The sequence below is a fragment of the Tamandua tetradactyla genome, assembly GCF_023851605.1.
Source record: "Tamandua tetradactyla isolate mTamTet1 chromosome 22 unlocalized genomic scaffold, mTamTet1.pri SUPER_22_unloc_1, whole genome shotgun sequence".
NCBI classification, from domain to species: domain Eukaryota; kingdom Metazoa; phylum Chordata; class Mammalia; order Pilosa; family Myrmecophagidae; genus Tamandua; species Tamandua tetradactyla.
Genome location: NW_027518251.1, coordinates 353595 through 421707, shown reverse-complemented (window position 1 = coordinate 421707; position 68113 = coordinate 353595). Strand labels below are relative to the sequence as shown.

General features: G+C 37.8%; 1 long non-coding RNA gene across 1 annotated transcript; it reads right to left on the bottom strand.

Annotated features, from left to right (window-relative positions):
• Positions 1 to 9545: 9545 nt before the first annotated feature.
• LOC143672902 (uncharacterized) lies at positions 9546 to 55511 on the bottom strand. The gene is made up of 3 exons (XR_013170094.1): positions 55286 to 55511; positions 10768 to 10911; positions 9546 to 9894 (listed from the first exon to the last, which is right to left on the bottom strand). It is a non-coding gene; the product is annotated as an uncharacterized LOC143672902 (long non-coding RNA).
• Positions 55512 to 68113: the final 12602 nt, after the last annotated feature.

Genomic DNA, 68113 nt, shown 5'->3' with positions numbered 1-68113 from the left:
CTGACATGATCATTATTTAATTCTATGAAAGTCCTCATCTCAACAGACAGGCCAGCACTTGCCCAACCAGACAAACAAGTACCACCACTTGGCCAAGTTGACACATGAACCCGACCATGATAGTCCACCCCTTGTCAAATTCGCTAGGTAAAATTGCTTAGTTCTATTGCTGTGGACATGAGCCAATGGCATGTGAACCTCATCTGTTGTTGATTACATCCACAGTAATCAATGGCATGTGAACCTCATCTGTTGTTGATTACATCCACAGTCAGCTAGGAGGTGTGCCTGCTGCAGTGAATGATATTGGATTTAATTGGCTGGTGCTTAAATGAGAGACTCAACATAGCACAGCCCAAGAAGCTCAGCATACCTCATCTCAGCACTCGCAGCTCAGCCCAGGCTTTTGGAGATGTAGAAAGAAATCACCCCAAGGAAAGTTGTTGGAACCCAGAGGACTGGAGAGAAGGCCAGCATAGATCACCCTGTGCCTTTCCTCACAAGAAAGAACATCAGTTGGAAGTTAGCTGCCTTTCCTCTGAAGAAATAATGAAGTAAATCCCCTTTTATTGAAAGCTTATCCATCTCTGGTGTGTTGCATTCTGGCAGCTAGCAAACTAGAACAGAATTTGGTACTGGACAGTGGGGTGCTGCTGTATTTTGCAAGTACCAGATATGTTGGATTGGTTTTTTGGATGGGTAAGGGGTAGATTTTGGAGGAACTGTGAAGAAAATGATGGAGAATTCCTGGAGGGCTTGAAGAAGCTCTTGATGTAAACAGAACCACTGCCAATCTGGACAAAGGGGGCCACAAAAGGGACAAATTGGAATTTGAAAAGTGAGAACCATGTAATCTCGGGTCTGAAGCCAAGAAAAATTGGCCAGGAGAGTGAGAGGGTGAGTTTAACCTGAAGGGCAAGGCTTAGTCTCCCACCTTGTTGCAGTGGAAGAGTCGTGCAGCCTCAGGCCTTGGAGAAGGTACAACACACTCCTTGTGGGGCTGGGGAGAGCCAGGCTGCCACCACATGGAGGGACTGAGCATGTGCCCCAGAAATGGTGGAGAACCCAGGAGTGGCCCTGACACCTGGAAATTGGAACTGAGAAAAAGGTGGTCTCCTCAGTGTTCCCAGAGTTTGATTCAGAAAGAGGCAGGCCACTGCATAGGCCCTTGGAAAGGGTGGGGCTGCCATTTTCTAAAGCTGAAGGATAAATGACTTTCAGACTTTGAAATCCAGTGGTGTCTGCCTTGCAGGTTTTCCTTCCAATTTCTCCCTAAGGATCCTGTGACTGTCTCTCCTTTGCATATTGACACCAGATAGCCTGTTTTGAGATTAATAAGTCCACAGCCAGAAGAGAATTTGTGCCACTTTGATATAATTTATGGTGATGCATATAGTAGCCAAGTTGACAAGGGGTGGACATGTTGTAGTTAGATTCAGTTGTCAGCTTGGCTAGGTGAAGGTGCTTAGTTCTATTGCTGCGGACATGAGCCAATAGCATGTGAACCTCATCCCGTTCTTAGCTTCTAACGTCTTAAGACATTCTGTTCACTTTGAGCTTTCATGTCCCTTGGCTTTCCCAATAGTGAAAGCTTCATTTTTTCCTCATGTGTCAAAATGAAACATCTATGTTTATCCAGCAAAATGAGGCTACAATGTACACATTTACCTGGGTAACTTCAGAAGGCCTCTTATTTTTCCCTATGATAATACTACCAATAGTTATATCTAAAGATATTTATTGAACCTTAGAAAATGCTAAGGACTTTATGCATATTATTTGGCATTATTAATCCAATCTGTTCGATGAAAAGAAAAAGGTACTTCATATATAAGTATTTTATTGAAGGTCATGAAATTGGGAAGATTCAGGGCCAAAATTTGAAACCAGGAATCTTAAATCGAGATCAAGTACATTTTCTATTACTCCAAAGCTACTGTTATGGGTTTTTACAAGGCTATCTGCATGGATAATTGCCCATTTCTATTTGTTGATCATTAAGCATGTGTAGAAGAAAGAGGTATTTACAAAATTTTCTGTTCCTGAGTCACAATGTACTTAACAACAATGGTGGGTTATCTGCTCAATGCACTCAAATGATCAGTGCTTGAGACACTACCATTTCAGAAAAATAAAGGATTTATTACTAACCACAAAGGAGAAGATCAGATGGCCTATTGGCCTAAAATCACTTTCCAAAACTATAATAACTCTGTCAGATTTATAGTATCCAGAAAATGGGCAGATTTTAGAACAAGAAGCACAATGGACTGAGATGTGAAGGTTGGAGATGATCTAATTATTAAGCCAGAACAAACTGATGACATGCTTAGTCACAGAACACATGTAAGAAAATGGCAGTCTTAATATGATGAAAGGTGTTTGAAAATGTTATGTATATTAAAAGCAGATAACTTGTTCTAAGTTTCCATAGCTGGAGGAGAATTATTTACCAGCACAGTCCACATTATAACCTATTTCTATTTGTCTCTGTGCCTAATACCATTACTGAAATTATTTAAGGTTTTTTGTGATACTGTGGTGGAATGAATGATTTTGTATATGGAAATAATGTCTTTTTGGGGTCCAGATGGTTCAGTGTGCTGGTTTGAAGTTGTACCCCAGAAAATGCAATGTTCTTTTTTTCCATTCTCATAGGTACAGACATACTGTGTGTGGGACATTTATGCCAGTTTATTTCAAATAAGATGTGACCCAATCCTTTCAAGGTGGGTGTTACAGTTTGCTAAAGCTGCTAGAGTGCAATACACCCGAAATGAGTTGCCTTTTACAAAGGGATTTATTGTCACAAGTTACAATTCTAAGGCCATGAAAACACCCACAATAAGGAGCCAATAAGACGATATCTACTCAGATAAAGGCAGCTGGCACTGGGGTTCCTCTGCAACATGAGAAAGTGCATGGCCATGTCTTCAGTCCTATCCTGGCTTCTGGTTTCAAATAGCTCTTTCAGCTCCTGAGGGTCTGTCTTGCTTCTGCCTGGGGTATTTTCTGTCCTAGCTTTCTCTCAGTGTGTGAGATACCTTAAAGGATTCCAGTACAGTAAAACTGAATGGGCATTAAATAATCAGGGTCACATCCCCATAGAAACAACCTAAGCAAATGGTTCTACTCACCATAAGTCTTATTCACAATATTGGATTGAAAGAGTATGGTTTTTCTCGGGTGACTAGCAGTTTCAGACCACCACAGTGGGACTTAATCCTTTTATTGGTGTCTTTGTGAGTAGATAAAAGACAGAAGAAAAGCTCAGGTAGCTCAGAGAGTAACATCTGGAGAATTTTTAAAGAACTGGCAGAAAAATCCCCAGGAGAAACTTCTAGAGAAAAATCCTGGGAATGCTAAGAAATAACCCACAGAAGCTGGGAGAGGAGGTTACTTGAATGATGAGCTGAAAGCAATGAAACCCAGAAGTGAAGGATCAGCAGACACTGGTCATGGGCCTTCCTACCTGACAGAGGAAACACAGATGCCAGTGGCCTTTCTTCAGAGAGCATATTTTACTGTAGATGCCTTAATTTGGATTGTTCACTGTCTCAGGACTGTAAATTTTCAAACTAACATATCCCCATTTTGAAAGCTAACCCATTTCTGATGTGTTGAATTTCAGCAGCTTTATCAAACTGAAAAGCAGTCACTTGTGGTTTAAATTTTAAACCACATATGTCAGGTGGGGCAATTATGCTTTGATACAGCTCTGTCTAACAAAATAGTTTTAGAATCACAATGGATTGGTTCTGGGGCTGGCTCACTAATAAACGTTAGGGACAGTGTTTAAGGCCCCAATGTTGTAAAAGAGGATAAAGGGGTAAAAGTAAGTGTCAGTCACAAAGTTTTACAACCACAAGATAAAGACAATATAGTTATATAGACATTATACAAGATCAAGTTAGCTGAATCTTTATTCAGTAATTTCAGTTACTTGTCTCTGGTTATTCCAATATACTAGAAAGCAAAATGTATCTATGTAAGGATTAAGAAATCATAATTGTTAAATTTTAACTTCTCATATACAGCCTCTCTTTCTCATTTGATCATTATCACAATCTTGAAGGTTATCTTGTTGATTAACTTTATACCTTCTCGAAGCTGAAAAGAGAAATTGATCTTATGGGGTAGAGGAATTAAACTGGATGCTCTTATTAGAGAGTATGGTACCTCAGTTTCAGGGCTTATCTGGTATGGGGGCAATCACGGGTTTATGTCTCAAAAAATAAACTTAATACAACATTTAGAAAGTCTTAAATAGAGCTTTTTGCATTCTTTAGGGTTTTCAGTAACCCTGGTGATTGGGGTTCGGCATTTTGTGATAATTTGCAATATCTGACTGAATTACTTGGTTACTTGCATAAAAGTAACCCTGAGAAGTATCTCTCAACTCTATTTGGAGTCTCTTAACCATTGAAACTTTATTTCCTTCCCCCATTTTGTTCAAGAAAGTATTAACCAAATCCATTATGCCAGGGCTCATTCCTGGGAGTACACATTGCTGGGAGACTTACACCACTGCAAGTAATGTCCCATGTTGGGGAGAAAGGTAGTGACTTTACTTGCTAAATACCACATCTGAGCCACAAAAGAGGTTCTGTGGGGGTGACTCTTAGGCACTAAGTAAATATAAGCTTAGCTTCACAAATACGTAAATAACTTTCATAAATGTAAGCCTCGAGATTGAGGGCTTGGCTTATTAAATTGGAACCTCTATTGCTTAAGGGAATAGGCAGAATTTCCCAGGTGGGAATGCTTAATAATTCCATGCTTTTTCTCCAGTCCCTCAAGAATTTGCCAATTCTTTCTTCGTTATCTGCCCAAAATGTCTCAGTTATCACAATAATGTATACAGTGCATCAAGAGCACAAGCCTTATTCTAGATCCTATGTCAAAGAAAGCTGAATTATGTTGTTTAGATAAACTGACAAAGCAGGTTAAATTAGATTATGTGTTTTTGTAAGTTAAAATTTTGGGCAAAATATATACCTCTTCTTTGGTCTCACACAAAACTTAAAGTTTTAATATATTCTCAAGATAATCCTTTAGCTTTCATTCTGGTGTACTTTAGTCCTAATCTGATAAGCTTTGTTCACATCACTAATTAAAATCACATCTCCTTTTCACCTTCTTTCACAGTTGTTGTATGTTTGAGTTTTGAATTTCAGGGCTAGAGTATTTTAAATCTGTGTCCCAGGTCCACACAGCTACCCAAAGTTCCAGGGAAATACCAGGTTATACACAAATAGCAAACTATCTCAGGATTTAGAAATAACAATTAAACCTCAGGAATAAATGTGCTTGCAGTATGCAATTACATCCTAGGCCATAACATTATCATTAGTATTTTTAAATGAGCCTATTTCAGACATTTAAAAAATTGAGAGTTGGCTTATATTGGGGTCATCAACAACAAAATATCACAGAAGTTTTTCCTGTCTCATATTAACCCATTTATCAAGGTTTTGTTAAGTAAAATGAGGAACATGATGTATACACCTACTTTGCTTCTCTTCTAAAGTCCCTTTATGATAAACATGAAGTCTTGACTTATAGATGACCATATATACTTTTAGAGAAGCATTAGAAAAAATGTACTGTAACTAAAAAATTTTCTTGTTTCTGTAAATAGTATGTAAACTTTTTTCTAAGAATAAATAAAATCATGAATAACAACATCATACTGTTGTTTAACATCATGCAGATCAGTATCAGGAAATAACATGGACAGAGAGAACATTGCTAAGTCTTTAAGAATTTTATACAATCTCTAAATATATAAATGACATTTCATGCATATAAATTTAGTAACAGAAGTATATTAGCCAGGATTCCCTAGGGAAACAGAACCAACAGGAGACATCTGAAATATGTGATTTTATAGAAGTGTCTCAGATAACTGTAGGGATGCCAAAGTCCAATCTCCCAAGGCAGGCAGTGAACTGGCAAATCCAATGAAAGTTCTCCATGAACTCCCCAAAAGAGGCTGACCAGGTGAAAGGGAGATGAAATTTATCTTCTCTATCTATGCTGAAGTCACCACTTCTCAAAAAAATGTCCTCAAATGATTGGATTAATTCTAGCTGATTGGACTCTCATTGTGGAAAATACTACATCAGTCAGCCATAGATGCCATCAGCTATAGACATAAACAAGTGACTGCTGATTCAATAAGCCAGCCTTCTGGCTTATTAACGAGCCATAAAATGTCCTTGTATTAAGGAAAAGTTCAGAACTTGTTTGACCAGACAACTTTGCTCCAACACCTAATCAAATTGGCACACAAACTAAGCATAACCATCCAACATTGGTTAACCTGGCAGCTATACACATCAAACATCACCTTAAACCATATTTAAGTTCTGAATAGAACACAATAATAGACATATTTTTCACCTAATAATTCCAGCTCTCATGTACAACCAGAAAGAAAATAAATCATTCCAGAAAAGGGCACAAGTTCTTGGCTAATATTCACTCCTAGAACATCAAATACTACAAGAAGAACAGTGCAATTTATATCATATGATAAGGAGATAAAATAGAGAAGGAAATAAAGATATTTGACTTATGTACAAATACAAACATATAATGAACCAAGGAACAAGTATGCATAACAATACAGTCCTCCTTTCTGTAACTAGTTACACAGGTGAGGTTCATATTTATCACTAACTTCTTCCACTACAAACTCCATTCTCCCTTTACCCTCAGCAATCACTTCAGCTGATCATGGTTCTTTACCTGGTGTGGTGACCTAAACTTTCATTCCTGAAGTTTCTGGGCCATTGGTATTCCTGGATTGGGTTCTTGCATTTTTCCATTGACTTTAATCACAGGGCATGGTAATAATGAAAGAGGTAGCCTAACAGATTGCCTGATCCAAGGAAAATGCATCTTTACCTCCCTTGTGTAGTTGGGTCCTATTTCCTCAGAATAAGATCAACCACCCCAGACAAAACAGTAATACCCTTCCTTGTCTGTGGATTCAGAGGGATGAGAAACCCAAAAGGAGTTCAGGTAGCAGTCTTAACATCAAGTTCAATGGAATCACTGTTGTGTCTCCTGGTAGTAACAGTGCTTCTTTTGGAACTAGACTTGGAGAGCAGCAAAACTTGATGTTGGAGGGAAAGTAATAAAAAATTTTTCTAGTGGCCCACTATGGGTGATAGTGAGTGGTGCCACTCTCATTTCCACCCACTGATTTCTGGACCTGTGAATCCTTGCTATGGAGGAAAAACGAAATGTATTGAATGGTGATTCAGAGCATACCCAGCCTTATAAAGAATATTGCCCAAGATTTGCAAGGTTTTTGCACATAGTTAGTGTTATAATTGACTCTTTGAAGACTATCCCTCCATTCTATCAACCCAACTGCCTCTAGATGATGGGAGACATTGTATGACCAGGGATTTCTATGAACATGTGTCCATTCTTGCACATCACTTGCTGTGAGGTGGGTACCTTGATCATAAGTAATGCTGTATGGAATAACATGACAATAAATAAGGCATTCCATAAGTTGACAGATGGTGGTTTTGGCAAAAACATTGCATGCAGGGAAGGTTGTCCATATCCAGAGTATAAGTCTATTCCACTTAGAACAAATTGCTGTCCCTTTCATGATGGAAGTGGTCCAATATAATCAACCTGCCACCAGGTAGCAGACTGATCACCTCAGGGAAATGGTGTTATATCAGGGATTATATGTGGGTCTCTGCTGCAAGCAGATTGGGAACTCAGCAGTGGTGGTAGCCTTGGCAAAGGGAAGTCTGTGTAACTGAGCCCCCACATAGCCTCCATCGCAATACCATGACCACTTTTTTCATTATCCCTTTGAGCAATGACAGGAGTGATGGGGAAAAACGGATGACTTGTATCCATATAATGGGTTATTTCGATTATTTCATTACTAAAACCCTCCTCTGCCCCTCTGATGAACATTCACAAGGACACAAACATCTTCATATTTCTTGTCCACCCAGAATATTCTATGCTCATATCACTTCCCCACATGTCTATGTCATCAGTTCCCCTAATGGTTCGCCTTCCAAGTCCCTGATAATCCAGCCAAACCAATAGAAAAAGCCCGTGGGTCAGTACACAAGCACATCTTCCAAGTTCTCCTTTCACAAAAACTGAAAATGAGGTGCACTGCTTGATGTGCCAATCACAAAGAAGATTTCCACTCAACCCTTTCCTTCAGGGATATCCCATAAAGGTACCACAGTGCTACCGATGTCCAATTTTCAGCAGTACAGGTATATAATGCATCTGTAAACCAGGTCCAAGTTTTCTTTCATTTTTAAATTTTTTAAGTCAACCAATTATAAGGAAGTCCGCAAGAGGCTATAACTCTGAGATGGGAAAGAGAATTAATATGGCAGGAGTAGGGACCATGACATTTTGACAATGTCCTCCTGTAACTAACTTGTGCCTTTAGGATCTCTACAAGCCTTATCTCACATATACCATTTCCATGTTATGATGGAGTGCTGCTCTTTATGTTATGGCTTGGTAGGTCAGACAGCACTCAGATCATGACAGGCACCTCAGGCCTCATTGTAACTTGATGACCATGTTAAATATACAGTCTTTACTAAGGCCCAGTAACAGGCTGAAACTGTTTCTCAAAAGGAGAGTAGCTATTTACAGGAAATGGACCATACAGCCTATATATGACATTCCTTCTATTGGAGATTAAAAATCACTTTGCCTTAATAATATCCAAAAATTATGAACAGCAACAAATCATGTAGGCTATCAAGCCCTAGGAAATATATGCAATTGTGTACTTTGAACAAATAAAACCCAGGAATACTTTTTTGTACTTCTAATGCACATTTTATTTACTTATAAATTTTGTCGAGTAGATTTCTTTGTTAGTTGTATCCCAAGGGTATTTATATTTCAAAAATGATTTGTTCACTATGCTTACCATTGCAAAGTTAGTATTAGAAAAAGTTATGAATTAGGGAATTATTTCAGAGCAAGTATGGCCTTTTCTGCAGCATTCCCTTATTATCTACAATTGCTAATATCCATGCCCATTAGAAAGTATTCTAAACCAATGCCACTCTCCTCCATCTTTCTGTAGCAAATCTTCCTTCATAGTTACCTTTATTGGTTAGGCCCTGAGGACAGGAAATGGTGAGACACCATTGGGAGATTTACACCTCATTGAAGGGTGAAGGCAGTGAGTTAACTTGTGGTTTTGGCTTTAAGAGAGAGGTCACAAATGAGGATTTCTAAGGTGAAACTTTAGCATAATGATAAGTAGGTTTTTCTTCTCCTTTGCAAAAATAAGTTTCATAAGGCAAAAATAAGTTTCCCTAAGATCAAGGAAATGTTCCATCAAATTGGGAGTCCCCAGAGATTGTGAGAATATTGGTTCCTCCTCAGGTGGGTGAACTTTAATATTTCCATGTTTTTTTTCTCAATCACTCAAAGGGAATTTGCATATATATATATATAATTTTTTATTGTGAAATATAGCATATAAAAAGCAATAAATTTCAAAGTACATTGAAACAAGTAGGTATAGAAGATATTTAATTGTTTGGTATAGGTCACAGTTCCACAATTTTAGGTTTTACCTACTAATTGCTCCAAGATACTGGAGAGTAAGAGAAATACCAGTATAATGATTCCACAGTCATACTCATTTATTTAATCCTGTTTTCTCTGTTATAACTCCTCCTTATCATTTCATCCTCCTCCCAAATTTAGAGGTATTTAGGAAATACCCATTCTAACGTTTTCATGTTGGGAAGGGCTGTTGACAACATGGTATAGTTGGATGCAACTTGACCTTCTCAGAAAGACTGGCCACTCTGGAATCAAAGAAGTGTCTGGCCTAGGAACTCCTTTGCAGTTTGTAGGACTCTGGAAAGTAATCATAGTGTATGAGGAATTTATAGAATCTCAGATAGAGTCTCAGATGTTCTTTAGCATTGACAGAAATAGTTTTGACTGGGATGTGACAAACCATGGTAAGTAGCAATATCTAGCCGAGGCTTGCATAAGATTAGCCTCCAGAATAGTCTCTCAATTATTTTGAACATGCTTAGCCACAGATACAGTATTTTGTTGTAATTATTTTCCCCCTTTTCATCAAGAAGCTATTGTTGATCCAATAGTTCCAGGGCCAGGCTTATCCTGGGATTCATGTCTTTTGTTGCCAGGAAGAATTTCACCCTTGAATGTTTTGTCCCATGTGGGAGGAGGGTAAAATTTTTACTTGCAGAGTTCAGCCTAGAGAGATGGTGGCCACAGCTTAGCAACAAAAGAGGCCATCTGGAAGAAACTTTTCAGCACAACTATAGTTAGGCTTTAGTTCTCTGCTACATAAATAAGTTTCAGAAGAACAAGGTTCAAGACCAAGCACATCACCTGTTGACTTGGTGGTCCCTATTATTTGAGACAGAATCAGGTGTTTCTCTCATAATAAAACTTTAACAGTTCCATATTTTTTCTCCCATGCCTCAAGGGACTTTCCCAATGCTTTCAAATTATCTATTCAATATAGTCTTGGATACATACAGATATTATGTTAAGCTATACAGAATTACAAACCCTTATTCCCCCTCTGGTCTCCATGTGTTTAGGTTCTTTAAATGATCTATAGATAGGTTGAGTTAGGTTACGTGCTACAGAAAATTTAGATTTTGTACAAGGGAAACATCTCTACCTTTGATCTCATACAGTAAGTGAAGTTCTAAAATATGAGTGACCTACTTAAACCTGTATCTGACTTACCTCAGTCCCTATCACATTGACTTTGTTCTTATCTCTAGTTGAATGCTGATCTCTTTTATTTTATTCTTTTAAACTGTTGTATGTGGCAATGCTGACTTTCAAAGATGCAGGACTCCAACTCTGAGTCCCAGGTGTCACCCACTCCTAGTAGAAAATAAAAGGAAAGTTATTCAAAACTTATAAATAAGAGGCACCTTCACAAAATTTACACCCAAAGCACAAGCAACCCAAAGCTCCAGGCGAATACCAGGTCATGCATATAGAGCACAATATCTTAAAATGTAAAAATAACAATTTTAGCTCTGGACTAGATGTAACTGATATAAAAGACCACAATCTATGCCCCAATTTCTCATAAGTATTTCCTAATAGAGACCATACAGTGTTTGTCCTTTTGTTTCTGGCTTATTTTGCTTCACATAACCCCTCAGTTCATTCACATAGGTGCATACCTCACAACTTTGTTCCTTTCTGTAGCTGCTCAATATTTGATCATATGTATACACTACTGTTCCCCATTCTACTTCTCAGTCAATGTAACTTCCATCTATTGGACATCATATGTTATGTACATTGCCAACAATTCATGCCTGACATTATTCTCACTTAGTTGTACAATCATCAGCACTCTCAAATTTTGAACAATTTTGAATGATACAAAGAGAAAAACACACATTCACCTAGAATAAAATAAAATACCTCCCCTATATTTTGTCCTTCACCCCTAATTATTTACCCCGGGTATTGCTGTTGTACTGTTGATGTCTTCTTGTGAAATACAGAACATAGCATGCAACAGTAGTTTTCCAACTACATCTATCTATCTACTTTTACTCATTGTACCATATTCAATCTCTTCAAGCAGTTCATGCAAGAATTTATTTATATTTCTAGTGTTAATTAATGAGCTACATGGCATTATAAAACCCCTTTCAATCATATTCACATTCAATATGGCAACTATGCTAATAGACCCCCTAATAAACTGCTTTCACTTCTATCTATTTCCTTATATTTTTCAACCTCACTAGCTAACCATTCATCCATCCTTAGTTTCTATGTAGCTCTATAATCCTCTGAGTATACCTTTTCCATGGTCATAATAAAAAAATCATATAATATCTAGCCTTTTGGTGTTTGACTTATTTCACTCAGCTTTATGTCCTGAAAGTTCATCCATGTTGTCATATGATTCAGGACCTCATTTCATCTTACTTGGATTGTTTTTTTCTTTTTGCTATTGTGAATTATGCTTCCATGAACAAAAGTATTCAAATATTTGTCTTTGTCATTGTTTTAATCTCTTCTGGGTGTATACGAAGTAGTGGTATTGCAAAATCATAGGGCCACTTGATATTTAGTTTTCTAAGGGTCCACCAAACTGTCTTCAATATTACCTGTATAATTATACATTCCCATCAGCAGTGCATAAGTGTTCCAATTTCCCCACATCTTCTCTAACATTTGTATATCCTTGTTTCTTTACTACCAGCTATCCATATAAGGATGAGGTGGAATTATATTGTAGTTTTGATCTGCATTTCCCTTATAGCTAATGAAAATGAGAATCTCTCAATGTGCATTATAGCATGTGTATTTTATTTTTGGAAAACATGACAGCTCATATCCTTAGCTTATTTTATAAGTGATGTTCTAGTTTGCTAGCTGCCAGAATGCAATATACCAGAAACAGAATGGCTTTTAAAAAGGGGAATTTAATAAGAAGCTAGTTCACAATTTTAAGGCCAAGAAAATGTCCCAATTAAAACTAGTCTATAGAAATGTCCAATCTAAGGCATCCAGGGAAAGATACCTTGATTCAATAAGGCTTATGAAGTTCAGGGTTTCTCTCTCTCAAGTGAGAAGACACATGGTGAACACAGTCAGAGTTTCTGTCTCATCTGGAAAGCCACATGGTGAACACAGTCAGGGTTCCTCTTTCATCTTGATGAGCACAGCACCATCTGCTACCTTCTTCTCCTAGCTTCCTGTTTCATGAAGCTGCCTGGGAGATATTTTCCTTCTTCATCTCCAAAGGTCACTGGCTGTTGGACTCTGCTTTTCATGGCTATGTCATTTTGCTCTGATCTCTCTGAATTCACTTTCATTCTACAAAATGGTTCCTTTTTTGTAGGATTCCAGAAACTTATAAAGAGCCACCCAAATGGGTGGAGACATGTCATCACCTAATTCAGCTTAACAAACACTCTTGACTAAATCACCTCTCCAGGGAGATGATTACAGTTGAAAGCGTATAGTATTGAACAGAGATCATTCTGCCTTTATGAAATGGGATTTATATTAAAACATGGCTTTTCTACGGGGCATGCATCTTTTCAAACCAGCACAATTGGGTTGTTTGTTTTGTTGAATTGTATGATTTCTTTATGTATACAAGATATCAAATCATTGTAGAATTCATGATTTCCAAATATTTTATCCCATGGTGTTGGCAGCCTCCTGACCTTTTAGGCAAAAATTTTTGAGGTATAAAAGCATTTGATTTTGATATTCCAATTTACATATTTTCTTTGCACTTTGGGTGCAGTTTAGGAAGTTATCTCTTATTACAGGATCTTGAAGATGTTTCTATTTATTTTCTTCTAAGAGTTTTATGGTACTGGCTCTTATATTTATATCTATCATCTCCTTTGAGTTAACTTTTTCTTTCTCCTTTTTTTTTGCATGGGCAAGCACTGGGAATTGAATCTGGGCCTCTGGCATGGGAGGCAAGTATTCTGCCACTGAGCCACCATCACACCACCCTGAGTTAACTTTTGTAAAGGGTGTAAAGTAAGGCTCTCCTTCATTCTTTTGACTATTGATATCCAGTTATTCTACACTAATTTATTGAAAATGATATTCTGTCCCAGTTAAGTGGATTTGGGTACATTGTTCAAGACTAGCTAACCATAGATTTCGTGGTCTTTTTCTACACTCAGTTATTTTCCATTTGCCAATACCTTTATCTTTGTGACAGTACCATGATGATTTGACCCTTGTGTCTTGATAATAAGCATTAAAATCAGGAAGTGTTAATCTTCCTACTTCATTTTTTGTGGGATATTTTAGCTGATGAAGATCTCTTTCCCTTCCAATTTGTATTTGACAATTAGCATTTCCAAGTCTCCCTAATAGGTTTTTGGAATTGTTCTTGTTATTTCATTGAAGCTGTAGATCAATTTGGGTATAATTGACATCTTAACTACATTTAACCTTACTATCTATCAATAGTGAATGTCTTTCAACTGAATTAAATCCTTTCTAATTTCTTTTAGCAATATTAGGTAGTTTTCTGTGTACAGGTCTTTTCAATATAAGGCTAAGTTTATTCCTAGGTACTTGATTATTTTAGCTGCTATTTAGAATGAATTTTTTTTCTTAATTGTCTCCTCAGTTAGGTCTAGACTTGTGTACAGAAACATATCTGATTTTTGCATATCAATGTTGCATCTTACCATTCTCTGAATTCATTTATAGCTCAAGAAGCATTGTCATAGATTTCTCAGGATTTTCCAAATATAGCATCATGTCATCTGAAAACAGTGAAAGGATTGCTTCTTCCTTTCTCACTTGGATGGCTTTTATTTATTTTTCCTGTCTCATTGCTTTAAATAGAACTTCTAGTACAATGTTGAATAATGGTGCAGTGGGTATCTTTGTCTTATTCCCAGTCTTAGGAAGAAGGATTTCAGTCTTTTACCTTTGAGTATGATTCTGGCTATGGGTTTTTTATATGTGCCCTTTTTTTTGCATGGGCAGGCACCAGCAATTGCACCCGGGTCTCTGGCATGGCAGGTAGTATATGTGCTCTTTATCTTATCAAGGAAGTTTTTTTAAATTCATAACTTTTGAAATTTTTTTACCAGAAAAAGATGGTGAATTCTGCCCAATGATTCTTCAGCATTAATCTGGATGATTAAGTAAGTTTTACCTTTCAATTTGTTGATACGCTGTTTTACATTGATTGATTTTCTTGTGTTGACACAACCTCACATTCTGGTATATTTCTCTCTTGATTGTGGTGTATAATTCTTTAAATGTGCCATTGGATTCAATTTGCTAGTATTTGCTGAGCATATTGCATATGTATTCTTTATGGAGATTGGTCTCTAATTTTCCTTTCTTATAGCATCTTAAACATTTTTGGTATTAGAGTGATGTTATCTTCATTGTTTTGGAAGAGTTTGAGCTGGATTTGTTTTTGTTCTTTTTGTAATATTTGATAAAATTCCTCTGTGAAGCCTTCTGTCCTTGGGGTTTTCTTTATAAGATTTTTGGTGACTGATTTAATCTCATTAATTATGCTTCATTTATTGAGATCTATTTTTTCTCAATCACTGTAACTTGTTCATGTGCATCTAGGAATTTAGTCATTTGTTCTAAGCTGTCTAATTTGTTGGCTTTTTGTTCATAGTATATTCATGACTTTTATTTTACTTCTTCAGGGCCCATTTTAAGAACCCTACATTATTTCTGATTTTGTTTATTTGCATCTTTTTTTTTTTTCTTTGTCAGCCTAGCTAAGGGCCCATTGATTTTATTGATTTTCTCAAAGGACCAATTTTTGGTTTCACTGATTCTTTGTATTCTGTTTTTTCTCTTCAGTTCATTTAATTCTTCTTTAATCTTTGTTACTTGTATTCCTCTATTTTTGGGGGGGTTGGTTTGCTTTTCTTTCTCTAGTTCCTCCAATTGAGTGGTTAGACCAGTGAACTCCCTCTTTCTTTTTAAATACAGGCATTTAGTGCAAACAATTTCCCTCTCAGCACTACCTTTGCCATGTCCCATATGTTCTGATCTTGTTATATTCTATTCACATTCATCTCCTGGTACTTGTCAATTTCTGTAGTATTTTCTTCTTTGACCCACTAATTATTTAAATGTACATTACTTAATCTCATGTATCTGTGAAAGTTCATCTTTAGTGGTTATTGATTTCCTGCTTCACTCCATTTTAATCAGAGAAATAATTTCAATATTTCTGAATTTTTCAATCTTTCTAAATTTTTAAACATCTTTTGTGTCCAGTATATTATTTATCATAGAGAAGATCCCTGTATCAGTAGAGAAGAATGCGTTCTCTGCTGTTTTGTCATGTAATGATCTATATATGTTTCTTAGGTCTAATTATTTTATCAAGATATTTAAATTCATGATTTTCTGGCTGATTATATGTCTGATTGTTCTTTCTATAAAGGAGAGTGTTGTACTGACTTCTGCCACTATTATTCTTGAAAAGTCCATTACTCCCTTCAGTTTTTCCAGTGCTTGCTTTGTGTACATTAGAGTTGCATAATTGACTGCATAAATATGTATGGTTCTGATTTCTTCTTGTTGAATTGGTCTTTTTTTAATATGTAGTGTTCTTTTTTGTGTCTTATGATGTCTTTACATTTAAAGTCTACTTGGTCTGATAGTAGTAAAAATACTCCTGCTTTCTTTGGCCTACAACTTCCATGGAAAACTTTTTCCATCCTTTCACTGCATTCTGTTTGCTTCCCTGGGTCTAAGATGAGTCTTTTGTAAACAGCATATAAATGGGCCATATTCTTAATCCATTCTGCTAATCTATACTTTATAATTGGTGAATTTAGTCTGTTAATATTCAAAGTTGTTACTCTAAAGGTACTTCTTGAATCTACCATCTTATGCTTTGATTTATATTTGTCAAATCTTTATATTCTTTTCCCTCTTTCTCTTTTTATCCTTTAGGTTACCGTTACTGGTAGTACTATTCAATTCTGTGCCCCGCTCCAGTTTTCCAACCCCCATCTTTATTTTCACCTAATGAAGTCCCTTTAGTATTTCTTCTAGGGTTCAAGAATTTCTCTCAGACTTTGTCATTGAAAATTTTGGTCTCTCCCTTACTTTTTTCAGGACAATTTGACTGGTTACAGAATTCTGGAATGGAAGTCTTTCTCTTTGCAGATCTTTAATATATCAAAGACCCACCTTCTCACCTCCTTGTTTATTGTTGAATAGTCCACATTCAGTCTTTTATGATTTTCCTTTTATGTGGTGACTTGCTTCCTTCTTGCTCCTTTTGGCATTTTCTCCTCCTCTTCACCATTTGACAGATTGATTAGTATGTGTCTGAGGGTAGGCCTATTTGGATTTATTCTATTTAGGTCCTGTTAATTTTATTTGATTTGCATACTTATGTCTTTTATAAAGGTTAGGAATATTTCCCCCATTACTTCCACAATCTTCTTAGCCCTTACTCTTCTGTTCTTCTTTTATGACACTGATGATTCTATTATTTGTGCTGTACATGTTGTTCATTATTTCTCTGAGATCCAATTCAAGTTTGTCCATCTGCTTTGCCATTTTTCTTTTGTACATTTAGATTCAATTTCTCTGTCCTCTAGTCTCTTATTTTTTCTTCTACCTCTCCAAATCTGCTGTTGTGCATCTCTAGCATATTTTTAATTTTGTCTACCATCTCTTTAATCTCTGTGATATCTGCTGTTTTTACTACTCATTTTTTTTTCTTTATGCCCTTCTAGTTTTCTCTTGGTAGTCTATCTGCCATTACCCAATCCACTGTATTTCTTTAGGAGAGTTGTATGACTATCATCATTAGTTGTTCCAAAGTCTGTGTTCTCCTATGGTAATTCAATTTTGTCATTGGAAGATATGTCTGTATCTTCGTAAGCTTGGTGATTTTCTGTTGATTTTGAGTCATTTAATTGTCTTGATAAAGTTATCATGGAAGTTGATTTCCTTCAATCAGAATGAGGATTTTCATTTGCTTGAATTTATGTTGAAGCTCTTCTTCAGATTTTGGTTTATTAGTGTTGCCTGGTCAAATCAAGTTTCAAACCTCAGGCAGGGGATTCCACTCTACTTGTGGATCTCTGAAGCTTGACAGTGTGCCAGACTTCACTTTCTGTTTCCTACCAGCAGATGGTGTTCTTGGGCCTCATCTTCCCCACAGGACTGCTTTCCCGAATTACAGCATCCCTATGAGACAGATGGAGACCCAGTGCAATTCTAGCCAAGTCCCTTCATCTTGGTGTAAGCATTAAGCTACCAACCCAATAGCTGGTGGTTAGGCAGTGTGCACTTCACTGGAGATATTTCTTGTGGGCCTGATTAGGCTGGTGTTCCCCAGATCCCTCCTTGGAATTACCTGGGGTTGTGTGACTGGTTATGGCAGCTGATAGTGTACACAGTCAATCAGAAATGCACACTGACTAGGCTTGTCCTTGATACAAGCTTTATGGCCCAGTGGGCAGGAAATGAAGGCACAGGGACTTGGGCTGTGGTTTAGTTGTGGCACAGGGCACACTGTGTGAGTGTGGGTATGAGGGTCATGGGACAATGTGGCATAAGGGGAGTACAATGCATGGTTTGTTGGTGTGTGGGTCATGGGGCAGTGTTTGGGTGGGCATATGGTGGTGTGCAGGGCATGGGGTGCGGTCCAGTCACAGGATGTGCCCTAGGGTTATGCATGGTAAGGGTTGGTGTGCAGGTTTCTGGTTGTGTGGGATGTTGGCCAGACAGTCGGGGTGGTTGGGTGAAGTGCATACAAGGCTCAGGGATTGTGGGCAGTGTGTGGCATGTTGGATGTAGAGGGAAGGAATTGCAGGAGATAGGCTGCAGAGGCAACCTGCATATTTGGGGGTATGTGGCAACAGGGTGGGTGAGGCTTGAATGTGTTGGTCACAGGAGGCCAGGATTCAGGTGTGCAGTTATGCATATGCTACAGTGTGCACTGGTGTAGGGATAGGCAGTGTATTCATTTGAAAGCTGCTGGAATGCAGTATGCCAAAAATTGAATGGCTTTTTTAAAGAAAAATTTAATAAATTACATGTTTACAGTACTAAGAAAGAAAAAGTGTCCAAATTAAAGCACCAACAAGAAGTTACCTTCACTCAAGAAAGCTAATGGGTCTAGAACATCTCTGTCAGCTGGGAAGTCATGTGACTGACATCTGCTGATTCCTTGCTTTTGGGCTCTGTTGTTTTAGCCTCCATTCTTTGGGGCTTCCTCACTTTTCTTCTCTAGGGCTTGCTCTCATCTCTTGTCTTGCCTCAGCTCTCTCCAGTGCTGGTTTGTTTAACATCATATGGTGATGTGTGCTGGGCTTAATATATGTCCAAACATCTGTGTCTCTGTCCTCCAAATGTCTGCTTCCATGTCAGTTCTGCTTGAAGTTTCTATTGGCTCTCTCTCTGAAGGCTCTGACTCTCCAAAAGGTTTACTCTTTTAAAGGATTCCAGTAAACTAATCAAGACCCGCCTGAAATAGGTGGAGTTAAATCTCTAATCAAAAACTTACACCACATTACTTCCCTAACCACAGGGAATAGGTCTATCTCTTTCTCCAAATTTTCTCCAAGAGTTATATCTCTCAGTTCATTTTTCAGCAGTTTTATTCACACAACATAGAACACAACCTAAGATTGAATCAGGATTATAACATGGGTTTTTGGTAAATAATTCCTTCAAGCTAGCAGGGGTGGGTTGAGCACATTGGTGGTGGAGTGTGGATGTTGGGGTGCAGGACATGGGGTGACACTTTTGGGCCATCTCCATCCATTACAAAACATGAACATTGTCATGATAAACACCAATGTGCAAATGTCCACTCATGTCCATGTTCTTAGGTCCTCAAAGTACACATATAAATACAGGGTTACAGGCATGACAACTCACACCTAGCTTCCTATGGAGTCACTGCCTCTAGATTGGTTGCACCGCATTATTTTCCTAACCACAGGGAATAGGTCCATCTCTCTCTCCAAATTTTCCCCAGCATTTGTATCTCTTAGTTCACTTTTAGCCAGTTTTATTCACACATCATGCAACACAACCTAAGTAAAATTCAATGGTTTCTGTTATAATCACATGGCTTTGGTCTTACCCGCACAACCTAAGAGTTTCCATTTCCTTTGCAAAGTATCCTGTACCCCTCCCTCATATCCCCTGGTTATTAACATTTATCTTTGTCATATTGTTGCTGTTACATTCAATGGATGGATATTATAATTTTACTGTTAATTAGAGGATTCATTTCAATTGACTGTATTTTTCACCATATGCCATCCCATTTTCAACACCTTGCAATATGGACATTCACTTGTTACCCTACATATTTGCATATCTGTCCATTTAATTACCATCATTGCCCATTCTAGGCAATGGTAGACTATACTTTCCCAGTCATTACTCCTCTACCTTTTCTTCTGGTGTCATACATGACAACAGCCCTCCTCCCTCAACCATACTCACACTCAGTTTTGTTCAGAGTACTTACAATATTGTGCTACCACCAAATAGTACTGTGCTGTCAATTTCTGGATTGTTAGAATCAGTCCTGTTGAACATTCTGTACTCTTTCCTGCTGACCCTCTGTACTCTTTCCTCATCAAATGCCAAATCTCTACCCTCTTTCTTTCTCCTGATAACCTGTGTTCTTAAATTTAACCCTCAAAGTAAACTCATTAATATTAATTCCTGTTAATAAGACCATACAGTATTTGTCTTTTTGTATATGGCTAGCTTCACTTAGCCTATGTCATTGAGGTTGATCCACATTGTTTCAGTTTCATGACTTTAGTCTGTCCTTTAGCTGCATAAAATATCCATCATATGTATGTACACATTTGTTTAGCCAGTTGTCCATTGATGGACAGACATTTGGGCTGTTTCCATCTCTTGAGAACCATGAATAATGCCACTACAAACATCGGTGTGAAAATGTGGAATGGGATTGCTGGATCAAATAACAATTATATACTTTACTCCTTAGGAACAGTCAATCTGCTTTTGAGTGTTTACATCATTCAATATTCCCACCCACATGAATAAGTGTGTTTCTTTCCCCACTTTCACTCAAACACTTGCAGTTTTCTGGGTTTTTTTTGATAATATTCATTCTATTAGGTGTGAGTTGACATGGTTTGAATATGCATTTTCCTAATAGCAAGTGAAGTTGAGGATGTTTTATATGTTTTTAAGCCATTTGTATTTTCCCTTCTGAAAAAATGTCCATGATTTAGTCCATTTTTTAATTGGATTCCTTGTTTTTTGTTGTTGTTGAGTTGTAGTGTTTAAATTAGAAAAAAATCCATTTAGCTATTTTTTTCATTGCTCATGATTTTGGGCAAAATTTCTACAAAACAACCTCCTATAACAAAATCTATAAGGTATTTCCCTACATTTTTTCCTAAACATTTTATGGTCTTAGCTTTAATTTTTAGAGCTTTGATACTTAGTTTTCATATAAGGTGTGACATAGGAAGTTCTCGTTCATTTTTGTTTATGGATATCCATTTTTCCAAGGACCATTTAATGAAGTGGCTGCTCTATTCCATTTGAATTGGCTTGACAGCCTTATGAAAGTTCAATTGTATATAGAGGATAAGGTCTATTTCTGAATACGCAATTAAATTCCATTGGTTAGTATTTCTATCTTTATGCCAGTGTCATGCTGTTTTGACCACAGTACCTTGTAGTCTGCTTAAAAGTCAGGTAGTTATAAAATCTCCCACTTCATTCCTTTTTTTCAAGATACTGTCCCTTATAAATAAATTTGATTTGATTTTTATATTTCAGGAAAGCATGTTGTTGTGATTTTAATCAGTACTGCATTGAAAGTATAAATTATTTAGGATAGAATTTATATCTTGACTATATTTAGTCTTCCAATCCATGAACACAATGTGTCCTTCCATTTATTTAGTTTGCTCTTATTTGTTTTAGAAATTTTTTGTCATTTTCCTTTGTTTAGGTCTTTTGGAGGCTTGGTCAAATTTCTTCATAAATATTTTATTGTTTTTTTGGTATTGTTAATGGAATTTTTTTCTTGATTCCTAAGATTGCTTACTACAAATGTATAGAAACACTACAGATTTTGGGGTGCTGATCTTGTTCCCTGCTACTTTACTGCACTCATTTATTAACTCTAATAGCTTTGCTGTAGATTTTTCAGGAATTTTTACATATATTATCATGACATCTGTAAACAGTGAAAGTTTTACTTCTTCCTTTCCAATTCATATATCTTTTATTTTTCTTGTCTAATTACTGTAGGCAAAATTTCCAGCACAATGTTGAATAACAATGGTGATAGTAGGCATCCTTGTCTTGTTCTTGGTCTCAGAGGGAAAGCTTTCAGCCTTTCCTAATTGAGTATGATGTTAGCTAGGTTTTTTCATATATTCCCTTTATCATGTTTCATAAGTTCTCTTCTATTTCTATATTTTGAATTATTTTTCCCAAGAAAGGATGTTAAGTTTTGTCAAATGCATTCTTTTACATCAATCAAGATGATCATATGCTTTTTCTGCATTGATTTTTTTATGTGACATATTACATTAATTGTTTTTCTTCTGTTGAACCACTCCTTCGTACCTGCAATAAATCCCACTTGGTTGTGGAGTATAATTATTTTAATGTTCTGCCAGATTTGATTTGTGAGTATTTTGTTGATGATTTTTGAATCTACTTATATTAAATAAATTTATCTTTAATTTTCTCTTCTTGTCATGTCATTTTATGACTTTGGTATGGGTGATGTTGGCTTCATAGTATAAGATACTTAGTTGGTACTCCTCTTCAAATTTGAAGTGTTTTAGCAGAACTGGCACTAATTCTTTCTTGAATGCTTGGCAGAATTCACATGTAAAGTTAACTAGTCCTGGACTTTTTTTTCTGGAGTGTGTTTTAGTTTGCAAGCTGCTGGAATGCAGTATATCAGAAATGGAATGACTCTTAAAAATGGGAATTTATTAAGTTACAAGTTCAAAGTTCTAAAAGAGTGAAAATGACCAGTTAAAAGCAAGGCTATAGAAGTGCCCAATCTAAAGTATCCAGGGAAAGGTACTTTGTTTCAAGAAGGCCAATGATGTTTTGTGTTTCTTTCTCAATTGGAAAGGCACATGGTAAACATGGTGACATCTGCTTTCTCTCAAGACTTCTTGTTTCATGAAGCTCTGCCTGGGGAATTTTTCTTTTTCATCTCCAAAAGCTGCATGGAATTTCTTGGCTCTCATGGCTCTTAAGCTTTTTCCAAAATGGTTCCCTCATACCTTAAACAATTGGTCTGCCCTCACAAGATTGGATTAAGAATGAAAGAACATGGCTTTTCTGGGGTACCTAACAGTTTCAAACTAGTAAACTAGCTAAAAGTCCAATAATTCTTTTTTTTTTCTTCCAATATTCTAGATTTTTATAGCAGAAGAGCAAGTCTATATCAATCATTCCATCATGGCCAGAAATGCTTTCCAATTGGTTTTTTTATTAATTAAAAAAATTAACTAACACAACATTTAGAAATCATTCCATTCTACATATGCAATCAGTAATTCTTAATATCATCACATATATGTATGATCATCATTTCTTAGTACATTTGCATCGATTTAGAAAAAGAAATAGCAAGACAACAGAAAAAGAAATAAAATGATGATATAGAGAGAAAAATAAAAATAAAAAATAAAAAAATAAAAAAAACTGTAGCTCAGATGCAGCTTCATTCAGTGTTTTAACATTATTACATTACCATTAGGTAGTATTATGCTGTCCATTTTTGAGTTGTTGTATCAGTCTTGTTGCAGTCTGTATCCCTTCAGCTCCAATTACCCATTATCTTACCCTATTTCTAACTCCTAATGGTCTCTGTTACCAATGACATATTCCAAGTTTATTCTCTGATGTCGGTTCACATCAGTGGGACCATACAGTATTTGTCCTTTAGTTTTTGGCTAGTCTCACTCAACATAACGTTGTCTAGGTCCATCTATGTTATTACATGCTTCATAAGGTTATTCTGTCCTAAAGCTGCATAATATTCCATCATATGTATATACCACAGTTTGTTTAGCCGCTCGTCTGTCGACGGATATTTTGGCTGTTTCCATCTCTTTGCAATTGTGAATAATGCTGCTATAAACATTGGTGTGCAAATGTCCATTTGTGTTTTTGCCCTTAAGTCCTTTGAGTAGCTACCTAGCAATGGTATTGCTGGGTCGTGTGGCAATTCTATATTCAGCCTTTTGAGGAACTGCCAAACTGCCTTCCACAGTGGTTGCACCAATTGACATTCCCACCAACAGTGGATAAGTGTGTCTCTTTCGCCACATCCTCTCCAGCACTTCTCATTTTCTGTTTTGTTGATAATGGCCATTCTGGTGGGTGTGAGATGATATCTCATTGTGGTTTTGATTTGCATTTCTCTAATGGTCAGGGTCATTGAGCATCTCTTCATGTGTCTTTTGGCCATTTGTATTTCCTCTTCTGAGAGGTGTCTGTTCAAGTCTTTTTCCCATTTGTAATTGGATTGGCTGTCTTTTTGTTGTTGAGTTGAACAATCTCTTTATAAATTCTGGATACTAGACCTTTATGTGATATGTCATTTCCAAATATTGTCTCCCATTGTGTAGGCTGTCTTTCTACTTTCTTGATGAAGTTCTTTGATGCACAAAATTGTTTAATTTTGAGGAGCTCTCATTTATTTATTTCTTTCTTCAGTGCTCTTGCTTTAGGTTTAAGGTCCATAAAACTGCCTCCAATTGTAAGATTCATAAGATATCTCCCTACATTTTCCTGTTTTATGGTCTTAGACCTAATGTTTAGATCTTTGATCCATTTTGAGTTAACTTTTGTATAGGGTGTGAGATACAGGTCCTCTTTCATTCTTTTGCATATGAATATCCAGTTCTCTAGGCACCATTTATTGAAGAGACTGTTCTGTCCCAGGTGAGTTGGCTTGACTGCCTTATCAAAGATCAAATGTCCATAGATGAGAGGGTCTATATCTGAGCACTCTATTCGATTCCATTGGTCAATATATCTATCTTTATGCCAATACCATGCTGTTTTGACCACTGTGGTTTCATAATGTGCCTTAAAGTTTGGCAGTTTGAGACCCCAAGCTTCGTTTTTTTTCCTCAAGATACTTTTAACAATTCGGGGCACCCTGCCCTTCCAGATAAATTTGCTTATTGGTTTTTCTATTTCTTAAAAATAAGTTGTTGGGATTTTGATTGGTATTGCATTGAATCTGCAAATCAATTTAGGTAGAATTGACATCTTAACTATATTTAGTCTTCCAATCCATGAACACGGTATGTCCTTCCATCTATTTAGGTCTTCTGTGATTTCTTTTAACAGTTTTTTGTAGTTTTCTTTGTATGGATCTTTTGTCTCTTTAGTTGAATTTATTCCTAAGTATTTTATTCTTTTAGTTGCAATTGTAAATGGAATTCGTTTCTTGATTTCCCCCTCAGCTTGTTCATTGCTAGTGTATAGAAACACTACAGATTTTTGAATGTTGATCTTGTAACCTGCTACTTTGCTGTACTCATTTATTAGCTCTAGTAGTTTTGTTGGGGATTTTTCCAGGTTTTCAACGTATAGTATGATATCATCTGCAAACAGTGATAGTTTTACTTCTTCCTTTCCAATTTTGATGCCTTGTATTTCTTTTTCTTGTTTAATTGCTCTGGCTAGAATCTCCAACACGATGTTGAATAATAGTGGTGATAATGGACATCATTGTTTTGCTCCTGATCTTAGGGGGAAAGTTTTCATTTTTTTCCCATTGAGGATGATATTAGCTGTGGGTTTTTCATATATTCCATCTATCATTTTAAAGAAGTTCCCTTGTATTCTTATACTTTGAAGTGTTTTCAACAGGAAAGAATGTTGAATCTTGTCAAATGCCTTCTCTGCATCAATTGAGGTGATCATGTGATTTTTCTGCTCTGATTTGTTGATATGGTGTATTACATTAATTGATTTTCTTATGTTGAACCATCCTTGCATACCTGGGATGAATCCTACTTGGTCATGATGTATAATTATTTTAATGTGTTGCTGGATTTGATTTGCTAGAATTTTGTTGAGGATTTTTGCATCTATATTCATTAGGGAGATTGGTGTGTAGTTTTCTTTTTTCGTAATATCTTATCCTGGTTTTGATATCAGGGTGAAGTTGGCTTCATAGCATGAATTAGGTAGCTTTCCCTCCACTTCGATTTTTTTGAAGAGTGTGAGCAGAGTTGGTACTAATTCTTTCTGGAATGTTTGGTAGAATTCACATGTGAAGGCTTCTGTTCCTGGCCTTTTCTTTTTGGGAAGCTTTTGAATGACTGATTCAATTTCTTTACTTGTGATTGGTTTGTTGAGGTCATCTATTTCTTCTTGAGTCAAAGTTGGTTGTTCATGCCTTTCTAGGAACTTGTCCATTTCATCTACATTGTTGTATTTATTAGTGTAAAGTTGTTCATAGTATCCTGTTATTACCTCCTTTATTTCTGTGAGGTCAGTGGTTATGTCTCCTCTTCCATTTCTGATCTTATTTATTTGCATCCTCTCTCTTCTTCTTTTTGTCAATCTTGCTAAGGGCCCATCAATCTTGTTGATTTTCTTATAGAACCAACTTCTGGTCTTATTGATTTTCTCTGTTGTTTTCTTATTCTCAATTTCATTTATTTCTGCTCTAATCTTTGTTATTTCTTTCCTTTTGCTTGCTTTGGGGTTTGTTTGCTGTTCTTTCTCCAGTTCTTCCAAGTGGAGAGTTAATTCCCAAATTCTTGCCCTTTCTTCTTTTCTGGTATAGACATTTAGGGCAATAAATTTCCCTCTTAGCACTGCCTTTGCTGCATCCCATAGGTTTTGATATATTGTGTTTTCATTTTCATTCACCTCGAGATATTTACTAATTTCTCTTGTAATTTCTTCCTTGACCCACTCATTGTTTAAGAGTGTTTTGTTGAGCTTCCACGTATTTGTGAATTTTCTGGCACTCTGCCTATTATTGATTTCCAACTTCATTCCTTTATGATCCGAGAAAGTGTTGTGTATGATTTCAATCTTTTTAAATTTGTTGAGACTTGCTTTGTGACCCAGCATATGGTCTATCTTTGAGAATAATCCATGAGCACTTGAGAAAAAGTTGTATTCTGCTGTTGTGGGGTGTAATGTCCTATAAATGTCTGTTAAGTCTAGCTCATTTATTGTAATATTCAAATTCTCAGTTTCTTTGTTGATCCTCTGTCTAGATGTTCTGTCCATTGATGAGAGTGGCTAATTGAAGTCTCCAACTCTTATGGTAGATGTGTCTATTTCCCTTTTCAGTGATTGCAGTGTATTCCTCACGTGTTTGGGGGCATTATGATTTGTTGCACAAATATTTATGATTGTTATGTCTTCTTGTTTAATTGTTCCTTTTATTAGTAGATAGTATCCTTCTTTGTCTCTTTTAACTGTTTTACATTTGAAGTCTAATTTGTTGGATATTAGTATAGCTACTCCTGCTCTTTTCTGGTTGTTATTTGCATGAAATATCTTTTCCCAACCTTTCACTTTCAACCTATGTTCATCTTTGAGTCTAAAATGTGTTTTCTGTAGACAGCATATAGAAGGATCCTGTTTTTTAATCCAGTCTGAAGTCTATTCCTTTTGATTGGGGAATTCAGTCCATTAACATTTAGTGTTATTACTGTTTGGGTAATACTTTCCTCTACCATTTTGCCTTTTGTATTATATATATCATATCTGATTTTCCTTCTTCCTACACTCTTCTCCATACCTCTCTCTTCTGTCTTTTCATATCTGACTCTAGTGCTCCCTTTAGTATTTCTTGCAGAGCCGGTCTCATGGTCACAAATTCTCTCAGTGACTTTTTGTCTAAGAATGTTTTAATTTCTCCCTCATTTTTGAAGGACAATTTTGCTGGATATAGAAATCTTGGTTGGCAGTTTTTCTCTTTTAGTGATTTAAATATATCATCCCACTGTCTTCTTGTTTCCATGGTTTCTGCTGAGAAATCTACACATAGTCTTATTGGTTTTCCCTTGTATGTGATGGATTGTTTTTCTCTTGCTCTTTCAAGATCCTCTCTTTCTCTTTGACCTCTAACATTCTAACTAGTAAGTGTCTTGGAGAACGCCTATTTGGGTCTAATCTCTTTGGGGTGCGCTGCACTTCTTGGATCTGTAATTTTAGGTCTTTCATAAGAGTTGGGAAATTTTCAGTGATAATTTCTTCCATTAGTTTTTCTCCTCCTTTTCCCTTCTCTTCTCCTTCTGGGACACCCACAACACATATATTTGTGCGCTTCATATTATCATTCAATTCCCTGAGCCCCTGCTCAAATTTTTCCATTATTTTCCCTATAATTTCTGTTTCTTTTTTGGATTTCAGATGTTCCATCTTCTGGTTCACTAATTCTAACCTCTGTCTCTTGAAATCTACCATTGTAGGTTTCCATTGTTTTTTCATCTCTTCTACTGTATCTTTCATTCCCATAAGTTCTGTGATTTGTTTTTTCAGTTTTCCATTTCTTCTTTTTGTTCATCCCATGCCTTCTTCATGTCCCCCCTTAATTTATTGATTTCGTTTTTGAAGAGGTTTTCCATTTCTTTTCATTTTCCAATTCATTTCAGAATTAATTGTCTCAGTTCCTGTATCTCATTTGAGCTATTGGTTTGTTCCTTTGACTGGGCCCTAGCTTCAGTTTTCCTGGTGTGATTTGCTATTTTTTGCTGGCATCTGGGCATTTAATCAGATTTTCCTGAGTATGGGACCCAGCAGGTTGAAAGATTTTCCTGTGAAGTCTCTGGGCTCTGTTTTTCTTATCCTGCCCAGTATGTGGTGCTTGTCTGTCTGCGGGTCCCACCAGCAAAAGATGTTGTGGCTCTTTTAACTTTGGAATATTCTCACTGCTGGGTGTGTGGTGGAGACAGAGGAAAGGTTGTAGGTTGGTTTTAATGGCTTCAAATTGTGAAGTCCTGGCATCTGAATTCCTTGAGAGAGGGATTCCACCTGAGTTGCATTTCACCCCTCCCACAGGAAAGGTTCAGATGGTAGAGAGCCCTGAAAGCAGCCTGTTTCTGCATTCGGGGAAGTTTGGCACTGTAATCCCAGTGCTGAGCCCAGAGGCAACCAAGCTTCCATAGAAACAGCCACAGAAGGCTCTGTTTTGCCCCCTTTCCTCTTTTTCAGTTAACCCAATAGGTGACTTCTGCCTTGATCAGTTTCACCTTAGTTGAGGGCCTATTTTTAGGAGTCAGAAGTTGTTCATTAATGCCACTATTGGTTTTAGGTTGGGCTCAGTCTCTACTACTGTTGGAGACTCTTTCCTTTCCCTCAAGGAAGTCGCCTGTGGGGGAGGGGCACCAGCCACTGTGGCTTGGGGAAATGCTGATCCGCGGTTCCCAGCCGGCCCGGGAAGTTGTCTGTAGGGGAGGGGCACCAACCACTGTGGCTTGGGGAACCACTGATCCAAGGCTGCCAGCTGGCCTGGGAAGCCACGTGTGTGGGAGTGGCGCCTGTTGCCGGCTGCCATGGTTTGGGGAACCGCTGATCCGATGCTCCCAGCCAGCCCGGGAAGCCACGTGTGTGGGAGGGTGTGCCCCTTTCTTAATGGAGACCCAGAGCCCTCAGTAATGGACAGGCAGAGAGATAGGGACAAAAAAGTAACTGAACAATCATAATTGTTTATACTCTCCATGAGGGAGGTCCAAAGTACATAAGGCAAACATTGGCAGAAGTGAAGGGAGCAATAAATGTTTCAAAACCAATAATAGGGGTCTTCAATACATCACTCTTCTCTACAGATCAAATAACCAGGGAGGATCAACAAGGAAATAGAGAACTTACACAATTGTATAAATGAATGAGATCTAACAGATATATCTAGGTCATTACACCCAAAACAAGGATATACCTTCTTCTCCAGTGCTCATGGATGGTTCTCCAGGATTGATCATATGCTGGGGTACAATGCAAGTATTTATGAACATAAAAAGATTAAAATTGTCGAAAGCATTTTTCCTGCTCACAATGGATTGAAGCTGGAAATCAACAACCATCATTGAACCAGAACTTTCACAAATATATGGAGATTAAGTAATGCATACATAAACAAAAAAATGGGCAAAGGAGAAATTGCTGGAGTATGAGTGACCATCTAATGATGAATGATAATGAGAACACAAGATATCAACACTATGGGATGTGGCAAGGGCAGTGCTGAGAGGGAAATTTATTGCCAGAAATACCTATATTAAAAACAGAAAGAGAAAAAAATGAGAACTTAACTGCACATGATGAGAACTAGAGAAAAAACAATAACCTCAAATTAAATAGAAGAGAAATAGCAAAGATTAAGGCAGTATTAAATGAATTTGAGAACAGAAGAACATTAGAAAGAATCAATAAAACCAAAAGTTGGTTCTTTGAGAAAACCTATAAAATTGATGGGCCACTAGCAAAGCTGATAAAGAATTAAAAAGAGAGGATGTATATAAACAGATTCAGAAATTAGAGGAGTGTCATTACCACAGACACTAAGAAATAAAAACAATCATTGCAGTATACCACAAACAACTATATGTCAACAAACAAGACAACTTAGATGAAATAGACAAATTCCTAGAAACACATAAACAAGTTAAACAGACTTCAGAATAAATAGAAAATCTTAACAAGCCAATCACAAGTAAAAAGGTTCAATCATTCATCAAAATTCTTCCTCAAAGAAAAGCTTAGGGCTAGATGACTTCACAAGGGAATTTTATCCAGCACTACATAAAGAATGAACACCAGTCTTTCTCAAACTTTTCCAAAGAACTGAGGAAAAGTGAACACTACCAAACTCATTTTAAGAAACTATCATTACTCCAATACCAAAACAGGGTAAAGAAGCTATAATAGAGCATAATTACAGGTCAATCTCCCTAATGAAAATTCTCAACAAAATACTAGTAAATAGAATCCAGTAACACATGGAAACAATTATACAGCATGATTTAGTGAAGTTTATACCAAGAAAGCAAGGGTGATTCAACACAAGTAAATAATGTAATAGAGCACATTAAAAAATCAAAGGGGGAAAATCACATGATCATCTCCATTGATACTGAAAATTTATTTGATACATTTCAACACTCTTTTCTGATAAGAAAAAACTCTTTAAAATATAGAAATCAAAACTAACTCATTCAATATGATAAAGGGTATATATTAAGAAACACATAGCCAGGATAATACTCAGTTGAATCTGTTTGTCTCATTCCTGATCTTAGGAATGCTTTCTCTCTCCACTATTTTCCATATTGTACTAGAAGTTCTAGTTACAACAATCAGGAAGGAGAAAGAAATAAGAGGTATCCAAATGGGAAATAAAGTAGTAAACCTTACATTATTTGCAGATGATGTGATACTATACTTGGGGTATCCTGAGATATCTACAACAAAGCTACCCGAGATAAAAAAATTCAGCAACGTGTTGGGATACAAAATTAATCTGCAAAATATCAATAATGTTTTTATACACAGGCAATGAACTAACTGATGTGTCAATTAAGGAAAAATTCCATTCAAAAGAACAACTAAAAGAATCAGGTGTATAGGAACGAACTTAACTAGGGAAGTAAAAGGCCACAGAAAACCACATAACATTGCTAGGACAAACCAAAGATCTAAATAGGTGGAAAGACATTCCTTGTTCATGGATAGAAAGGTTAAATGTAGTTAAGATGTCATATCTACCAAAATTAATCTACAAATACAATGCAGTATCAATCAAAATTTCAACCACATAATTTGAAGACTTGGAAAAGCTGGTGATCATATTCATTTGGAAGGAAAAGAAACCCCAAATAGCTAAAAAAATATCTTAAGAAAGGAAGAATGAAGAGGGATTATGAACACTTTTTTATTTCAAAGTTTATTATAAAACCACAGTGGTCAAAACAGCATGGTACTGGAACAGAGCTAGAATACTGACCAATGGAATCCAATCAAGAGTACAGAAGTAGATGATCAAATCTATGGTCAACTGATCTTCAACAAGCTTCTAAATCCACTGAACTGAGCCAAAAAAATCTTTTCAGTAAATAGGCATTTGAGAACTAGTTATCAATAGCCAAAAGAAAAAAATAGAATCCTTAACTTACACCCTACACAAAAATTAACTAAAATGATTTATACACCTAAACATAAGAACCAGTACCATAAAACTCCTAGAAGAAAATGTAGTGACATATCTTCAAGACTCAGTAATAGGAGGTAGCTTCCTAAACTTTACACCCAAAACACAAACAACAGAGAAACATAAATGAATAAGAACTCCTCAAAATGTAATGCTCTTGAACCTCACAATACTTTGTCAAAAAGTTAAAGAGACAGCCAACTCAATGGGATAAAATATTTGAAAATTATATATCAGAGGCAGTTTTGATATCCTGTATACCAAAGTAAACATACAACTCAACAACCAAAGATCAATGATTCAAATTACAAAATGGACTAATAATATGAATAGACATTTGTCCAAAAAGGAAATACAGATGACAGTAAAGCCAATGAAGAGATGTTCATTTTCATTAACTATGAGGCAAGTGCAGATCAAAACTACAATGAGATATCATCTAACCCCTATAAGAATGACTGCCATTACACAAACAGGAAACTACAAATGTTAGAGGTTGTGGAAAAATTGGGACACTTATGCACTGCTGGTGGGAATGTATAATGGTACTGCTACTATGGATGACAGTCTGGTGGTTCCTCAAAAAACTGAATATCAAATTACCCTATAACCCAGCAAATTTACTATTCAGAATACACCCAGAAGAGATGATAGCAATGACAGATATTTGCACACTGATTTTCATAGCAGCTGTATTAGTTAGGGTTCTCTAGAGAAACAGAATCAACAGGGAACACTCACAAATATAAGATTTATAAAAGTGTCTCATGTGACCATAGGAATACAGAGTCCAAAATCCATAGGGCAGGCTGTGAAGCTGATGACTCTAATGGAGAGTCTGGATGAACTCCACAGGAGAGGCTCACCAGCTGAAGCAGGAATGGAACCTGTTTCCTCTGAATCCTCCTTAAAAGGCTTCCCATGATTAGATTAAGCATCATTCATTGTAGAAGACACTCTCCTTTGGCTGATTACAAATGGAATCAGCTGTGGATGCAGCTGACGTGATCATGATCTAATTCTATGAAATGTCCTCATTGTAACAGACAGGACAGCACTTGCCCAACCAGATAAACAGGTACCACAACTTGGCCAAGTTGACACATGTCCCTGACCATGACAGCAGCATTAGCCACAGTTGCCAAAAGATGGAACTAATCCAAGTGCCCATCAACAGACTAGTGGATTAACAAAATGTGGTATGTACATAAGATGCAATGTTATGCAGCAGTAAGACAAAATGATATCCTGAAGTACATTGCAAGATGGACAAACCTTGAAGACATTAATGCTAATGGAAATAAGGCAGACACAAAAGGATAGATACCGTATGACTGTACATTTATGATCATGGTAAAGGTAAACTCAGAGGCTTATAATAACAGAATATAGGGAATCTAGAGATACACAGAAACCAGAGATGGGTGAACAGTTAGCTAATGTTGTTGAACTTAAATATAAGAAAATAGAAGTGTAGGCAGTTCATTAGTAGGTCTATAAGTAACGTGCCATATTGAAAGTGAACATTATTGAAAGGCTTTGCATAGCCCCATGTATCCAACTAATTAACACTCCAAATATAAATAAGTTCTTGCATGGACTACTTCCAAGATATGAATCTTGCACTAAAAGGATAAAATATCTAGGTATAGGTGGGAACAGTTATTGCATGCTATCAACAGTACCACAGTAATGTCCAGGATTAAATAATGGGGGAAAGGAAAAGAGTCAAAGGGAGGTTTGGATTTTCTATTTGTTGAATGTATGTTTATCAGTTATTATTCTCTTGTGAATGATGAAATTATATAAATTGATAGTGTTGATTATATCACTAAATGAGGATAACATGAAACATGGTCTGTTGACTTTGGACATTATAAAAAATGTCTAAAGAAAGGAGGTGGCTGAAGGGTACAATAACCAGGAAGTTGAATGGTAAATGCTCTTGTATAAATATGACAGAATATTTTACTGCACAGAAACGAATGAAACTGTGAGGCATGCAAAATTGTAAATGAAACAAGGGACATTTGGGGAAGCAAAATAAACCAGAAACAAAAGAGCAAATATTCTATGTCCACATTTAGAAAATATTTATAGGAAAACTGGGACCTAGATTGTAACTCATATAGCAGTCACATTTAGTCCAGAGCAGTAGTTTTTGTTTTTAGATTTTCAGAGATTTTATTATATATGTGTAACCTGGTATTTAGAGATAAGAATGAAACCAATCAGATAATTCAGAATACAGTGATAAGGAAAATACTGTCTGTATTTTAGGACTTCACCTAATCTATAAGATCAAAGGAGGAAAGCTTAATTTGTCCAAACATAAATTTTCTGTAGCACATAATTTAACTCAACCTGTCTGGATAGATCATCTAAACAACCCAAACACAAGGGACTCAGAATGGAATGAGGTCCTGCAATCTTGTATATCATAATGTAATGCCCAGATGTATTCCAGAGATTGTTAAACAGATAATAAAATATGTATTGGCAATGTGTCTTGAGGGATGGGAGAAAAAATATGGAACTATTAAACTTTACCACCAGGGAAAGCCCTGATACTGTCTCCAATACTAAGGACTACAAAGTCAATAGGCCAAGCTCTTGATATTGAGGCTTTCTTTTGTGGACCTGATTTATGTAGCAGAGAATCTCACCCTACCAATAGTTATGCCTGAGTTACTTCTAGATGACTCCTTTTTTTTTTTTTGCTCAAATGTGACCTGTCTCTCTAATCCTGACTTTGCAAGTAAAATCATTATCCTTCACCCTATGAGGGGAATGACAAGCAGGGGTAAAATTATCCCTGGCTATGTGGACTATGCCCTCAAAGATGTCCCTGGCTCATGAACTGTGGGATTGATGATGGTATCAAGATCCACAGGCAGAAAAGAATTGTGACAAATAGGGTGTCAATGGCTGAGAGTTCAAATGGAGTTGAGAGTCAACTTTGGAGGCTACTGTAATTCAATCTTCAGCTAGACATTGCTATTTGCCAAAGCCCAACCAAAACCATATCTACCAAAACTAAAGAACACCTAGTGCTTTGTATGATATTCAACAAAGGTTCCATGAACTAGGATTATCTTCCAGAGTCCAATAACCTCCTGATTGTTTCCTAGGCCAGATAAGTCCTGAAACACAGGTGGATCAGTCTCTCCAAAGCATCAACTAGTCCCATTCTCCCAGCCCATATTATCAACAGTCCCTTCCAACATGAAAAATTTAGAATAGGTATAGCCCAAATAACCTTAAATAGTGGGACAGAGATAAAAGGAGGTGGTAGAATTATACAGAGAACGTAGGGTTTAACAAATAAGTGTAGTTGCTGAATCATTATATTGATATTTCTTTTAATCTCCAGTATCATACACAGGTGTTTCTGTTCTCCAAGGGTCGGCATCTATGTCAGCCCTTGGCTCTATTGGCTGTGCAGCTTTTGTCATTTCTCCAAAATATTTCCCTTTTAAAGACTCCTGTAAAATAATCAAGACCCACCTAGTATGGAGTCACATCTCCTTGCAATCAAAATGTTACCTCCACAATTGGGTGTGTCATATCTCCCTAGAAATAATTTCATCAAAAGTTTCCACTCTGTGATATTGAATAAAAATTAGATGCAATAGCTGCCTCCACAATATTGAATCTGGATTAAAATTTGACTTTTATGGAGTATATAATAGATACAAACTCACACATTCCACCATCTAGTCCCCCAAAATGACATGTATTTTTCCCTGTAGAAAATACTATCACCTCATCACAATATAGCAAAAGCCTTAAAACATTTCAGTAATGCTACAAATACAAAAAAATGTTTAAACAGTACAAATCTCAACACAGTCAGCCATGGGTATGGTATATTCTAGGCAAAATTTCTTCTCTGGCTCTAGAAACTCATAGCAAGTTACCTGTTGTAAATATGTAAGGGAGGGACAGTCATAGGATGCATTTTTCCATTGCCATAGGGAGGAATTTAAAGGTAAATAATGGTCAGTAGACCCATATAGTTCTGAAAACATGAAGGTGGAAATCCACTGCAGAGCAAAGAACGAGTCATTGATACTTGGGGCTTTAGAAAATAGCCCTCCAATCTTTTCCAATGGCCTTCACAGTGGCTTTGCTCTTTCTGAACACTGGGGAAATTGCAGTCTTGAGGGACATTGTGGAGACCACCTTTATCTTGGCTTCAACCTCTCCAAGCTTCAGGGTAACACTCAGGTTTTCTCCAATCTCTAGGGCACATGCTCAAAGCCTTCAGATCAGTGATGTGGAAGCCAGGCTCCCCCAAATCCAGTTTATGAACACCACCCTCTCTGAGGCCTGATGTGGCACAACTCTTCCTGAGCAACTAAGCAGAAGCCCCAACCTCTGCCTCCAAGGCAAATTCACACTCTGCATTTATGGGTTGCTACACTTTCCTGGTCCATGTTTTCTTCACTCCAGAACTTAGCCTCCATTTTTCTGCCTCTGAAGATATTTTATCCTACAGTTTGTCCCTTTTTTGTCCCTTTTCATGCAGCCTTGTATTTGTTCCATTTGTACATCTCTCATAGCACTCTTCTTGGTTTTCCATGCAAAATGCTGGGATCATACCCATCAGACAAATAGACTTTCCACAAATATTTCCTGGATTAATCTATTTCAAATCCTTGTTTTTCCTGTTAATGGCTGACTACTTCCATGCTTGGGTATATCCTCACATGGGGTCCTACTCACTATAGTCTCATTTTCTGGAAGCCCAGAATTTTCCAGAACACTGATTTCCATTTTTTATAGACAAGATTTAATTTCTTAACTTATCTCTTTCTGCTCACATTTTACTTCAAGGAAAAAACAAACTGCATTTTCTACATATAGTTTGAAAATTTACTCTACTCAAAATCCAAATTCATCACCCTCAATTTCAACCTTCCATCTACAAAGAATACCTTCCACCCAGGTTAGAATGACATGTCAAAATTTCTCTCTGAAGCCTCATCAGATGTATCTTTAGATTCCACATTTCTATGAAAAGTCTCTTCAAAGCATGCTAAGTCTTCTCTATCAAGCTCCTAATAACTCTTCCAGAATTTCCCTTTAATCAGTTTAAAAATATGTTCCAATATGTTTGGTATTTGCAAACTGCAACAGCACCCCACACCTGATACCAAATATGTCTTTGTTTGCAAACTTCAGGAATACAATATACCAGAGCTGGAACAACATTTTAAAGGGGAATTTAATAAGTTACAAGTTTCCAATTCTAAGGCTATGAAAATGTCCAAACTGATGCATCCAGGGATGGATGCTTTCACTCAAGAAAGACCAATGTGTCTGAGTCACCTCTGTCAGCTGGGAAGTCACATTGGTCTCTTTCTTTTCCCTTGCTCCCGGGCTCTGTTGCTTTCAGCCTCTGTTCCTGTGGGGGATCCTCACTTTGCATCTCTGGGGCTGGCTTTCATCTCTTGGCTTAATTGGATCTTTCCAATTCTGTCTTACTTAACATCTCATGGCAGTATTCTGACATGCAAGCATCTCCAAATATCATCGTCTCTGTGATACAAGTGCTGGCGTCTGTGTCATGATCATCTTCAAAAATTAAAGCTATTGGATTATATTTCAACATTTTCCAGTGTTTCCTTCTAGCTATTCCAATATGCTAAAAACTAAAATGGTATATTTATATGAAGCTTAAGAATAACCTCCAGAACTACCTCTCAAATATGTTTGAAATGTCTCAGCCACTGAAACTTTTTCTATCATTTTTCTTCCCCATTTTTGTCAAGTGGTGTTTCCCAATACCATGATGTTATGTCCAGACCCATCCAAGGGAGTCATGTCTTATGTTGCCAGGGAGATTTACACCCTGAGTGTAATGCTCCACACTAGGGGAAGGGCAGTGAGTTTACCTGTAGAGTTGACTTAGAGAGATAGCCAGCAAATGAGGAACAAAAGATGTTCTCTTAGGGTGACTTTTAGGTGTAATGATAAGAAGGCTTAGCTGATCCTTTGCAGGAATAAGTTTCATAAGGTTAAATCCCAAGATTTAGAAATTTGTCCCAATGTGTGTGCATACCAGGAATTCCCCAGGTGAGGAAGATTAATAGTTCCACACTTTTCTTCAGTCTGTCAAAAGGACTAAGTAATTTTTTTTTAATTTTCTGCCCAGATTACTCTGGCATATGTTGGGGCATCACACTAAACTGTTCAATGCCAACAAGTCCTCACTCCCTTTTCAATGTTACATGTAATTATAGTTTTCAAATAAATTGACCATACAAATTACTTGGAAATGGGAGGACCTTCAGCAGCCTGTTTTGAAAAGGCAAACAGGAGACTATCACAAGCATAAGCACTTAGAGGAATAGATCCAGACCTGCCCTTACAGGTAGGCTTGTGTGGCAGATGCAAGGCACACAAGTGGAACTTTCTAGCAATGTCCACTGAATGGTAACAGATGATCGGATGCTAGAAATTTTGTCATTTGCAGGTATCCCATATGGATTTTCACCATTATTGTCTCCAGAAATGTGAATTATGACCACCCATTGTTCCTGCTTCTAGGTTGTCATGCAAGTCATAAGGCCTTTGTAAATAATTTGGTAGTAGGTACAGATATTTAGGGTGTTTTCTGTTCATACACTATTACTCTCCATACAGTTCCTAATTTAACCCGCTGACTGCTTGGCATAGCATCAGTCTCCCAACCTGTACTGTCAGTAATAGGTTATACTGCCATAGCTGTCTATGTAGGAGTCTGCCCTCTTGTTGACCAAAAACCAAGGGACATACATTTAGAATGTTTTTTCTAACTTAGACCCCACCCGAAGCAAATATTAGTGCTGCTACATCCAATTCACAGGTGGGTCTGTATATATACCTCTCTGTGCTTGTGCCTGCACTATTACCCTCTTTGATTTTTCAAAATAAGCCTGGTGGAGGTCCTTCCATTTCCAAGCACAAACTTTTCTAATTTGCATATACAATGTTTTAACATTTATGCTAAGTGTGGAAAAGAAGGTTTCCAATAGCCTACAACTCAAAAAATAGCCATTAGTTTTTTTTGGTATATGTGTTATAGGAAAACATTGTATCTTACCAATTACTGAAGAATAAATTTTGTCTTGTCCAGTCTTATACAACACCTAGGTTTGCTTCCTTTTCAAACAAAGGCATTATAGTTTGTCATGATTAAGTGTCCATAACTGACTCTCAATAAGAGATTACAATGGGCCTGAGGATTATTTTTTTCTGGAAGAATTACTGGCTAACATAACATCATAAATACAGTGAAATTGTCCTCTCCACTTAGCCAAATTCTTTTCTGGTAGACTATGGATGGTAGGGCTTGTGGGAGCTCAGTGAATGTCTTTTATTCTCCTTTCCAGGTGAAGGTGAAATCAGTTTGACTGGCCATATCTAAGGGAATATTAAAGGAAACATTAACCTAGAATAAGGTGATTAACTTTTGGAACTTCTGCATACAACTGTGATGTTACTTTATCCTTGTGTTCTAGTGTACTGACTTCCAGAATGTGATATATCAGAAACAGAACAACTTTTTAAAAGGGGAAGTGTGATTGATTAAGTTGCAAGTTTAATTGAGTTTTCAAACTCAATTAAAGCAAGTCTGAAAAAATGTCCAAATTAAGGCACCAACAAGAAGTTACCTTCACTCAAGAAAGGCTGATGAAGTTCAGGGTTTCTCTGTCAACTGAAAAGCACATGATGAAAATGGTGGTATCTGCTAGCTTTCTGTCCCATCTCCCCCATGGCATATTCCTTCTTCATCTCCAAAGCAGTCTATGTGGCTGAGCTCTTATGTTTCTCCTGGCTCTCTTGCAGCATCCCTAAAAATGTTTCCACTTTTAAAGTACACCAGTAAACTAACCAAGACACACCTGAAATGGATGGAGTCACATCACCAATCAATCAAGGTTTAATACCACAATTGGTTGAGTCATCTCTGTGGAGATAATTTAATAATGTTTCCAACCTGTAGTGATGATTAAGGATTAGAAGAAATGGCTGCCTCCACAGATGGGATCAGGATTAAAATATGGCTTTATTAGGGTAGATAATCCTTCCAAACCAGCACATTTTCTTCCCAAATCTCTTCTGAATTGTGCAGTGGTTTTTACAACTTGTTCTACATTGGTAGCCATTTGCAGGGTTCCTCGCTTGGGCTATGCTATGGCCATCACTATTTGACTGTCTCCTTTCATCTTACTCAATTTTAATTGTTCTGCTATCTGTTGCAATACAGTTAGCAATCCCATCAGAGTTCTCATGGCATCCCCATATTTTCAGGGCAGTCAGTCTTAGTCTAGGAGTGCAGCTTACCCTCTGCAAATAGACGAAGAATGCCAATCTGTTATTTCTATCATGGATTTTCCCTTCTCATGACTAATAGCTTCTATAGCTTATGACTATTCTCCTGGCTGGTTAGCCAAATTTCCAAACCAGCTCTATGAGGGCATCAGTGGGGGTAGTCCAAACACCAAAGGACATATCAGACATGGACTTAGACATGAATTTCATTGGGACTTACAAACAGGAGAGGATTCTTCTCATTGGCACTGGGTTTGGAAGTGGAAAGTAGAACTCCATAAAAGGGACAGGGGAGATCAAGGACTTATAGGGATTTAAGACAAGGACATGAGAAAAGAATTTCAGAAGGTTCTCATGAAACAGAGGTTTGAAGATTTGTTATCAACCTTCAGAATGACTATACAACCTATTTGAAATTGCTCAACCTTTCAAACTTTACATTGTTTCATTTAACTTCATTTTTCACTAATCTAAATTAAGTTGTTGGGATTTTAATTGAATCTATAAAATAGTTTGCATAGAATTGGCATCTTAACTAAATTTAGTCTTCCAATTCACAAAGATGGTATGTGCTTCTATTTATTTAGGTCTTATATGATTTCTCTGATCCATTTCTTATAGTTATCTCTGCATAGCTATTTGCGGCCTTGGTTAAATTTATTCCCAAATATTTGATTCTTTTCCTTGTTATTGTGTAGATTTTTTCCCTTATTTCCCCTTACATTGCTCATTACCAGTGTATAGAAACATTAATGATTTTTGTATATTTGGTATATATTATGTACCATCAATTTGCTTTACTCATTTAATAGCTTTAGTAACTTTGTCAGATGTTTCTCAGGATTATCCACATACAATATTAGGTCGTCCACAAATACTGAAAGTTTTAATTCTTCCCTTCAAATTTGGATGTCTTTTATTTCTTTTTCTTGCATAATGTCTCTATCCAGAACTTCCAGCACAATGTTGAACAGCATTGTGACAGTGGGCATCCTTGTTTTCTTCTGTATTTTAGAGGGAAAATTTTCAGTCTTTCCCCTTTGAATATGAAGTTAGCTGTAAGATTTTCATATATTCCTTTTGTCATGTTGAGGAATTTTCCTTCTATTCCTGTCCTTTGAATTATTTTCTTCAAGAAAGGATGTTGAGCTGTGTAAATTCATTTTATGCATCAATAAAGATATGACATATGGTTTTTCTGCCTTGATATATTGATGTGGTGTATTACATTAGTTGATTTTCTTGTGTTGAACCAGCCTTGAATACCTGGAATAAATCTCACTTAGTCATGAAGTATAATTCTTTAAATGTACCGTTGGACTCAAGTTGTGAGTTTTTTGTTTAGGATTTTTGCATCAATATTCATTAAATAGAATCAACTGTAATTTTATTTTCTTGTAGTATCATTATCTGGCATTGGTATTAGAATGATGTTGGATTTATTGGTTGAGTTAGGCAGCTTTCAAGCCTCTTCAAATTTTCTGAATAATCTCAGGTAGTAATTCATTCCTGAAAGCTTTGTAAACTGCATGTATGAAGCCATCTGGTCCTCAGTCTTGATTTTTTGAGAGCTTTTTGATGACTGATTCAATCTCTTGTGATACATTTGTTGTCTTCTATTTCTTTTTTAATCACTGTTGGTTGTTCATGCTTTCCTAACAATTTGTACGTAGTCTCTACATTGTCTAGTTGACTAGCATATAGGTGGTCATAGTATCCTCACATATCTCCTTTATTTCCTTTGTATCAGAAGTTGTTTGCTCTTCCATTTCTGATTTTATTTATTTCCATCATCTCTTTGTTTTTGCCACCATAGCTAAAAGTCCATTGATTTTTATTAATTTTTTTCTGAGAATCAAATTCTGGTTTGTTTGTTCTCTCTAATGTCCTCATATTCTCAATTTCATCTATTTCTTTCCCAATCCTTGTTATTTTCCCCCTTTTTTTGTTTAGGGTGAGTTTAATGTTCTTTCTGGAGTACTTCCAAGTGAACAGTTAATTCCTCAATTTTTTCTTTTTCTTTTTGTTAATATAGGCATTTAGGTCAACTAATTTCACTCTCAACATTGCCTATGTGCATTGCATATATTTTGATAATTTGTGTTTTCATTTACAAAAAAAGATATACTGATTTCTCTTGTAATTTCTTCCTTGATCCACTAGTTAGGTGTGTGTTATTTAGCTCCCATATATTTGTGAATTTTATGGCTTTCCTCCTGTTATTGATTTCCACCTTCACTCCATTATGAATTGAGAAAGTGTTATAATTTTAATATTTTTAAATTTATCGAGACTTGCTTTGTGACTCTACTCATGGCAAATCTTGGGGAATGATCCATAAGCACTTGATAAAATTAGCTATCCAGGTGTTGTGGGGTGTAATGTTCTATAAATTTCCGTTAAGTCTATTTTATTTATTGTACTATTCAACATCTCACTTTCCTTATTGATCCTCTGTTTGGATTTTCTATACATTGATATGAGTGGTGTATTGACGTCTCCACTTATTATTGTATAAATTTTACCTTTCTTAATAGTCTTCATTTACATATAAGAAAGTATATATCTTTAGTATAATCAGTGTGTGCCTCATGTATTTTGGTGCACTCCAGCTCAGTGCATAATATTTATCATTGTTTTCTCTTCTTGATGAAATGCTCATTTTATTAATACATAGTGTCCTTCTTTGTCTTTTTAAATTATTTTAAATTTCAAGTTTAGTTTTTCAGATATTAATATAGCCCCCTCAGTCTTTTCTGGTTGTTGTTTGCATGAAATATCTTTTCCAACCTTTCATTTTCAAATTATTTATGTCCTTGTGTGTAAAATCAGTGTCTTATAGGTAGTATATAAGTGGATCATGTTTTTAAACCATTCTCCCAATATTGAGGAACTAAATCATTAAAATTTAATATTATGACTATAAAGACAATATTTTCTTTTCCTACTTTGTTGTTTGCATTTAATATGCCACATCTTATTTTTTTCTGCTCTCTGAAATTTTATCCTTCCTAATAGTCTTTGTTTCTACACTATTCTCCAAACCTCTCTTTCCATTATTTCCTATCTGCCTTTAGTGTTTCCTTTAGAAATGCTTCTAGAGCAAACTTATTTTTCACAAATACTCCCAAGGAGTGTTGGTCTGAAAATATTTTAAACTCTCACTCATTTTCAAAGAACAATTTTACAAGTTATGGGATTCTTTATTGGCAGTTTTACTCTTTCAGTATTTTAAATACATCCTATCACTGCCTTCTTGCCTCCATGGTTTCCCCTGAGAAATTCACACATATTTTTATCAAAATCCCCTTGTATATAATGGTTTGCCTTTCTCTTACTGCTTTCATAATTATCTCTGTGTCATTGACGTTTGACAATCTGATTAGTAAGTGTCTTGGAGTAGTCCTATTTAGATCTACTCTATTTGAGGTAAGCTCACCTTCTTATATCTGTAATTTTATGTCTTCCATATGCGGTGAGAAATTGTCATTCATCATTTTCATTATTCTTTCCTGCACATTTCCCTTATCATCTCCTTCTGGGAAACCCATAACATTTATCTTCATGTGCTTCATTTGCATTCAATCCCGTGAGACACTGCTAATGTTTTTCCCATTCTTTTCCCTATCTCTTCTTTTGCATTTAGGATTTTTGATGTTCTGCCCTCTAGTTCACTAACCATTTCTTCCAACTCTTGAAAACTGCTTTTGTAGATTTTGATTGTGTTTTTCATACCTCCTACTCTGCATTTCATTTTCATAGATTGTGTAATATGTTTTTAAAAACTTTCAGATTTTATTTTATGTTCACCCAAGTCTTCTTTATGCCCTTCATCTCTTTTGCCATATCTTCTCTCAACTCATTGATTTGATTTTTGCTTTGATTTTACATGTTTGTTTGAATGTCTTTAATTATTTGTCTGAACTGCAGTATCTGGTTTGAATTGCCCATTGGTTGGGCTTTATCTTCTTATTTGTTAGCATGATTCACAATTTTCTGCTCATGTTTGGCATTTGATTTCTTTGATTTGTTTATTCTGAAGGACATTTTCACTCTTTCACCTGGGATTTTCTGGTCAGTTGGATTTGTTCTCTATCTATTCTTTAACATTCATTCAACTTTTTCTGGACTTCTAGTATACCTTCTGATAGGAATTTTTCAGCTATTATTTTTCTGATTATTGTCCTGCTTATGAAAACTGTTCTTTGAGGTGAGTCTCCCTAGATATGATTGACCCCAATCAGATTTTTCCATAAAAGATAGAATCTGGTCTCATGAGTAGGGTGCAATCAATATCAAGTTTCCCTGAGGGTGAGACCCAGCAGAACGTCAGACTTTCTTGTGGAGCCTTTAGACTGAATGCTTTTCCCATTCTGTCCAGCAGGTGGCAGTTGTCAGCCAACAGTTTCCACTGGTGCAATGATGGATTGCCTTTAGTTTTCAGCAGCCCCTGTCCCTATGAGGGGCATAGTTGAGACAGAGGCTGAGGAAGAATGTGGGCTCTAGTGGTTTCATTTTTCCATGCCCTGTTGCACTGAATTCTCTGAAACTCGGCTGCCACTTGATCTGGGTCCTGTTCCCCTTTTCTGGCAGACAATTTGCCCTCTGGGAAATTATCTCCTGCACTTGACTCATTACTTTTTCTCTGAGACCTCTCTTAACTTTAACCTTGTCTGTCCTGCTGCCAATTGAAAATAGCTGAGGCTTTCCCTGTTGATCTGCTTAGAATAGTTTAAAATAAGATGAGGAAAAGATAAAATCCTGTTCAGAGACTGCCTTCAGTCCCCAAAGTTAGCCAGTCAAGACCCAGAGATGGTACCTGACTCTATGTGTCCCCCTTTTTAGGGCACAAGCCCTTTCCAGTACTGTGAGATCAACCAACTCCAAAAGCCCCCATCTTTATTCTTTTTAATTTTATTTCATTTTTTTTGTGTTTGTTTATTTCTATTTCTCTTTTTTTTAATTTTTTTATTAATTAAAAAAAGAATTAACAAAACAATTAGAAATCATTCCAATCTACATGTACAATCAGTAATTCTTAATAACATCACATGGTTGCATATTCATCATTTCTTAGTACATTTGCATCGATTTAGAAAAAGAAATAAAAAGACAACAGAATAAGAATTAAAACAATAATAGAAAGAAAAAAAAAAACCTATACCTCACATGCAGCTTCATTCAGTGTTTTAACATAATTGCATTACAATTGGGTAGTATTGTGCTGTCCATTTCTGAGTTTTTATATCCAGTCCCGTTGTACAGTCTGTATCCCTTCAGCTCCAATTATCCCTTCTCTTTTTTTTTTTAATTAACGGAAAAAAAGAAATTAACCCAACATTTAGAGATCATACCATTCTACATATGCAATCAGTAATTCTTAACATCATCACATAGATGCATGATCATCATGTCTTAGTACATTTGCATTGGTTTAGAAGAACTGACAACATAACCGAAAAAGATATAGAATGTTAATATAGAGAAAAAAATAAAAGTAATAATAGTAAAATCAAAACAAAACAAAACAAAAACCTATAGCTCAGATGCAGCTTCATTCAGTGTTTTAACATGATTACTTTACAATTAGGTATTATTGTGCTGTCCATTTTTGAGTTTTGGTATCTAGTCCTGTTACACCGTCTGTATCCCTTCAACTCCAGTTGGCCATTATCTTACCCTGTTTCTACCTCCTGCTGGACTCTGATATCAAGGACATATTCCAAATTTATTCTCGAATGTCTGTTCGCATCAGTGGGACCATACAGTATTTGTCATTTAGTTTTTGGCTAGACTCACTCAGCATAATGTTCTCTAGGTCCATCCATGTTATTACATGCTTCATAAGTTTATCCTGTCTTAAAGCTGCATAGTATTCCATCGTATGTATATACCACAGTTTGTTTAGCCACTCTTCTGTTGATGGAGATTTCTGCTGTTTCCATCTCTTTGCAATTGTAAATAACGCTGCTATAAACATTGGTGTGCAAATGTCCGTTTGTGTCTTTGCCTCTAAGTCCTTTGAGTATATTCCCAGCAATGGTATTGCTGGGTCGTATGGCAATTCTATATTCAGCTTTTTGAGGAACCGCCAAACTGCCTTCCACAGTGGTTGCACCATTTGACATTCCCACCAACAGTGGATAAGTGTGCCTCTTTCTCCGCATCCTCTCCAGCACTTGTCCTTTTCTGTTTTGTTGATAATGGCCATTCTGGTGGGTGTGAGATGATATCTCATTGTGGTTTTGATTTGCATTTCTCTAATGGCCAGGGACATTGAGCATCTCTTCATGTGTCTTTTGGCCATTTGTATTTCCTCTTCTGATAGGTGTCTGTTCAAGTCTTTTTCCCATTTTGTAATTGGGTTGGCTGTCTTTTTGTTGTTGAGATGAACAATCTCTTTATAAATTCTGGATACTAGACCTTTATCTGATATATCATTTCCAAATATTGTCTCCCATTGTGTAGGCTGTCTTTCTACTTTCTTGATGAAGTTCTTTGATGCACAAAAGTGTTTAATTTTGAGGAGCTCCCATTTATTTATTTCCTTCTTCAGTGCTCTTGCTTTAGGTTTAAGGTCCATAAAACCGCCTCCAGTTGTAAGATCCATAAGATATCTCCCAACATTTTCCTCTAACTGTTTTATGGTCTTAGACCTAATGTTTAGATCTTTGATCCATTTTGAGTTAACTTTTGTATAGGGTGTGAGAGATGGGTCTTCTTTCATTCTTTTGCATATGGATATCCAGTTCTCTAGGCACCATTTATTGAAGAGACTGCTCTGTCCCAGGTGAGTTGGCTTGACTGCCTTATCAAAGATCAAATGTCCATAGATGAGAGGGTCTATATCTGAGCACTCTATTCGATTCCATTGGTCGATATATCTATCTTTATGCCAATACCATGCTGTTTTGACCACTGTGGCTTCATAATATGCCTTAAAGTCAGGCAGCGTGAAACCTCCAGCTTCGTTTTTTTTCCTCAAGATGTTTTTAGCAATTCGGGGCACCCTGCCCTTCCACATAAATTTGCTTATTGGTTTTTCTATTTCTGAAAAATAAGTTGTTGGGATTTTGATTGGTATTGCATTGAATCTGTAAATCAATTTAGGTAGGATTGACATCTTAACTATATTTAGTCTTCCAATCCATGAACACGGTATGCCCTTCCATCTATTTAGGTCTTCTGTGATTTCTTTTAGCAGTTTTTTGTAGTTTTCTTTATATAGGTTTTTTGTCTCTTTAGTTAAATTTATTCCTAGGTATTTTATTCTTTTAGTTGCAATTGTAAATGGGATTCATTTCTTGATTTCCCCCTCAGCTTGTTCATTACTAGTGTATAGAAATGCTACAGATTTTTGAATGTTGATCTTGTAACCGGCTACTTTGCTATACTCATTTATTAGCTCTAGTAGTTTTGTTGTGGATTTTTCCGGGTTTTCGACGTATAGTATCATATTGTCTGCAAACAGTGATAGTTTTACTTCTTCCTTTCCAATTTTGATGCCTTGTATTTCTTTTTCTTGTCTAATTGCTCTGGCTAGAACCTCCAACACAATGTTGAATAATAGTGGTGATAGTGGACATCCTTGTCTTGTTCCTGATCTTAGGGGGAAAGTTTTCAATTTTTCCCCATTGAGGATGATATTAGCTGTGGGTTTTTCATATATTCCCTCTATCATTTTAAGGAAGTTCCCTTGTATTCCTATCTTTTGAAGTGTTTTCAACAGGAAAGGATGTTGAATCTTGTCAAATGCCTTCTCTGCATCAATTGAGATGATCATGTGATTTTTCTGCTTTGATTTGTTGATATGGTGTATTACATTAATTGATTTTCCTATGTTGAACCATCCTTGCATACCTGGGATGAATCCTACTTGGTCATGATGTATAATTCTTTTAATGTGTTGTTGGATACGATTTGCTAGAATTTTATTGAGGATTTTTGCATCTGTATTCATTAGAGAGATTGGTCTGTAGTTTTCTTTTTTTGTAATATCTTTGCCTGGTTTTGGTATGAGGGTGATGTTGGCTTCATAGAATGAATTAGGCAGTTTTCCCTCCACTTCGATTTTTCTGAAGAGTTTGAGGAGAATTGGTACTAATTCTTTCTGGAACGTTTGGTAGAATTCACATGTGAAGCCATCTGGTCCTGGTCTTTTCTTTTTAGGAAGCTTTTGAACGACTAATTCAATTTCTTTACTTGTGATTGGTTTGTTGAGGTCATCTATGTCTTCTTGAGTCAAAGTTGGTTGTTCATGTCTTTCCAGGAACCCGTCCATTTCATCTAAATTGTTGTATTTATTAGCGTAAAGTTGTTCATAGTATCCTGTTATTACCTCCTTTATTTCTGTGAGGTCAGTAGTTATGTCTCCTCTTCCATTTCTGATCTTATTTATTTGCATCCTCTCTCTTCTTCTTTTTGTCAATCTTGATAAGGGCCCATCAATCTTATTGATTTTCTCATAGAACCAACTTCTGGTCTTATTGATTTTCTCTACTGTTTTCATATTTTCAATTTCATTTATTTCTGCTCTGATCTTTGTTATTTCTTTCCTTTTGCTTGCTTTGGGAGTAGTTTGCTGTTCTTTCTCCAGTTCTTCCAAGTGAACAGTTAATTCCTGCATTTTTGCCTTTTCTTCTTTTCTGATGTAGGCATTTAGGGCAATAAATTTCCCTCTTAGCACTGCCTTTGCTGCATCCCATAAGTTTTGATATGTTGTGTTTTCATTTTCATTTGCCTCGAGGTATTTACTAATTTCTCTTGCAATTTCTTCTTTGACCCACTCGTTGTTTAAGAGTGTGTTGTTGAGCCTCCAGGTATTTGTGAATTTTCTGGCATTCCGCCTATTATTGATTTCCAACTTCATTCCTTTATGGTCCGAGAAAGTGTTGTGTATGATTTCAATCTTTTTAAATTTGTTAAGACTTGCTTTGTGACCCAGCATATGGTCTATCTTTGAGAATGATCCATGAGCACTTGAGAAAAAGGTGTATCCTGCTGTTGTGGGATGTAATGTCCTATAAATGTCTTTTAAGTCTAGCTCATTTATAGTAATATTCAGATTCTCTATTTCTTTATTGATCCTCTGTCTAGATGTTCTGTCCATTGATGAGAGTGGGGAATTGAAGTCTCCAACTATTATGGTATTTGTGTCTATTTCCCTTTTCAGTGTTTGCAGTGTATTCCTCATGTATTTTTCTGTCTTTCCCATCACCTCTCTTTCAGGATTAAAGCACAATTGGAGGCTGGCTGAGCTACCTTACCTTGCTCCTAGTAGAGTCTGCTTAACGATACACCCATTAGGAAATTATGTGCTTCACCTGTCAAATTCCTTTCTTTATTTATGTTTCTCAAACATACCATGTCTGAGACCCAGTGGGCATTATTGGTTGAGAACTGCCAATTGCTGGCCCTTGCCTTGGATAGTGCTAAAGCCAGAGAATGCTATAGCTCTATCTAATGGGCTCTTCTTTAAAAATATCAGGAAAAGTTCCTTTTCAGATCTGGACTGAAGTCCCCTATGTTTGACAGTCGAGGGCTGGAGTTGGCACCTAGCTCTAAGTGCCCTTTATCTTTGGACCTAGCCCTTTTCCCATAATCCAAACTTATCCAACTCAAAATTCTTCCCTCTTCTTTTGCCCATCAGCCCCACCTCCTCACTTCTGGGAGGAAATCTCCCAGTTCCTTATTTGCATGCCCCTGTTTAATCTGTGCTTGGAGCTTGCTTCCAGCAATATAAACATGGTGATAATTACACAATTGGAGCTTGATTGAGCTACTTTCCTTGCTCTTAGTAGAGAGTGCTCCTTTTGTTCTTCAGGAAACCAACTCCAAGATAATCTGTCATGCCAGTGGAGGAGTGGTTCCAGCCTGCACAGCTTGGGTAATTTACAGTTATGTGTTATGATCCCACCCATTCCACCACTTCCAGATTGGTTTATGATGTGTGTCTGGTCACAGAAATTCCCCAAACAGTTGTGCCAGACAGTTTCTAACTATCTGATAGCTGCCCTACATGACTAAATAAATTCCACACCTCACTATGCTGCCCTGTCTCTCATGATGTATTTTTGTTGTGCTTTCATCAGCTTGGATCTTGAGAGTAGCCAAAATTCTTGCAAAGCATTTCTCCTGGAAGATTAACTTGGAGGTTTGTAAGATAAAGGATGTATTGATTTTACTGTTTTTCATGAGCAGTTTCCCAATCATGAAAAATGTTAAAGAAAATTTGCATAAACTCCAATATTGCTTTACCTAACCCTCTCTAGCTTTTGTAGTTTCCAATGAATGTTAGGGCCACTCTGGAAAATATTTGGTCTCTGGTCTTTATTATAAATTTAAAGTAAGTCTCAAATAATCATTTTAATAATTTGATAGATCTTCATCTGGATTTTTGGATGACCTCTTTGACTTTCCTTCAGTTATTTTAAGTCCTCCATCTATTAGTCTCACAACTGTGCATGTTTTATAGTGATCTAATTTTGTTCTGTTGGCTTATTCATTTGGGTTCTAAATTGGGTTTTACTTGTGGAAAAGCCAGATCTCCAGGAATGTATACTGAAATTTATCTTTTATTATTACTTAAAGAATCAGCATAATCATGAGCATTTTCAATTACAATTCTCCTTTATTCTGAGGTTAATATCACATTAAATACAGTTTGCATATCAGTCAAATTAAGAATATGTGTTGCAAATAAAGAAAATTTTTATTTTTCCTGGGTTCCTCTTGATAACTGGTAACTCAGCTTATTCAACTATAGATTTCGTGGAGAGAATAGAGTCTGCACATACATATGTCCCTTAGTTTCACACTGATTATCTATCCCAACTGGCACTGGTTGGAGAGGGAAACACCCTACCTAAAAAGCGTATCCCTTCAGATCTGAGGTGGAAGGTCATTTCATGGGTGTTCCTAGGCGTCAGAGACTTGCCTTCAGCCTTTTGGCAAGGAGCCAGAAGGAGAGGAGGACCAAGAAATGTTAAAGTCTTAGACTCTGGTGGGAAAGTAAGGGGGGGTGAAAATGGCAGACTCTAGTAGAAGGGCAAAGGAGACCATGTGAACCACAAGCCTGGGGCTAGAAATCTTGGCCCCTCTTTTCTGTGCATGGAGTTCAAAAGCCTTAATCAGTTCAGAGCTGGGAATCTCAATAAGCTGTTTCTTATGTGGGTGCTACATCCCTCATTTCTTTTCTCTGGAGCAATAAGCTCTTCAAATTTTAAGGAAAGACTAGGGGCTTGGCTGAAACAGTTTTTCTACAGCTTTTCCTTCTGAGCTAGAGTTATCAAACACTGCACATATAAATTTTATCCCATCTATTCATTCTCTTACAAAATAAATCTAGCTGAAAAATAAACATATTGTATCAATCAATATCTTGGTCCCCTGTGTCCAACCTCTCATTCATATAAGGCCAAATTACTCCACATAAACACTTTGTGGATTTCTTTATCATTGGTTCATACCTTAATAGCTCCCAATGCTTATGAATACAACTTAAAGTATCACCCTACTTGTGGAGAGCCGCCTCCCGGGTCAGGCCTAGTGGTCGCGCTGCAGCCTGCTCTAGAGTTCCCCCCGCCCATCGAGTGAGTCAAGATGGCGCCCGCATCCTGTTTCCGCGTATGACGTACGCGCCCACCAACCCTATCTTCCAATCACCTCTGTATACGTGGCACTAACCTATTGGGTTTGGGCACAGTATATAAGAGGTTACCCGGACAGGGTGGGGGGAGACGACCCACAGGGAGCCGTACCTGACGGCCGCACAGAGGTTGTCTCCCCGCGGGGTGCTTAGGCCCGCGTGGAACCTGTAACAGAGAATGCAAGCTTAACTCCAGTAAAGGTCTGTGCTCACAACCGTTGCGTGCCTCGAACCCGTGTTTATCACTCGAGTCGGTTTGCCTGCGCCTGTCTCTTTCTCCCCTCCTGTTCCCTTCGCCGGCCGGGGATCAGAAGCCGAACGAGACGGCTGCGGACAAGTGGTGGCCCGTACGGGGAACCTCCTCTCTCGACACCTCTTCTGCAAGGAGAGCCGTACTGTCTCTTCTTGAACTGAGAAGGACGTGCATCCTGAGCTCGCAGCGGACTTCCCGCGCCTGATCACCGCGAGAAGGTGAGTACTTCTTATTACGTGAGAGTTAAGGCCCGCGGGCTTTCAGGTAGCCCCGGGGACTCGGAAGAGCTCTCCGAGTGATTAAAGTACAGTGCCGACTGCAAGCATGGGGCAGTCAGGAAGTTCACCTTTATTACCCCCTTTAAAAACCCTTTTGAAGCAGCGGGGCATCTCGGTTAGGAAGAGTTCCCTCCTGCGGTTCTTAGACGATGTTGCTGCTTTTGCACCTTGGTTCGCCCACTCCGGGAGCCTTAGTCTGCCTTCTTGGTTAAAACTTGGTAATGACATAGAACGGGCGCGCCGGACGGGCCTTTGTATGGACCCGATCCTGGTCCCTATATGGGAGACCGTTCGTGCTTGTCTTGAGGCGGAGAATGCTACAGGCCTAAGTCCATCTTCCGCCCTGCTGCAGGCACGGCACGCGCTCCAAGAAACTCAGTCAGTTTCGTCTGCGGACGGCTCCCGTAAAGGCAAGCCGCCAGAGTCAAGCGATAGTTCAGACAGCTCTGACTCAGAGTCAGATGGTGATGAGACCGAGGGTGCAGACGCGCCTCCGCTGATCGATTGGGGGAGGCCCCCTGTCTCACCCACGCAGCCTTCCGCCCCGCCAGCGCCTGCTGCAGGGGCGCAGCGGCTTCCGGTGAATGGTTTTGGTGATCTCGCCAAAAACCCTCACCACGGGCTCCCTCTGGTGGCCGAATCAGGTAATTACAGTGGCTGCTCTCCAACTTCTAAGCGCTTGTTAAAAGGAATGGGATATGTCCCCAGCAAAGGCTTAGGAGCCTCATTGCACGGGCGCGCAAGGCCTATACAAGCTGTCTCCAATTCTGACAGACGAGGCCTGGGTTTTTCCTAGGGGCCACTGAGGGGAGATTCCCACCCACACCTATAAAACTAAAATGGAAGACCAGTACCCCGGTGTGGGTGCCTCAGTGGCCATTATCACAGGAAAAACTCTCAGCATTACACACTCTAGTGTCAGATCAGTTAAAAAAGGGCCACATCATTCCCTCCACATAGAGGTCTAGTCCGATGGAAGGATGTCCTGTCAGGACAATGGCAAGGCCCTGACCCAGTGCTCAGCTGGGCCAGAGGCTCTGTTTGTGTTTTTCCCCAGGAGCCAGGACGTCAACCAGTGTGGGTTCCGGAAAGACTGGTGAGAACCGTGACATCGCCCGAGGAGGCCAAGGAGCTGTTGCCCAAAAAACCAACAAGCCTTCAACCTGAACCATCAGATCAGGCCTCCAACTCTGCTGATGACGGCGGCGACTGACGAGATGGCAACGAAAACGCCGGTCACCCTTCGACTGTTTAGAAGGGGGGACCAGTTTTAATACCCCCCGCTCTCCCAACAGGTGGAATCAGACCTTAAAGTGCTTGGGAAGATCAAGTTAACCCCCGTTGCCTTCGACCTTTCCGAACTGGGCGAGACTGTACAAAGTCTGTGGAACCGAGTCACCTCTTGGTTCTCTTGGCCCAATTTGACTACTTGGATTCTCGTAGCGGTGGGACTATTAGTGGGATTAGTCACTGTTAAATGCTTGTTAGAACGCTTGTTCCAGACACAGCAGCAATTGCGTGTTACTACCATGTTGGCTATGTCACTCGCCCCTGGTGCTCCTGACAATGACCGCCCTGCTGCCCAGTCCCCCATTTCACCGTATGACCCATCCCGGCCACTCAGGGTGGGACGCTCGAAAGCAAGGTCAGCGGCAAGGCCCATGGCTGTGTCCCGGGTATAAAAGGCGGCACCAGATGTCATAATTTTGGTCTTAGGATGATCTCTAAGGCAGAGTCACGGTCCTGGCCAGACTAGACTCCGGCCATTGCACAGAGACATCTAGTGACACCCTCGACTCTGGTTGCCGCTCTCCTGAGCCCCGCTTAGCCCAGTTGCGAGGCGAAGCACTGCAGGGAGAGTCACGTGGTTTCCAGTTCACGGGCTCTCCGGTCTCTATATGAGGAGTGCACTCTGGTTGGTGCCTAGCAAGCCTAGTCCAGACTCCCCAAAGCACCAAAACAAGTAGTGGGCTAATCAAGCTCACGGGAGCTCACTCATCAATGGAGACACTGGGTCTAAGAAAGGGTCTACGGACCAAAAATAATAAAAAAGGGGGAGATGTGGAGAGCCGCCTCCCGGGTCAGGCCTAGTGGTCGCGCTGCAGCCTGCTCTAGAGTTCCCCCCGCCCATCGAGTGAGTCAAGATGGCGCCCGCATCCTGTTTCCGCGTATGACGTACGCGCCCACCAACCCTATCTTCCAATCACCTCTGTATACGTGGCACTAACCTATTGGGTTTGGGCACAGTATATAAGAGGTTACCCGGACAGGGTGGGGGGAGACGACCCACAGGGAGCCGTACCTGACGGCCGCACAGAGGTTGTCTCCCCGCGGGGTGCTTAGGCCCGCGTGGAACCTGTAACAGAGAATGCAAGCTTAACTCCAGTAAAGGTCTGTGCTCACAACCGTTGCGTGCCTCGAACCCGTGTTTATCACTTGAGTCGGTTTGCCTGCGCCTGTCTCTTTCTCCCCTCCTGTTCCCTTCGCCGGCCGGGGATCAGAAGCCGAACGAGACGGCTGCGGACACCTACTCTTTTCCTTTAGATTTCTCCCTCATGTTGTTTTCCATTCTCTCATTTTAAGACCTTATAGACAACTTTCAAGACAAAGCAGAGGAAGACACAACTCATATCAAAATCTAACAGGACCATAAAGCAAAGTCAAAACCAAGATGACCAATTCTCAATGGCTTTTATGTGTTTTTGATAACCCCAAAAATGAAGTCCAAGGTTAGGCACCAAATTCAATCACCTTCCTTTTATGCCAAAGGCTGTCTCCTTTCAAAATGTCTCAATGGTTTTTCTTTTATGCCTGGATCTGCACCCCCAAAAATGGTTTTGGTATAAATTTATTTATCACTGAGCACTAAGTAACCAAATGTAGTTTTCTGCTTACAGATTTGGCAGGAATTTCATGTCACTCAGTACCAAGCATCCACACTCACTCACTAAATCTGTTTTCCTCCACACCCAGCTGCTCTCGTGTTCCTTGATCCCCAAACAAATGATCACAATAAGTAATAAATATTTAGTTGGTCACAGAGCAAAGATTCATGAATTTCTTACCTTGGGGGGTCCAGTAATCCACAAGCAGCACATTGTTTAGACATTGTTCCTGGTTCTGGGCGCCAAATTGTAGATTGGGCATACCCAAATCTGGGTCCATCAAAACCCCCAGGCAATGGAAGTCACACCAAACAAGGCTGAAGAAGAAAAAAGTTTATTTATAACAACAGGGGGGTAGGGGAGATTTCCTCCCCAGATCAGCCATGCTGTTCTAATTTGTTAATGCTCCTGGAATGCAATCAGATTTAATCATCAAAGATGGCTTTCCCATGCTGATGAGTTAAATCCACAGTAGCAGAAGAACTGGGAAATGTCACCTGGACAATCTGACACCTGAACTTAACTATTACACTTCCCAAAATGATTTTTCAACTGGATTTTATAAACATTGGAGAAAATAAAGGCAATCATCTTAGTTAACATATAACAGAGCTCTAGAGGTAGTTTTTTTTAATCTCAGTTATTACCTATTTCCTTTAGGATTTGCATACTCTGTGTCACCTGTAAATGGTACCTTCAAATTTAGGACAATAAATTAAAGGTTATCCATATTTGGGTGGTTGGGGCCATAGATGAAATCTCCTTCATATCTGTGTGCAGACTTTAAATTTACATATTGCTCCATTGTGAGACTAGAACACCCTCTTTTGGGAAAGGCTTTTATTACCCTTCTGACAGTCACACCCCTCACCAGGTAGGCCTTCTAATGTACTCAACACAGAGCTGTACCTCCCCCAAACCAAAACCTACTGGTAACAGGCAATGACAGTACCACCTATATCTTCTATCACTGCATTGATTTATCTGAAGCAATGCTATGGAGCGTACACAAGAAATGAAGAATGAGTATTTGGAAGCAGGATAAATTATGGTTCAACCCATAAATGTACAAGGCAATGACAGAGTTAAAATTATGGCATGCTTGTACACTAATTACTCAGTATGATTTTATTATTGGCTGATACTAATTAAGAAAGTCAGTGGAGAGAATAGTAGTCAATTTCCTTTTGAAATCAATCTATTAGATAAATTGGTATTCTTGGGAAATGTTCAAACCCAACACAGAATGGCTTAGACATAAACTGTTTGGGCTCTTCAACTCCATGTGTCTGTGAACAAAGATACCAATGAAGCTAGTTTTGTGGGCATAATGGGGGTTTACAGGGGAATCAACAGTTTCTTAAATATCTGTTGATATGATACTTCAAAACTGCCTTCTGCACTGGCAGCCAGCTGTAATTTCAGTACTTCTAAATCTCAGCAGACTGCTGAAACCTTCATGAACAAGAATTGGAGAGATAATAGTAAGTTATATTTAGAACAAAGTTTGTTTTATATTTAAAATATCCTGAGAAATAAAAGAGTGGTCAAAATCCTTATTGAACAAATAAAGAAACAAGAAAATATGAAGGGATCATATTATATTACCTATTATTGCTTGGTGTTCTAAATATTCAAGGTACAATACCAGGTTTTCCTTGGACTGAAACCCAAAAATTTCATTTGTTCTCCTCAATTTAGGAATACCACAAAGTGTCATGATTTTTATTATTCTTGACATATTATATTTTGGTTAAAAAGGGCATATAATGGGTAAGGATTGTTTCATATGGTTCAATAAGCTGAAAAGGTTTTCAATGTTAAATGAAATAACAATTATGGAAAGTTATATAAAAATAGAGGAGCAAAATTAAAAATAATCATCTTGTTTTCATAAAATGACATACCATATTTTCAGCCATAAACTATAGGCAGGTAATTGAGTCACACAGAATTATCAAGAACACTGTCTTGAAGTATATTTCCTCTATTATTTCCCTCATGCTAAAAGACATAAACATGTATAGATAAGTAAAAATCTAGCATGTAAGGCCATGATCATTTTTTTACTCACAGGCAGTGAACAACATTTTATGATGAATAATCAATAATATTCTCAGCAGGAAGAACAGCAGAGAGACATAAAACCAAATTTTATCATTGGAAACATTTCTAAAGTCATTCAGAAAATGTTTACCTATTTGAAACTCACCTAATTCTTATATTTTCTCTTAAATACAACATATGGATTATTTTCCTCTAATTGTCTGTAGGATAATAAATTAGTAATATTAAATGGTAAGTTATTTAACTTCACTGCCCAAAATCCAATTCATGATATTTTCTCTGATATTTTCACTACATGCAAACATGGGGGATGTCTAGCATACTGTTTAAAAGAAGGAGTTAAAGGAAAGAGTGTGGAAAGTCGAACTCTAAAGTACATTCTTATATATGTACTATATTTACATAAGGTTAAAAAATAAAATCTGTCCAAATAGAAAGCATCAACCTGTCACTGCAAGATGTATCTCCAACCGCTGTGTTTCTTCACTCTGATATTATGTGAACTTAGCTCCGTCTCTTTGTCATCCCTTTCACCTGCTACATGAATTGTATTAACCTTATGGGAAGGATGGGCAAACAAGAGGATGTAGAAATCAAAGTGTGCTTGATGTGAACATTCTTTTAAAATATTTGCAATACTTCAGATATACAGTAGATAATGTCATCCATTTCAGTAGTTGAATAGTTAGTAGACAGAAAAAAGCTTTTGGAGAAAGCATAATTATTTATCTTATTAGATTTGAGGGAAAAGTAAAGAGAGGTTGTTAGAGTAGCAACTTCTTTTGTGGAATATGAGGCTAAAAATCTCAGCTCATATAACTGATACCTACCATAAGCAGGAATGTGCCATATGGAAAGCTAAGAATAAGATTAAATAATAATAACTTGTGTATGCTGAAGGAGAAAAGCAATCAAACATTAGCTAAATGACTTATTTAAATTTTGAAATATTTGAAGAATTCTAAACTGAATGCTCTCTAGAGAAATTTCTGGCAAATATTTTATAACAAAGATGAAAAACATGAATAATAAATAGTTCCATTTTTTCCTCAGGATTACTTACTTCTCAAATTCTCTGATATTCTGTAGAAAATGAGGTGATATTCATCATTGGAAAAGATGAAGGGCACAATTCAGCAGTTGTTGATTGGTCAATTTTAATTTACCTGGCATGTTGGAGAGTTTTGCAAAGATCAGAAGATGCATCTCAGAACATTTCGTTCAATGATGTATTTGAATGATGTTACAATGCCAGATATATGTGAACTGAAATTAAATTGTGTAACTAAAATTAAGGGGATGATTGATGACTAATATACTGAAGAGGATCTAGATGGAGGTAATATTTAGTGTTATGGATGTGATACTACTGTATGTATACATTCATTACATCTATAAAATTGAAACATGAGTTGTGGATGTTTGAGTCTTCTCTTTCTGTTTATTGGTTGTGTATCATATGCCTTCAGAAATGAAAAACAAACAGCCATGACTTAATTTTTCCTTATGGGATTTTCTACCAATTAAACTGTGATAATTTTTCATTCAGGCCTCTTCTCAATCATTTACTTGTCTGCCCTTACTGGGAACTCCTCATTATCATGATCACAACTTTGAACCAGCACCTTCAAATCCCCATGTACTTCTTCCTGAAGGCCTTATCCTTCTTGGATCTCTTCTTCATCTCATCCAAAGTCCCCAAACCCATTGCCAACTCCTTGACCCTCAACAGCAACATCTCCTACTTTGAATTTATCACCCAGGTCTTTATGATGACTTTTTTTCTAAATGCAGAACTATACCTCCTCACAATGAGGTCCTTTGCCCACTATACTGCCATCTGGTGACTCTGCAGTGTGGATTCATCATGAACATTAGCACATATGTGTGAATGGTAGCTATATCTGGGGTGGGTGGGGGTCTGAATGATGTGATGTGCACAGCTAGTACCTTTTCCTTATCCCACTGCCAGTCCAACATATTGTATCAGCTCTATTGTGATAGGCTCCATTTATTAGCTATTTCTTGTTCAGAAAATATAATGATAAATTGTGCCCATTCTTATCAGTGTTGTTTTGGATTGCTGCTGTTTATTTTCATTGTTATTTCCTACATTAACTTCTTCTTCAGTGTAAAGAACATTCCTTCTAGAGAATGCAAGTCAAGAGGTTAGCCACTTGTCTTCCCCACCTGTTGGCAATTGTATTGTTTCTATCCACTGACTTCATTGCTCATCTAAAGTCAACTTCAGGGTCCCCTTCCACTTCTGACATTGTAATTTCTGTGTTCTACACTGTGGTACCACCAACCTTGAATTCTACCATATACAATCTAAGAAACAATTTCCTGAAAATGACTCTGGGAATGTTGATGGGTGAATATTGCCTCCCTCTAGATCTTTTTCAGTGTATTGGTCATCAATCACTCTCTCATTAATTTAATTTTCTTTAAACAATTTAATTTCAGTTCACATATATCTTATCAAATACTAAGTGTATGCCTCCTTTTGTTTCAGTGGCCGAAAAATGCATATAATTTATTCAGTTTTCTGCCAACATTTATAAGTAAATATTTGCCTCTTTAGGAATTTTCGCTGAGCAAAAATCTTTCTTTGTTTTCTTATTATTATACTTCCAATATTCCTCTAGCTGTATGACATTTTTCTAGCTCCGTCCTTATGTGGCATTCATAAGCTGAATTCTAGCTAGTTTTGCATGATGTTAAAACATGTTTCCTAAGAAAGCATTATCGTACATTATCAACTATTACACAAAGTGAAGCAAAGAATATAAACAAACATCTCCCAGTATTTATACCCTCATATTATCTCACCTCTTCAAATTTACTAAAATCTTGTATAATTATTTGAATATTCATATTTATTCAGTATATTAGATATTGTATTTACATATCCTTGTGGGATAAGTTGTTTCAAAATTAAATTTGGTGATCTATCTCACATCATTAAACTTATGGAATACTATCTTCCCTTTCATACATTCATTTGGGATATTTTATGAAAGTAGAAAAGGAAAATGATGGTAAATACATTTTACCAGAGAAAGTTATCAAATCCAATGGTAATATAGGAACAATGATTCAAGTGTAACGATGAAATGATTATTAATTTTGCTAATATTTCTATTCCAACATAACAATACTTCATTGATATGTAGGAAATATATATATACATTTCATATGTATATGTATGAAATTATCAAACCATATTTGTACTTTTTTCATGAACTACTTTTGCATTTTACTTTCATTTTGGCTATATTTGAGGATTCTTCTTAATCATCAATATTTTATACATGGCTAATGATTACGTTCAGCTAGGTATCTCATTACATCCTTAGTCATTCTTCTACTATTATACTCATGCCTTATTCTGGTACTATATGAAATATTTGTTTGAAATAAATGCACCAATATATATATATATGTTTATTGTCTTGAAGCATTTGTACCAGAAATTCCAAGGTTTTAATCTACTGAACATGAAATATTATAAAAATTACTTCTCCAATATATTGCATACTACTTACTATATTTAAGTCTATAAAATATTTTTTAATTAATGAATATGTGATTTTCACAAGGAGAGATTTCCTTTAGATTTTGAAAGCCATATTCCAGTTTTCATGAAACATTTTTCACCTATGGATAGAATACATCATGTAATTTGCTGCTTTGATTTTGTGAAAAAGTTAAATAGGAAATTATTTTTCCTAAGAATTTGAATACTTCCCTCCATTCTCCACCCCATCCAGGTAAATGTGTCACAGGATCATCTTAGTAAAATTCACCATTAGTTCTACTTACCTTTACTTCTTGTCCCTGGATGATGAAGATGAAACTCTATTAATATTTCTTTTGTAATTTTAAAAGCATATAGGATGCTGTAATTTTTTATTTCTGTTTTTAACTAATGGCTCTGGTTTTAACTTCTGAATCCTTTCTTTAAAATTCATTTATATTATTCTGAAGGGTGATTTATTTTATTTTATTTATATAATTTCCTTATTATCTATATTTTTACTGCTACTGGATTTTTATTAGTAAGATTTTTTTCATTGATATTATTTTTCAAAATTTTTCTCTATAATTTTGTTACACTTTTAAATAACTTATTCTTTACAAATGTGCCACAATGCTTCTTCTACCATTTAAGGGCAGAATTTTATTTCTGATATAGAATTTGCACATATTAAATACTCTCTCTAGGTTGTATCAGTAATGAAATTCATTGGAAGGGTTCTCCACTTTTTAACTTTTTTCCTATGTAACTTTGATACTATGGATTTTTAGTACTTTCCTTCACTAATCTACTTTGCTTATTTCCCCTGGATTTCTGTTTTCTCAATGTTTTTTTTTCAATCTCGACCAGTAAGTGACATTTAAAAATATTGTTAAATAAACATAATTAAGGATATTGGGGGAAACTGCAAAATATATCATGGAAAAAATATTAATATAAATTATAATCAATAATATGTTACAAATGGACAGGTAAACAACCATATGAAATGGAAGTATCAACATGAAAAGGGACATGTAATGCACAGAAAAGCAAATCCTTTTTCATAAAAATCAAATTTAAGATTAAATAACATTGGGGAGCATATGTGAATAGGATACTGGAAAAAAATTAAAGAATCTCTGTCACTATTTGCTGTTACAGATACTGGTGCAACGAAATTACTCACTTTTACAAGTGAGTGGGAAACCTGCCATAGTAGTTAGGGTTCTCCAGAGAAATAGAATCAACAAGAAAAATCAATAAATATAAAATTTATAAAAATTTCTCATATAACTATGGAACATAGAGGGCAGGCTGTGAAGCTGATGACTCCAATAGAGGTCTGGACGAACCCCACAGGAGAGGCTCACTGGCTGAAGCAGAAAGAGAGACTGACTTTTCTGAATCCTCCTTAAAAGACTTCCATTGATTAGATTAAATATCACTCTTTACAGTAGGCACTCCCCTTGACTAATTACAAATGAAATCGGCTGTGGATGCAGCCAACATGATCATGATTTAAATGTCCTCATAGCAACAGATAGCCCAGCACTTACCCAACCAGACAAACAGGTACCACCACCTGGCCAAGTTGACACATGAACCTGACCATGACAGTCCACCCCTTGTCAATCTGGCAGCTATATACATCACCTTAAGCCATATTTAATTTCTAAATGGAAAACAATAAAGACACATTTTTCTCATCTAACAATACTTAACTGTCCAGCATATAACCAGAAACATATTAACTCTCCCCAGAATAGGTGCAAGTCCTTGGGTAATATTCATTCTTAAACTTGATATCTTATGACTTAAATACTATAACATGAACAAAACATCATTACAGTCCTCATTTCTGTAACTGATCACGTGGTCACAGTTCACATTTATCACTACCTCCTTTCACTACCCATTCCATGTTCCCTTTAACCATAGCAGGCATTTCAGCTGGTCGTGGTTCTTTGCCTGGTAGGGGTGAAACTTCTGCTTTGATTGGGTTGTTGCAGTTCTCCATTAATTTTAATCACATGTCGTGGTAGTACTGAAACACGCCCTAGGGGATGTCCTATATTTCAGGAAAGTTCTTCTTTGCCTCCATCCTTCCCCCTGATAGTCAGGATCAATCACCCCAACCAGTAATGTAATCTCTTTCTGGGCTTGTTGATTGAGGGGCACGAGTAGGTAAGCAGGTGGCAATCTTAGATTCTAGTTGAATGGAATCGTTGTTTCTTCTGCTGGAAGTACTCCCTCTTTGGGAACTAAAACTTGTAGACAAGCAGAGTTCAAGATCGCAGGGATAGGAAGCAAAAATTTTCCTAGTGGATCATTTTGGGTGAGTGGTGCCACTTCCATTTCTACCCCTTGGTTCCTGGATCCATGGATCCTGTCTATGGGAGAATAAGCACCATGCAGTGGATGCTGATTCAGATCAAATGCAGTTACCTGGGGAACATTGCTCCAGTCCTTCAAGATGTTGCAACCTAGTTGGCACCATAATTAGGTTTTCAAAGGCTGTTTCACCGTTCTATCAATCCAGCTGCCTCTGGATGATAGGAAGTATGTTAAGACCAGAGAATGCTATGAAAATATTCCCAAGCCCACACTTCATTTCTCATGAAATGTGTTCCTTGATCAGAAGCAATGCTGAGTGGAATACCACAATGAAGGATAAGACATTCTGTAAGTCCACAGATGGTAGTTTTAGCAGAAACATTGAATGCAGGGAAAGCAAACCAATATCCAGAGCATGTAATTATAACAGCTAAAACAAAATGCTGACCCTTCATGAGGGGACTGGTCCAATGTAATCAACCTCCCACCATGTAGGAAACTAGTCACCTTGTGGAATGGTGCCATATCAGGGGCTGAGGGTGGGTCTCTGTTGCTGGAAGACTGGACACTAAGCAGTGGCTCTAATCAGGTCAGCCTTAGTGACTGGAAATCCATGTTGCTGATCCCATACATAACCACCTGGAGTAGCAAAGGAAAGAGGCTGACTGGTATGCACAGAATGGGTCACCTTATCCAACTGATTATTAAAACCTTCTATGCTGAACTCAATCTCTGGTGTGCAATCAAGCAGGCTTTCTCATTCCCTAGAGGCTGTGTAACTTCTTGTCTGGAGAGTTCTGTCAGATGTTTAAAGGGATATTTGCATCCTCTGGGGGCAGGTCCTACATGGTGGGAGGGGAGCAATGAGGTCATCTGCTGAGTTGGCTGAAAGAGGGGAGGACCCTGTGAGCAACAAAAGATGATGACTGGCAGCATCCAATGGAGAGGATGGATAGAAGTGTCTGAACATGTAGAGCTGTGTTCCAGTGCCCATGTTCCCTGAAGATTATTGCATAATGATATAGATTTTACAATATGACTGTGTGATTGTGAAAGACTTCTGTTCAATGTTCTGTTTTTCTACCTTCTCAACAGGGAGGTAGAACATATGGAATTAAAGAGAATAATAGGGAGAACAAATGTGAAAATCAATTTCAGTTGAAAATGCAAATGATCAACGAATGGGAGGGGTAAGTGGTATGGTATCTATACATATTTTTCTGTTTTCTGATTATTTCTTCTTCTGAACAGATGCAAATGTTCCAAGAAAGGATCATGGTGATGAATATACAACTATGTGATGATATTGTGAATTACACATTATATTCATAGAAGGGAATGATCAAAATAGGAATGTTTGCATTGTTTGGTGTTTTTTGGTATTGAAAAAAAGGAAACAAAACAAGCAAAAAACAGGAAATAATCACAGGGGCCACAGAACCAACGTCACAAAGATCTGCTGCAGTCAGCCAGGGGCAGGGGCTGAGGGAAGAAGTGATGAGCAGGAGGCCCCGCCCTCAGCCCCGAACCCTGTCCAACATGGCATCATGGGTCAGGGAAGCCCAGGGAGGGTCTGGTGTTGCACCACTCAGACATGTCTGGACTTCTGGTAACCAGTGGCCAATCCTTGTATCTGATGCTCCTTTTATCTACCTTGCCAACAGACAGGTACAACATATGGAATAAAAATGAATAACAGGGTGAACAAATGTTAAATCAATTCACTTGGAAACGCTATTGATCAAAGAAATGGAAGCATAAGGGACATGATTTGTATAAATAATTTTCTGTTTACATTTTATTTCTCCCTCTGCATAGATGCAAATGTTCTAAGAAATGATCATGATGATGAATATGCAGCTATGGGATGAAATTGTGCTGTACTGATCCTATACATAGAAGTGAATGATCAAAATAGGAATGTTTGCATTTGTTTGTTGTCTTTTGGAATTTGAAGAAAGAAAATAAAACAAAGAAAAAAAAGGAAACATCACACTGACCTCAGCCTCTGTGTCACAAAGGTCTGTCACAGTCAGTCGAGGGGACAGGCCGTGGGGGGTGGAGCGGAACAGGAGGACTCACCCACGGCCCAGAACCCGCTGATGCAGCGGTGTAGGAAACTCAGGGTCAGGGAACCCCAGGGAGGGTCTGGTGCCCCATCGCTCCAAAGTACCTAGGCTTCTGGCAGGCGCAGGCTGATCAGAGTGCCCAGCAGGAAGGCATCCATCTCTGCTGTCAGGGAATGATGCTGCGGGGCTTCCAGCCCAAACCCAAAACCCAGAGCACCCCTGGCTAGTCAACACATGGGGCGCCAGCTGGGCTTTCCTACCAGTGCTGAGGGCAGCAGAGCCACCAGGTCTCCTTGACTCCTGAGAGGACCGGAGGTGCATGGCCAAAGTCAGGGATGCTGGTGAAGGGCTGCCTGGTGTCCTGCCAGGTGTGACATCCCTGCTTCAGGAATTGGTTTCCTGCTGAGCCACTTCCCAGTTCCCAGGCTGGAGCCTGTCCCCCGATGGAGCTGTGCCTGGCCCAGGGGGCCAAACGACAGGGGGCACTTGCTGCTTAGGAGTGGTGGTGTGGAGATACTGCACCCAGGCAGTGGTGTGTCCATCTTGGGTGCGGGGTGGCGAGAGTGGTGGTGGTTGGCTAGCAGGAGGGGTCAGGATGCTTCAAGGGACCCCAGAGAGTTGGACTGCATGCTGAGTGGCAAAGAGCAGTGCCCTGAGCATGCCCAATGTGGCAGGGTGCGGGTGGGAGGCTGACCGAGGGTGATGCTGGCACAGGGTTGGCGGACAGCATGGCCCCGTGGTTGGGAGCCGGACAGCAGGTTGGGGAAGGCACCTCACCACAACCCCAGTGAGGCAGCGCAGCCCTCCCCAGCCTTGGCTCATAGAACTGCCTCTGGTGGAGCTTGGCGTTAAGTTCTGAAATTGATTCAGTGCACATGCTCATGGCTGAGCAGTGAAGCTAAGCAGGCTCAGGTGCGGTTCGGGCTTGGATGTGAGACCACCGGCCGTTTGCATCCCTTTTTAGGTTTCTTGATTCAATTGATGGTGATGGGCAACTCATTCCTGGTATTGCCTGAGTGAAGAATCGAATGATTGCAAACTGGCCATACCTGTTCTGAGGCTACCAGTCCGGGGAACAGGGCAACTTTGGAGCTAATCTATGTCTATCAATGGCACTCTCTCTAATTTTTTTGAAAATTATTTTTGTCCATAAACATTGACACCAGTGCATTACATCGAGGTAGATAATCAATGGCTCACAGTATCATCATACTCATGTGGATTTAGGACCGTGATCATTTGGTAGAATATGTGAAGAATTCAAAAGGAGAAAAAACTCATCCAAGCCATGCCCTTACTCCCTCCTTCTCATTCCCCACTGGTATATGTAAATACACAATTGGCTTTACCCTTCCTGCTCGCTATTATTGATGTATTCTTTCTCCACACTGTTTCTGCACATCAATCCATACCTTGGAGGAAAGGAAGAAAAGAAAGAAATGGATATGTCAAGACCACAGTCGCACTGTAAAAGTTGAAACTTTCCACGTTCATCTCCAAGCGTCAAGGCTTGGGAACAAGACTCAACATTTACAAGTATTTCCCTCCAGCCACTCCACTCCAGCATAAATGAAAATTGGACGTCCTTAGAATGCCAATGAATCACCAGCAGGATAAAATCAGGGCTGCTGGAAATCTCTTGGCCACTGAATCCTTCTTGTCTCTCAGTTCTCTTTTCCCCTTTGGGTCAAGCAGGCTTTCTCATTCCCTAGATGCTCGGTAACCTCTTGTCCGGAGAGTTCTGTCATATGTTTCCAGGGAGATTTGCATCCTCTGGGGGCAGGTTCTACATGGTGGGAGGGGATCAGTGAGTTCACCTGCTGAATTGGCTGAGTGCGGGGAGGTCCTTGTGAGCCACAAAAGATGATGACTGGAAGCATCCAATAGAGAGGATAGAGGGAAGTGTCTGAGCATGTAGAGCTGTGTTCCAGTGCCCATGTCCCCTGAAGGATTATTGCATAATGATATAGGTTTCACAATATGAATGTGTGATTGTGACAGCCTTCTGTCTGATGTTCCATTTTTCTACCTTCTCAACAGGCAGGTAGAATGTATGGAATAAAAGGGAAGAATAGGGAGAACAAATGTGAAAATCAATTTCAGTTGAAAATGCAATTGATCAATGAAAGGGAGGGGTATGGAGAATGGTATGTACAAACTTTTTTCTGTTTTCTGTTTATTTCTTCTTCTGAACAGATGCAAATGTTCCAAGAAATGATCATGATGATGAATATACAACTATGTGATGATATTATGAATTGCTCATTATGTCTGTGGAAGGGAATTATCAAAATAAGAATGTTTGCATTCATTCTGTGTTTTTTGGTATTTAAAAATGGAAACAAAAAAAGGAAATAATCACAGGGATCACAGCCCCATTGTCACAAAGGTCTGCTTCAGTCAGTCAGGTGGAGGGGCTGAGGGAGTTGGCGATGAGCAGGATGCCCTGCCCTCGGCCTAGACCCCCGTCCAATGCTAACCTAGTGGCAACGTTTATTCTCATCAATGTTATATGCCAAATTTATGTAACTTGTACTTATAGCTCATATTAATGATTATATTTTCACTACCCATTCCATAGTTCCTTTACACCCAGAAAACATCTCAGGTGGTCAAAGATCTTCACCTTGAATGAAGCTGAATGAAGTTAAACCAAACCTTCATTACTGAATTGTTTAGACCATTTGTGGTCCTGTCTTGATTGGAATGTTGTAGTTGCCCATTGCCTTTAATCACAGGACATGGTAGTACACGGAAACATTACTGTATTCCAAACAAAATCTTTTTTACTACCATTGTGTATTGCTGGCCTATTTCTATTTGACAATCAACATCAATCACCCCAGCCAATACAATAATTTCCTTCTTTGCCTGCTGATTCAGAAGCAAGAAGTATACAAAGTAGTCTTATGATAATATTACCTTCAGTAGAATCATTATTTTATCTTCTAGTGGAAGCAATGTTCCTTTTGGAGGTAGACATGTAGATCAGAAGAGCTTAATATTATGAGGACA